Source organism: Pteropus medius, unplaced genomic scaffold (genome assembly GCF_902729225.1).
Source record: "Pteropus medius unplaced genomic scaffold, Ma_sr-lr_union100, whole genome shotgun sequence".
NCBI lineage: Eukaryota > Metazoa > Chordata > Mammalia > Chiroptera > Pteropodidae > Pteropus > Pteropus medius.
Genome location: NW_024354911.1, coordinates 2,524,465 through 2,595,247, shown reverse-complemented (window position 1 = coordinate 2,595,247; position 70,783 = coordinate 2,524,465). Strand labels below are relative to the sequence as shown.

General features: G+C 44.9%; 2 protein-coding genes and 1 pseudogene across 15 annotated transcripts; all 3 read left to right on the top strand.

The window, feature by feature from the left end:
• The first annotated feature begins 20,932 nt into the window (after positions 1–20,932).
• On the top strand, positions 20,933–41,034 carry SCAMP5 (secretory carrier membrane protein 5). 2 transcript variants are annotated; one of them, XM_039856704.1, is made up of 7 exons: positions 20,933–21,089; positions 31,947–31,999; positions 32,809–32,937; positions 36,043–36,199; positions 37,307–37,408; positions 37,867–37,984; positions 38,245–41,034. In XM_039856704.1, the coding sequence occupies exons 2-7, from the start codon at positions 31,993–31,995 to the stop codon at positions 38,437–38,439; spliced, it is 708 nt and encodes a 235-aa protein (XP_039712638.1). In that variant the 5' UTR covers positions 20,933–21,089; positions 31,947–31,992; the 3' UTR covers positions 38,440–41,034. The 2 variants fall into 2 exon arrangements, with proteins under 2 accessions (XP_039712638.1, XP_039712639.1); XM_039856705.1 differs by lacking the exon at positions 20,933–21,089 and adding an exon at positions 21,409–21,482.
• An 828-nt stretch (positions 41,035–41,862) lies between these two features.
• On the top strand, positions 41,863–63,885 carry PPCDC (phosphopantothenoylcysteine decarboxylase). Of its 13 annotated transcripts, none has more exons than XM_039856706.1 (7): positions 41,924–42,019; positions 45,016–45,195; positions 46,149–46,355; positions 57,836–57,931; positions 58,806–58,934; positions 62,651–62,819; positions 63,272–63,885. In XM_039856706.1, exons 3-7 carry the CDS (start codon positions 46,170–46,172, stop codon positions 63,343–63,345), a joined length of 654 nt encoding a protein of 217 aa, XP_039712640.1. In that variant the 5' UTR covers positions 41,924–42,019; positions 45,016–45,195; positions 46,149–46,169; the 3' UTR covers positions 63,346–63,885. The 13 variants fall into 13 exon arrangements, with proteins under 13 accessions (XP_039712646.1, XP_039712640.1, XP_039712647.1 ...); XM_039856709.1 differs by having other exon boundaries at positions 41,927–42,019; positions 45,013–45,195; XM_039856707.1 differs by having other exon boundaries at positions 41,982–42,119.
• Positions 59,427–59,545, top strand: LOC120597967 (uncharacterized; annotated as a pseudogene).
• Positions 63,886–70,783: the final 6,898 nt, after the last annotated feature.

Genomic DNA, 70,783 nt, shown 5'->3' with positions numbered 1-70,783 from the left:
TTAAGAATGTAAAATGGCTCTGAGACTAAAATGTTTGACAGGATAGAATGTAGAGGCTAAATGGTTCTCCATGCTATGGAACTGGGGATTTTAGAGTTGATCACTGGCATTTCCAGAGAGAGATAAGGGTTGGGAGCAGGCTGAGGGAGCCTGGATCCAGGGAAGAGCTGGAGGGTGCAAAGGAGCCCAGCATCACAGTGGCTTATGCACCCTGGAACAAGGCCAGGGTAACACAGTCTTTGAGTTTAGGGATGACTAAAAAAGTTCTAGGGACAGTCATGTATAATATTGACTGTTTATTGTTTTAATTGGTTCAAAAAGATTTAATTCATTTGGCGGAATACGCATAACAGTGTTTTTATTTTCACAGTAAGTTGCATATAATAACAAAAGAATAAAGCAGCCAGATCCTTGAAATCAAAAGTGAAAAGCATAACACTGGTACAAATTAGCTTCAGTTCCTAAAATTAAAAGTCAAGCAGGGAAAGAAATTTTTTTCTTATTAAATAATGAACAGCCACAAACTTACCAATTTATGAAAGCAAGGCTAATGGTTTACAGCACACTAGCTCACAAGACACTGATAAATAAACTAGATATAAAAAGTCAAAGGGCCTGGCAGTCATCCTCTGAGTGATCACACCCATAGGTAAGGTCTCTCAGATGCCAAGTAATGACCAGAATTATGACTGATGGATCTTGAATCAGAACAAGGAAGTTAGTTATAGGATGTAACTGATATCCTTACCCAATATCCTTCCAGGTAAATACTTTCCTGCTCATACTAGCCAGAGTTGGCTTCTTCACACTCAGAACCAAAAACCCTTGGCTGATCAAGGAATCTGCTTTGGGAGTGGCTGAGATCACCCAGAGATGGGAATGAAACAATAGTTTGAGTGGGCAATGGACAGAAGAATAACAATTTTGCTTTTTTTGTGGGAGAGATGTTTGAAAGGTAAATAGAAGAAGGACAAGGTGAAGACACTGAGGAAAGAGGACAACCGAAGGATCAAAATCCCTAAGGAGATTAGACAGGGTGGGAATCAGAGAACAGTTGGAAGACTGGCTTTAGCCTGGGAGGGGGTTAAGAGACATATTTAGTCCATTCAGACTGTTATAAAAAAAATACCACAGCCTTGGTGGTTTATAAACAACAAAAGTTTATCTCTCATAATTCTGGAGGTGGAAAGTCTGAGATCAGGATGCCAGCATGGTTGGGTGAAGGCCCTCTTCCATGTTTTTCAGATTTCTCATATGCTCACAGAGTGGAAGGGGCTTGGGAGCTCTGTAAGGTCTCTTTTATAAGAACACTGATTCTATCATGAGGGCTCTACCCTCATGACATAGTTATCTCCCAAAGGACCCGCCTCCTAATACTGTTACATTAGGGATTAGGATTTCGACATATTAATTTTTTTGAGGGGGGCAAACACTCAGTCTATATCTCTTCCTCTGAGATAGATAATTAGGAGGAAAGGATGTAGGGACATGTCAGTTAGTTTTTCCCTGTGAAGGAGTTGAAATTACATACTAAGAATGAATGGAATGGGCAATACTGGGGAGGAATTATCCCTAACAGGCTTTGGCAGTTTCTGCATTCAAGGACATCAGGTGATAGGAGTTCATTGAAAGGATTGAAAGGATGCCCAGGGAAGAAAGCAACACTATTATCAATCATTATTCATTCAAAATACTTATTTGGTCTCAGTTACATGACAGGTACTGTTGTAGGTGCTAGGGATACATCAGTGAACAACACAAGAGCCATCCCTGCTCAGTGTAGCTCACATTTTAGTAAAATTAAAATAACCCAGTAGATGTGTTCATTACCACCTTCATGGTACTGAGTCATTGATTGAGCTGAACTCCCTATTGCCTCTGCAGGTAACACACAGAATGAAGCGCATGACTCCCTGAATGCATTCAGTTGCTGGCAGGCTACTCTCTAGTGTGTTCATGCTCACCAAGTGTGGCAGACACTGCTGGTATCCTCCTCAGTATCCATTTTCCTCATCTTTATTCCTAATGTAACACTGATTTTATCAGCAGAGATAAGTGCCCAGATAAAAAGCTTAAATGTGTCACATAGTCACTTCCTTGCCAAATAGGAATGACAATGTGATGGTTCAAACCAATGAGAGGTAAATGAAAAATGTTAAGTGGGGCTTTCAAGAAAGCTGATTAAAAGGTGGTGCAGACTCAACTGGCATGCCCTCCTGCCCATTGCTCTTCCTCTTTCCAGCTGCCTGCAGTGCAGCCATGATGGCTGCAGTTGAGAAGCTATTTCAAAAGTCTGCAGGAAAGGCCAAGAGAATTGCAGAGAACTCTGAATCTTAAAGTCACTGAGCCAACTCACTTATTTCTGGACTTCTTATTAGATGAGAAAAAGACCTATTTTATTTAAACTATTGTTGTTTGAATTTTCTATTACATGTAGCCAAGCTAAATAGCCAAGCCATAACTGATACACCAAGAACCAGCTGTGTTGTTATCTGTGATGGCCATGAGAATGGCTTCTCACATTTTTGATTTCAGGGAGTATAACTGACCAAGGGAACCAGCTGCTGCCTTTTGAAGTCCATCACTGCATTTGTAGCAAGGTCTAATTTCCTCCCATGACTGCTCCCGGCTAATAAACGAGTGCAAATGGGATATTAAAGCAGGCTAACTCTTGGGAGATGGAAGGAAGATAGGTGGCTTTGTCTGGAGGGCTCCCCAGTGGTCTTGCTGAGCTTTCCTCAGAACTGCACTGCAGTCTAAGATGCTTCCACCCAACTCCCTTTCTTCCCTCTCTTTTACTCAGCATCAGCCTTGTAACATAGTCTGATGGCTCTTCCAGGCTCTGCTGGCTCCCCCTTCTCATTTGCCCTAACAGATCATTACCTATTACATGTCTTGTATATTTAACCCCATTTTAGTGTCAGTTTCTCTGAGGACTCGGACTAACACAATCCTAAACTCGTTAATGCCTTCTGTACTCATCATAATTACCTAAATTAAAAAGTATAACTAAACCATAGAAATATGAGTGCAAAATGAAAGTGGATTGTTATTTTTATAAAAACTAAATTTACTGCTTTGGAACATTTTGAAAAAGAAATGGGGAGTGTTGTTTAATGGCGTCACATGAAATTTCCCAGAGCTGAGAAACTGGAGGAGACTGACAACTCCAGTATTACATTATGAGTTTTTATGAGAACTTACATATGAGGCTCATCTTGGGCAGTGGAAAGACAACATGGATATCCTCCGTGCTGCGTGGCAGGTTCTAAGTGGTTATATAGGACAGGGCAGAATGGATAGGGATACTGGAATGTGACCCACTCCTAGATAAGGGGAAAGTGCCTTACATCTGTATTCTCAAAACTTTTTGGCACTAGAGACCAGTGCTCCTATGAGAATCTAATGACTGATGAGCTGAGGTAGAACTGAGGTGGTGATGCTAGCACTGGGGAGCGGCTACAAATACAAATGAAGCTTTGCTTGCCCGCCCGCTACTCACCTCCTGCTGTGCGGTCCGGTTCCTAACAGGCCACGGACCAGTACTGGTCCACAGCCTAGGGATTGGGACCCCTGCCTTACATTCTTGCCTGGGAAAGGACAATAGCCTATTCCAAGAACCAATACATTTGGCATAGAGAAGGGGTCGGGCAGTCTCTGAGGGGATTCATGGGAAGCAATCTCTGTTCTGCCTGGGATCTAACTGGATCTAGCACATGGGTCCAGCAGCAGTCAGGCAGCAGTCACATCATGGAACAGTCTCTCTTCCACATATGGGTATAGAGTTTCAGTTTTACAAGATGAAAAAGTTCTGGAGATCTGTTGCAAAACAGTGTGAATATACATAACACTACAGAACTGTACACTTAAAATAAGTAAAATAGATCTTTGGAGTGAGAGACATCCCCAGATTTCTCCCCTTGAAACAACAATAAGCTGAACATCTAAAACTCAACAAAAAACACCTAAATTGCACACCAGCACCCCAGGTCAGAACCCCGGGTATTGGGCGGTGGACAGGGAAAAATAAAGAAGCTGCCTATCGCACCCACTGGACGTACCTGTAGAAAAAGGGGGAGGGGGAAAAGGAGCAGCGACTTCCCTGAACAGCCCTGCCTGAGAAAGCTATGAGCTCCTGGTGGCTGGCAGCAGGGCCAAGTTGTCGGGGCAGAAAGCAGAGAAGTGGCCGGCAGAAAAACAACAGTTGATTTATACCGACTGCAGTTGCAAAATCGAGGCTGAGCCGCAGCACCCAACTCCCAACCCAGAGGGCCCCTCCCCCATACCCTCTGAGACCAATCACCGCGGACCCCAGGAGAATATGAGCAAATGCTATCGAAACTGTTGCTAACACTGACAGAGACTGAAACTGAGGGTAGCAAGCATGGTTAACTATCTACAAGAGAAAAAAGAGACAGTTTTAAAGCTTTATAAAAGCAGAGATCCAAGAGGCTTAGACATCACCTACTGGAAAGCAAAAGAAAAGCACCTTCTTTGTAACAGGCCTTTATATAATAAATCTTCTTTCTGGGAAAAAAGCAAAATACATTTCCATTAATGCTCAGCTGGAGAAATAGTCCATTAAACACCACGAACATCCAAGGTGACAAAGCATCTCAGAAAGAAACAGAAAAATCTCCAGAAAATAAGCTTACAGACATAGAAATATGCGACTTAAATAACAGAGAATTCAAGATTGTACTTCTGAAAAAGCTCAGTGAGTTCCGAAACGAGCCATATCAAAAATTTCAGGAACTGAAATAACAACTAGATGAGCAGAGCAAGGAGATTGAAATCCTCAAAAAGAACCAAATAGATCTTCTGGAGATAAAAAACACATTGCAAGAGTTGAAAAATGAAATAGCAAGCTTGGAAAATAGAGTTGACAACATGGAGGAAAAGATCAGTGATATCAAAGACAGAAATCTAGAAATAAATCGGAAAGAAGAAGAGAGAAACTAAAGAATGAAAAATAATGAAAGAGAAATTCAAGAACTAGCTGATGCTATCAGGAGAGGAAACATAAGAATAATGGGAATTATCGAAGGTGAGGAAAAGGAACAGGAATTAGAAAGCATTTTCAGACAAATAGTTGATGAGAATTTCCCAAATCTATGGAAGGAGCTGGAGCTTGGAATTCAAGAAGTCAACAGAACACCCAATTATCTCAACCCAAAAAGGCCTTCACCAAGACACATTGTATTAAAATTATCAAAAATCATCTACAAAGACAGAATTCTCAGGTCAGCCAGGGAGAAGAAAACTGTAAGTTATAAAGGAAAACCCATTAGATTATCCTCAGACTTCTCAGCACAAACCTTACAAGCCAGAAAGGAATGGAATCACATATTTAAACTATCAAGTGAAAGGAACTACTAGCCTAGAATAATGTATCCTATAGATATGAAGAAGAAATTAAAACTTTTCCAGACATATAAAAATTGAGGGAATTCTCCATTATGAAGCCTGCACTAGAGGAAATACTAAAAGGGGTCAGTTCACCTAAAACAAAATGACTAAAAAAGAAAAAAAAAAGCATAATTAGGAGTAAGGTGACTATCAGGCAGGTAGAAGCAAAAGAGTGCAACCCTTACTAAGAACAGGGCATTATAAGCTTAAATAATAAGAGAATTGTTATAACAAGATAGTAATGAATGTTCAGCATGCATAGGGACAAATTGAGATAACAATGACTGAAAAGGGGAGGATTCAAAGAACCAAATTTGCAAAGGGGAATGGAGATAAGGCACATGCAGAAGAAAATGGATGACTGTATATATATAACTATACTTTTCATATTCATAATGGTAACCACAAACCAAAGATTCAGAACTGAAGTATATAACATAAAACAAAAAGAACCAGAAACAAAACCCACAAAAGCCAACCAAAATAAAGAAAATAGAAACACCAGGATAAGGAAGCAATGGAAACACCGAGCTACCAGAAAGCAAAAGATAAAATAGCTATAAGAAGACTTCATATTTCAATAATCACCCTAAATGTAAATGGATTGAATTCACCAATAAAAAGGCACAGAGTAGCAGAATGGATCAAAAAACAAAACCCAACCATCTGCTGCTACCAGGAAACACATCTCAGCTCCAAAGACAAATTTATATTCAAAGTGAAACGATGGAAAATGATATTTCAAGCAAATGGCATTCAGAGAAAAGTGGGAGTAGCAGTACTAATATCAGATGAAATAAACTTCAAAATAAAAAAAGTAAAGAAAGATACCGAGGGACACTTCATAATGATAAAGGGAATCATGCACCAAGAAGATATAACACTTATTAATATCTATGCTCCCAGAGAGCCCTGAAATATGTAAAGCGATCACTAACAGAACTAAAAGGAGAAACAGACCAAAACACTATCATAGTAAGGGACCTAAATACCCCACTGTTGGATATGGACAGATCATCCAAACAGAAAATCAATAAAGAAATAACACCTTAAATGACACATTAGATCAACTGGACATAATTGACATTTATCGAGCCTTCCATCCCCAAACAGCTGCTTATAAATTTTTCTCTAGTGTACGTGGAACATTCTCAAGAATCGACCTCATACTGGGACACAGAGACAGCCTCAACAAATATAAGAAGGTTCAAATCATACCAACCTTATTCTCCGATCATAATGCTTTGAAACTAGAGATCAACCGCAAAAAGAAATGAGGAAGAACCACAAATACATGGAGGTTAAACAACATGCTACTGAAGAATAACTGGGTCAGAAGAAATAAAAAGAGAGATTGAGAGATCAAGAGATACATAGAAATGAATGATAATGACAGTACAACATAGCAATACTTTGGGATATGGCAAAAGCGGGCTTAAGAGGAAAGTTCATATCAGTATAGGCCTACCTCCAAAAACAAGAACGAGCCCAAATAAACAACCGAATGCTTCATCTTAAAAAACTAGAAAAGGAAGAACAAATGAAGCCTAAAGTCAGCAGAAGGAAAGAAATAATCAAAATTAGAGCAGAAATAAATGAAACTGAAAACAAAACAAAACAATAGAAAAAATAAATGCAACAAAGAGCTGGTTCTTTGAGAAGGTTAATAAAATTGACAAACCCCTGGCTAGACTCACTACAGAAAAAAGAGGAAGGACACAAATAAACAAAATCAGGGATGAAAGAGGGGAAATTACGACTGACATCGCAGAAAAAGAAAGAATCATACAAGAATAATGTGAAAGAGTATATAACACCAAATTTAATAACCTAGAAGAAATGGACCGGTACTTAGAAAGATACAACCTTCCAGGACTGAATCAAGAAGAACTGGAAAATCTAAATAGACCGATCAGCAGTATGGAAATTGAAACGAACATCAAAAACCTACCAAAAAGTAAAAGTCCAGGACCAGACGGCTTCACCAGTAAATTCTACCAAATATTCAAAGAAGATTTAACACCTATTCTCCTCAAACTCTTCCAAAAAATCGAAGAAGAGGCAATACTTCCCAACTCATTTTATGAGGCCAGTATCACCCTGATACCAAAACCTGGTAAAGATAACACAAACAAAAACCTACAGACCAAGCTCTCTCATGAACACAGATGCAAAAATCTTAAGGAAGATACTAGCGAACCAAATACAGTAACCTATTAAAAAGATTATACACCACGATCAAGTGGGCTTCATCCCAGGGGCACAGGGATGGTTCAACATACGCAAATCGATTAATGCGATACACTACATAAATAAATTGAAAATAAGAATCATATGATCATATCAATAGATGCAGAAAAAGCCTTTGACAAGATACAGCATCCATTTATGATCAAAACACTTTAAAAATCAGTATAGAAGGAAAGTACCTTAACATAATCAAGGCCATATATGACAAACCCTCAGCCAACATTATACTTAATGGTGAAAAACTAAATCCTTCCCTCTAAGATCAAGAACAAGGCAAGGCTGTCCACTATCGCCACTGTTATTCGGTATAACATTGGAAGTCCTAGTGGGTGCAATCAGGCAAGAGAAAGATATAAAAGGCATCCAAAGAGGAAACAGAGAAGTCACACCGTCACTATTTGTGGATGACGTGATTCTCCATATAGAAAGCCCTAAAGACTCCACAAGAACACTACTAGAAATAATAAGCAAATACAGTAAAGTTTCTGGAAACAAAATCAATGTTCAAAAATCTATAGTGTTCCTAATAACAAAGTGTCAGAAAAAGAAGTGGAAAAAATAATTCCTTTTTCAATTGCAACAAAAAGACTAAAATACCTAGGAATAAATTTAGCAAAACAAGTGAAGGACCTATATAATGAAAACTACAAGGCCCTATTAAAAGAAATCGAAGAAGATACAAAGAAATGGAAAGATATTCCGTGTTCTTGGATTGGAAGAATCAACATCGTTAAAATGACCATATTACCTAAAGCATTATACAGATTTAATGCAATCCCCATCAAAATCCCATCGGCATTTTTTAAAGAAATAGAACAAAAAGTCATCGGATTTGTATGGAAGCACGAAAGACCCCAAATTGCCAAAGCCATCCTGAGAGAAAAGAACGAGGCTGGAGGCATCACTCTGCCTGACTTCAAATTATATTACAAAGAGAGAGCAATCAAAACGGCATGGTATTGGCAGAAAAACAGACACACGGACCGCTGGAACAGAATCGGGAGTCCAGAAGTAAACCCATATTTATGTGGGCAAATAATTTACAACAAAAAAAGCCAAAACCATGCAGTGGAGAAAGGAAAGCCTCTTCAATAAATGGTGCTGGGAAAACTGGAAAGCCACCTGCAAAAGAATGAAACTAGACTGTTGTCTATCACCGCACACCAAAATTAACTCACAATGGACTGAAGGCCTGAATATAAGACCCGAAATAATAAAATGCATAGAAGAAAACAGAGGAACTAAACTCAAAGACCTTGGATTTAAAGAGGATTTTATGAATTTGACCTCAAAGGCAAGGGAAGTAAAAGCAAAAATAAATGAATGGGACTACATCAAACTAAAAAGCTTCTGCTCAGCAAAAGAAACTGTCAACAAGGTAAAGAGATAACCATCCGAGTGGGAAAATATATTTGTAAGCAACGCCTCCGACAAGGGCCTAATATCCAAAATATCCCAAGAACTCATACGACTCAGTAACAACAAAAAAAACACAAACGATCCAATCAAAAAATGGGCAGAGGACCTGAACAGACACTTCCCCCTAGAGGACATACAAATGGCCAACAAATATATGAAAAGATGCTCCACATCGCTAGCTATTAGAGAAATGCAAATCAAAACCACAATGAGATACCATCTCACACCTGGTAGAATAGCTATAATCAACGGGACAAGTAATAACAAATGTTGGAGAGGATGAGGAGAAAAAGGAATCCTCATATACTGCTGGTGGGACTGCAAATTGGTACAGCCACTATGGAAAACAGTATGGAGGTTCCTCAAAAAACTAAGAATCGATCTACCATATGATCCAGCAATCCCTCTACTGGGTATTTTCCCCAAAGACTTGAAAACTCATATCCAAAAAGATATTTGCACACCGACGTTCATAGCAGCATTATTCACGGTGGCCAGGACATGGAAGCAACTGAAGTGTCCTACGATGAATGATTGGCTAAAGAAGCTGTGGTACATATATACAATGGAATATTATTCGGCCATAAGAAGAGATGAAATACTGGCATTTTCAACGACATGGATGGACCTCGAGATAATCATGCTAAGCGAAATAAGCCAGACAGAAAAAGTTGAAAATCACATGATATCACTTATATGTGGATATAAACCTAAAAGCAACAAACGAACAGGACAAACGAACAGAGACTCATGGACATGGACAATGGACTAGTGGTTACTAGAGGGTAGGGGGTGGAGGGGGAGGGGACAGATAGATGGGGTAAAGGGAGTGAAATATAGGCGGGTAGCAGAGGGTGAAGTGGGTAAAGGGGATTAAATATATGGTAGCTGAAGGAAACTGGACTTTGGATGGTAAACACACAAGAGAATATATAGATGTCAAATTATAATGTACACCTGAAAATTATATAATTGTATTAACCAATGTTACCTCAATAAACTTAATAAAATAATAAATAAATAAATAAATAACTATAGCTACATTTATTTTTTAATGAATACACAATGTAAAGAGTTTAATAGGAATATCAAAAAAAATAATGAAGATAGCAAATTTTTGTTATTTTTTTAACCACAATTACAAATAGAATTAAAAAAAAAAAAAAAGCTATTGAGTGGCTTGAGGAGACCACTGTAAAAGAGTTCGGAAACTCTATAGAAACCCGAGTCTGCAATCAGATTGCTTTGCAAATGTCCTTAAGCTCTTACCCACTTTTATAGAACCTGGAAGACAATTCGTTATGGGTATTGTTATGCAAGAAAAGAAATGTGGAATTCCAATCAACAGATCCATACTCAAAGAAAAAGGCTTGACATTACATCAAAAGATTGGCAAGTTAATACATGTCTTATATATTTTAAGTTAAAACAGAATATCCAAATACATGTTATTTTAAATTATACTCCTGACTTTTTGTTTACTTGACCAACTTCTGGTCTCAATTGCATCAGATATGAGGGCTTCTACTGATATACCAATATTAAATGTGAATTGCTTTATTGTGCAATTATTATATACTCACATGAACGGCTTGAGTATAATCCAACAGAAGGACAGGTAAAAAGGAGGGTTATTCCAGGGATCAGGAGTTGGCTAATAAACAGAACTCAGGGAATAATGTCCTTCAAGGTTGAAGGACATGTGAGGGTTGCCGAGAGGACTGGAAGAAGAGGAGGCTGCAGAGGGGAGGATGCAATTCTTGGGTAAAACGGTTCCTGATGATGACAAGACTTATGGTGAGGCCATGGGAACAGGAAGGTGGCTGAAGGAGAGACAAAGGTCACCGGAGTGAGAAGGAATCCTAAGCTCAGGATATTGGATGAGTCATCCATTGAACTCAGAAGTCTCCTAGACTGGCAGCAAGATTGGGCCTAGAGAAGGAATCGAGGGCTAGTGATGTGCTGGAAGCAGTGATGTGCTAGAAGCAGCTCATACTGGCTTATGAGAGCTAACTTAAAATTTCAATTTTGTTATCTGGTTGTTAAACACAGGCATTATTAAAAATTTAATTATACTAACTTACTCATCACTTTCTAATAACTTTATGCCATATTATTATTCACGGTCTTGAAATTTTTTGTTTCTTGTATCTATATGGTAGAAATACTATTTAATAGTGTGCTGTGGTGCATCTTTATATTCAGTGACATCATGTTGGTGGCTTGAAAGCCATGATGGAAGTATTTACATCGCAGAAAAACACTACAAACGCAGAGCTTGATTTATTGTTTTGTTAATGATCTACACTCATTCATCAATTGCTGTCCTAGGCTGGCTATGGAAAACCAATGAGAGCATTCTGTGAGAATCAGTTGGCTATCTGGAATATGTAATGAAAAGTACTATGTATTTTATTACGTGTAAGTTGTGTGTTACACATCCTTTATAATAGTAAAACTTATTATAAATATGTATACATGTATGTATACATTTTTCCCTAAAGAGCCGGTTGTTAAACATGTATCAACCACAGCACTCAACCAAGGTCTCCTTTTCCTGAGACTGGCAGTGTGATGATGATGAGCAATACAGATGAGTGCCCACTCCCTCACCCCTGCTCCCAAACTCATAGTCTCATAGGGAGCCAGGCACCTAAGTAACAACATAGCACTGGGTGGCAGAGAGGGAAGGTACTGAGCACCAAGCAGAGGCATCTATTCCTTGGAGGTATCTGGAAGATGTGGGATGGATGTGGGCAGTCAGAAGATGAGCAGGAATCAGCCAGCCAGAGGAACAACATGACCAAAGCCCAGCCGTGGACAGAAATAATAGGGACAGAGGATGGGAAGTTGAGGGATATAGGGTATGCCTGCAGGGAGGAGAGAAACCAACAGGATATAAGGTGCTCCTCATGGCCCTGTGGTATGTGGAGTCTGAGGAAAAAGCAACTTTTATTCTAGAAGTCTTCTGGACCCCAGTCCTAAGAAGAGAGACTTTCTGGGCAAAGAAACAGGTGTCAGGAGAGGGGAAGAGAGGATAGAATAGCATATGCAAAAGCAAAGAGATGAAAGAGAATCTGATTCTTAGAATTGCAAGCAGCTCTGGATGGCTGGAGTGCCTTTAGGGGAGGGTATGCAAAAGATGAGGCTGAAGAAGTGGCTAGGAGTGAGGTCAGGAGCTCTGTAAACTAAGCCAGGGTGAGATGTATATCCACAGGAGCAATGGGGAGCCCCAGGAAGGTCCTAAACAGGAGAGTGGCATGATCACAATCCCCATGGCTGCTTGGAGGAGAATGGCTTTAGAGGTTAGTGAGAGCATGGAGAATGTGATGCCTTTGGGGAGACTATTGCAGAGATAATAGAATAGGGTATGGGTGAGGGGATACAAAAAGGAAAATTGATTCTAAATATATGGAAAATAGAATTGATAAGACTTAACTTCCAGAAGTTTTGCTTTGGTTGGGATACTCATTTTTGAAGAGTGCTGATCAATTATTTTGTAGAATGTAGAATGTAGAATGTTTCTCTGAAGTTTGGATCACCTTATAGATCAACAATAGAGCACTTCCTTCCTATGAAACAAAAACATTGAGACCTAACCCATGAATATATTCTTAGTTTTCATTAAAAATCTTTTCGTCACTTTTAGTTATAATCAGAGTTAATTTGGTTATGTATTGATCTTGGTAGAGCACATTTCACAGGAAAGCAGACTTATAATAATTATAAGACATTCCTGGAGACAACACAAGGAAAACAACATATAAATTTAAAATAACCTGTATGTTATGTAATTTAATACCCAAATGAATAAAAGGTTTTAAGTTAAGCAGATTGTTTCTACCTTGGAAAAAAATCTTTACAATTTTGGTTTTAATATAATCAGTTTTACATTCATTTTTATTTCTAAAGAGTGAACAGAAAGCACAAAGAGTTTTTATTTTCTCTTTTAATGGCCTACTAGAAATGAGCAGCACTATAAGACTGTCTATACTATTCTAATACATTAAGACGCAAAAGGGAGGTAACCTTTTGAAATGGATTGGCTTCTAGGTAGAAATGTAGGATAATGGATATTACCCATTACAAAGGGATTTAGGGCACATGAATGTTATTTCAAATAAAGCCAGAGTCTGTTTTTTGATTTACTTTTTATTTTACTTTTAATTTTGAACAGATTACTCAATACTGAATCTTTATTTGTCTTTATTTCCTAGCATATAAAATGTGGATGATAATACTTTTTGCTTGATTTCTGAAGGTTAATTCTTCAGTTAAGATGTGACCCTTGGAGCATACATGAAAATAATTTCCGTGCAGCTGTTAAGTACTAATGTGATAATAGGTTTTCAAAGTATCCCCTTAGTGGACCCTGCAGATTCACATATACTTCTTTTAGTCTGAAATAGGCTTTTTTGCTTGATATAACAACAGAGATAAAAGTAGAATTTGAATTTATGCTGTAAACTGCAAGTAGATGAAGAGTTGCAATTTCCTCCTACCTTTAATAACATTTATATAAAATTGATGTTTGTCTAAGTTATTTTAAAACGATTATATATACAAGAAGTAAAGATGTAGGCATATCTTGTTTTATTGCACTTTGCTTTATTGCACTTGGCAGATATTGTTTTGTTTTGTTTTAGAAATTGAAGGTTTGTGGCAACCCTGTATTTGGGCAAGTCTATTGGCATCTTTTTTCCAACAGCATTTGCTTACTTTGTGTCTCTGTGTCACATCTTGGTAATTCTTGTAATATTTCAGACTTTTTATTTTTATTATATTTGATCAGTGATCTTTGTCAAAGCTCAGGTGATGGTTAGCATTTTTAGCAATAAAGTAGTTTCTAATTAAGGAATATACCTTTTTTAGACATAATGCTATTTCATGCTTAATAGACTACAATAAGTGTAAACATAACTTTTATATGACTGGGAACGCAAAAAATTCACATGACTTGCTTTATTGTGATATTTACTTTATTGTGGTGGTCTGGAACCAAATCTGCAATATCTTCGAGGTATGCTTGTAATCACTTTGAAGTGGCTATAATCAAATCTAAGCTTTCAGACTTGAGAGAGTGTAAAACTCAAGGAGATTTACTTAAATTATGCTAACTTTTCTAGAATTGAATAAATTCTATATAAACCAAGTATGAATTTAATATATACTTGAATATACAGAGTTTAAGAACTTTTCAAAGTTATTAAGCCAGTCAGGCTTGTATGATCCACCCCTTATCCAAAAAGAAGTGTTTCCATTTTTATTTCTAATCCTGAAGTTGATTTTTTCTTCTTGGATGTGACTTCAAATAAATTGATCTGAATAAATTCTCATTTCTTCCTAATTAAACTTCATATATATATTTAAAAGAGAATGTTTCCAAGGACTGCTATTCCCACCAAGCCCCACAACCTGGTAACCCTCACCATGCTAAGAGTAGAAAGGTCCCACTGGACTTTGGAGAAGCTGACTCCCAAGCAGCTGCAATTCAGGGGGCAGGTGCAGCTCGCCCAGTGGCAGAAGATGCTGCTACAGTGGATTGACCAGAAACATCATAACGGGCCTGGGAATTGGGCCCCTGGTGTTAGCTGTTTATGGTTACACCTACTTTGTGTCCTAGGGGCCTTTTCTAGATGAGATGGAGGATGAGGCCAAAGCTGCTCCAGCCTGAGCTGCGGCAAGGGCTTCAGGACCATGATCTAGATGGGCATCACACATCTCCAACTCGCTGGTGTTGTGGGATTCTCGAACAGAGAGATGGGACACTGAGGCTATAAGCAGGAAACAGCATTTATTGATGCTGCCATCAGCTCAGTGGATTCTTATCCAAAGGCTGAGCCCCGATTGTAACATAATGGGCGGTTTTATACAGTCTTGTCATTCCTACACAGCCACAGACAAAAGGAATAACGTTGACTGGTTGGCAAGCTATGAGAAAACTGATGTTAACCGCAGAGCCCTTGAGGTGGGGGATGGGCAGTCAGGAATGAACTCATTTGAGCAGGAAATGGCAAGGCAGGGTCAGGCTGCCACACTGGAGCCCCACGATGGATGCATGATGTCCCACGAACATGTATAAATTGAAGCCTGCTCACAGCATCGCTGGCCACCTCACTAACCTTGGATGATGTTTGAACCCAAGAAGCCAGGGATTTATGCTCTTAGCCATTGTCAAGGGAACATTGCCCACATCTCACTTTTATAGTTTGTTTTATTGTTTGAAAGGTAGCTGACCTTGGGATTTCCCAAGCTTTTTGACTTTGTGGTTTAGCCCTTTCACCTCCTAGGGGCTGGGAGGAAGGAAGATCGGAGGTGGACTGTTATGACAGTAGGTGTGGCAACTCTATGCAGTGGTAGAGCTTATAAGAAAGATGGGGTTGAGTTGAGAATAGTACACTGAATCCTCTCTCAAAAAATAAAGAAAGAGTTGTTTTTTTTAATTTAGTTTGTCTGATGTTTTCTCATAATTAGACTGTTGTTATACATTTTTTCAATTAAAATTATTGGGATGACACTGGTTAATAACATGATATGTTTGAAGTGTACATCTAATATGAAAGATAATACATCATCTGTATATTGCATTATGTGTTCCCCACCCAAAATCAAATCTCCTGTCATCATATATTTGACCCCCTTTACCCTCTTCTACCTTCTCTATTCCTCCTTTCTTTCTGGTAACCACTAAATTGCTGTCTGTGTCCATGAGTTTTTATTTGTCTTGTTCATTTGTTGCTTTCGGTTTTATATTCCGCATATGAGTGAAATCATGCCGTTCTCAACTTTTTCTGTCTGATTTATTTTGGTTAGCCTGATAATCTCAAAATCCATCTATATTGTTGCAAATGGCAGTACTTCATCTTTTCTTATGGCTGAGTAACATTCCATTGTATCTCTATCGAAGAACATTTTGGTTGTTTCCATGTCTTGCAATAAACACAGGAGTGCATATATCTTTATAGATAAATGTTTTCAAATTTTTGGTGTAGATATCCAGAAGATGAATTACTGGGTAATATGGTAATTGTATTCTTAATTTTCTGAGGAAACTCCATACTGTTTTCTACAGTGGCTGTACCAGTTTACATTCCTACCAGCAGTCTATGAGGGTTACTTTCCTCCTACAACCTCTCCAACACTTGTTATTAACTTGTTGATATAGCCATGTGAGGTGTGAGGTGGTATCTCATTGTGGTTTTGATTTGAGGTTACGCATTTTTTGGCAAGAATGACACAGTAGTCAGTGAATCATATCAGGAGGCACATGGTATCAGCATGTCTTATTTCTGATAATAGTGCCATTTTTGGAGGCAGGATCATAAGAGGAGGAACAAATACGGGAAAAAGATCTGGGGTTTCAGTTAGGGATGAAACTTGAGTGAAGAGAAATCACACCAAAGTCAGTGCTCTGGGAGTGCTGGGCACTCTGGTAGCTGGGGACTTAGGAGGCAGGAAGGAGAAGGTGTCAGGTTGTAGAGGGGGAAGAAAGACAGTGGAGGTAAAAACAAGACTGGCTTTGCAATATATCTAAGTTGTCAGGCAGGCAAGGACTGGAACAAGTTCTGTGGATTTGGAATCCAGGGGCTCAGCCGGTGCTCCAGGTCAGTGTTTACCAGGCCCCAGCCCAGGCCCAGGCTGGGACTTGTGAAGAGCATTTTTTCCTCTGGGCAGTTAGAGGGAGCAGGTTTGGCTGAGCACTTCTGTTCTAACTTGACAAATGAGCAGTGGGTGTTGCATGTTCAGAGCTGCTGGCTAGGCTGCAAGAGGTGGTGGCGATGAAGCTGTGTGTAGGCCAGCAGGCTACCCAGCACCCACACTTATAGCTGCCAGCAGAACAACCTGCTTGATGGAGAATTAGCTCTACAAGTGTTAGTTACCGTGGGCGTGGGTGCCTCCAAGTGGTCTTTTGGAGGCATTACTGGTAGAAGTGGAAGCGGTGAAGGTTGGTAGTTGACTAGGGCTTCATGTACCGGCAATAGATTGTAGAGATCAGGAATTGTCCTTGCTCCTTAGACTCAAGTGACCCTGGTGATCCCTACTTTTTAAGCTAACAGTACTTTTAAGCTAGGTGTATACCTAGAAGTAGAATTGTTAGGTCAAATGGTAACTCTATGTTTAACTTCTGAGGAACTGCCAGACTATTTTCCAAAGTGGCCACACAATTTTACATTCCTACCAGTAGTATATGAGGGTTCCAATTTCTCCATATTCCTGTCAATACTTATTATTGTCTTTTTGCTTATAACCATTCTAGTGCATGTGAAGTGGTATCTCATTATGGTTTTGATTTGCATTTCTGTGATGACTAATGATGTTGAGCATGTTTTCATGAGCTTATCAGCCATCTGTGTATCTTTGGAGAAATTCCTATTCAGATCCTTTTTCCTCTTTTAAAGTGGATTATTTGTCTTTTTATTATTGTGTTATAAGAATTCATATATTCTAGATGCAAATCTCTGATGAGATATATGATTTACAAATATTTTCTCCCATTCTGTGGGTTGTCTGGTTGGGGAAAGAAGACAAACACAGAGAGTGGAGTGGTTGGGGAGGAAGTGTGCATAACAGAGGCACTGTATGGGGAGGTCTACAGTGAACTCTTTGAGCTTCAGGGTTGCCCACCTGGGTATTGAGTGAACTAGACAAGCTGCTCTGACATTGCCATGGCTTTGCAGGCACAAATGGATGTTACTGTATACTCATTGCTGTGCATCAGGTATGTATATTAAGTGTCAGAAATTTGGCATCTCATGAAACCTGGAGCATGGAGTGCGGTGGGGGTAGCAGGAGGCTCTTTCTTAAGAAAGGAGACTCCATATTGCACATTTCCACAGGACTAACGGGTCACCTTGGAGGCAGCATGATGTGGCTTGAGAGCCAGACAAGACTTGGATTGTTTGTAGTAGATGCTGCTACATAGTACCCTTCCCATACTCCCTTAGCCATTTCTGATGGTTTCGAAGTGTAAGCCCCTGGGATTTTTCTGCCTGAGGGCTTTCTCTGCTCAGCAGGCACACAGGGAAGTCTGGAAGTGCTAAGAACAGCCCTCACTCCTTAGTTTCCTCATTCTTTTGGTGGGACAACTGTGTTATATTCAACACTGTGTCCCAGAGGTCCCCAGTAAGATAGAGACACCACTGCCCACAATGGTAACCTGCTCATTATTGTACCTTGAATTGGTTTCCTTTCATTTCTTTGTTTCAACTTCCTCCACTCCTCTACTAGTGCTTCCTATGATAATCTCTCAAATAGACCATTCGTACTCACATCCTTATTTCAGTGTCTGCTTCTGGGGAAACCCAACCTAAAGATATTGGTTCTTCCATTTCTAAGATACATCCATTCTATTTCCTTGGGCAGATCACTATACCTCTCTGAACCTCACTTTCCTCATTTACAAAATGGATAAAAACACTTATTCATAGGACGGTCGTGAGATTTAGTATCTCTCTCAGACATACTAAGAGTTCAGTAAATGCTAGTTCTCTTTTCTTTTCAGTTATTTACTGGCCTGTAACATAGATATTCTCCCAGAAACCCTTGGTTGGACATGCTCCTTTCAGCCATAGTTGGGCAGGAAAAGACAAGCAGCCTGGAGCTGGCCCTGTAGGTGATTGGGTTACTGCTCCCAGTTACTTGCTCCCTCCCTGCAATAGGATTAAACATCCCCTGTCATGCTTTGCATCCTCAAGAGGGAGCATGTCTCCCTGTCATCCATGCATTAGTCATAAGACATGCTTTGGTGAATGGCATTTGAGCTGACATGACATTCACATTTGAGAGGAAGCTTTAAATGTGTTATTGCATGATTTGGCTCAGGCTCTTTCACTCCCACTCTCCGCCATGAGAAAAACACGTCCCCAGAGCCTGGCACACAGTATGAGCTAGCACTATTAAACACTTATTGTGTACTAGGCACTGCCCCATTTCTACACATGTTAATTCATTTCATCCTCACAGGAATTCTTAAGACACAAGTCCTATTATCATCATCATCCTTATTTTACATATGTGGAAAACTAAGGTTCAATAAGGATGAGTACCTTGATCAAACTTATACAGTCTGTCTTTTAGGTTCATATTTTTAACCACTGTACTATGTTGTTTCTTATAGGTGATCAGCAAATGCTTGTTGAATAAAAGTTTGTTTAAATGATTTTCACTACTGAAGCATTGTTCTCTTCTATTTACCCAAATTCTGAAGGCACAATACATTGGGATAAAGATGAACTTCTGACTTTGGCCTGGGCACCCTTCCTGCCTCAGTTGTTAGCCACATAGGAGTCCCTTCTGATTCTCCTGACTGGAAAAAAGGTCACTTGTGATCATCAGATGGGAATACAAACATTTCACCTGTAGGATCCACATGAACCACAAGATAGCTCCTGTAAATTCTACAGACCTCTCCCCTGTAGACTTCAATGTGGACCTCAGACTCCTATCTCCTGAGAACTCCTATCTTTCTTAGGCCCACATGGACTCCCCATATCTCTCCTGTAGGAGCCATTCTTGATAACTTCCTCAGGTTCCAATTCATTATCTCATTGGGTCCTCCGCATAGCTCTGTAAATAGGCTAAAGCTTGCTTTATAGAAAGGATAGAGAGAAGTGACCATGTGGGTGAATCAGGGACAGGATCAAGGCAGAACCCTGTTGTCCTGCCCATAGCCAATGATTCCTGATTGGCCTTGTGGCTAGACTATGTTCTTGCTCAACCTTTCATAGACCCCATGGTTCCCTCCCTTTTCTTCCCTCTCCCTCACTAGTTCTTTTCTGCTTTTCTTCTCTCCTGCCTCCTTTCTATCCCAGCTGTGGGAGTGAAGCCCCACTCCCAGCAGGCCGGAGCCAGACAATGGGCCCTTATTCTGGGCAAAGAATCCCTGCAGTGTCTCCCACCCACTGAGGCCCCCTTACAAGCCCAGGATAGTGTGGGCAGTGTGGAGGGCAGGAGCCATTGGCTGGCAGGACAGAGGGTGGCCCTGGCTGGAAAGAGCCCACAGGAGGTTTACATTGTAAACACCACTCACAATAAAAGCCTGTCTTTCACTCTCAGCCCCATCTCCCCAAGCGGGTATCTCTCAAGCATCATTAGTTCTGGGTTTTTAAACATTTACCCTGGTCTCTATTTTTTTTTTAGGTGTTCATCTCTGCATATCAGTCTCTTTCATCCTTTCTTCTGTCTTTTTCTTTCTAAGCCTCTCTCTTTCTATTCCTTTGTGTAGCTTGCCTGTCCCTATTTCTTACCTTTTCACTTCATTATGTTTTCTGTCCTCTCCCTCTTCTCTTTCTCTTTCAATGTCTTTTTGTCTTTCCAAATCCTGATCTCTCCATGTTTCTATGCCTTTATGTTCGTGGCTCTTCTCTCTTGTCTTTCTATGTCTAGCTTTTCATGAATCTCTGTGTTAGTTTCTCTATATCCCGTTTCTCTCTCTTCATGTCTCACCTCTGATTTTCCATCCTCCATCCCCTCTCTGCCATTTTGGATCTGAAGGACCTTCATCAATAGACATGCTCTCTTGCTCACAAAGATTTTAATCCTTTCTGGTAAATCCCAGAGGCCGCTGGGACCGGAATAGGAGGTTATTCTCCCCAGTTTACAGATTTGGAAGTTGAGGCTCTGGCTGCTAGTATTAGTTTCCCATCTCTGGGTCTCTTCCTCCTTGTCTTCTCTGTGCCTTTGTTCTCACAGTACCCCCGGCCACCTGAATGGGCCAGAGCCAGAACTTAGCACCTTGGACAGCTCCGGCAAGGTGCGGGATTGGACTGACTTTCCTTCTCGCGACTTCAGGAAGAGCGGCACTAGAGGTGGCGCAGGAGTCTCGCGAGAGGCTGCTGCTGGCAAGGGTGGCGCGGGCGCGCGAGGAGCCGACCCTAGGTGCGCGCGCGCGCTCCCCGCCACCAGTCCTCAAGCGGCTCGCGGCTTGCGGCTTGCGGCCGGCTCCGCGCCGCATCGCCGGGTGCAACGTAGCTCAGCGCCGGGGCCTTTGGGCAGCTGAGCGACAACAGCAGGTAAGTCCCAGGCCTGAAATCTCGGAGAAGGGCTTTGCAGGGAAGATGGGCGCAGTGCGAGAGGGAGTCACCTCCTCTCCAGCTTTGCACCCGCTACGCTTCACCTTTGGAAGCAGCGGGCACGCGGAGCTGCTGGAGAGGTGGAGAGTCGAGGTGCCCTTTCCTGTTTGGAGTGGGAGAAGAGTGCCCCAGGTGCCCCCAGGCCTTTCAACTCCCACCATCCCCATTCTCAGCTCCCTCAGAGGGAACCCGTGTCTTGGGTGACGTCAGATTCTGGAGCCTGGGCCTTGGGCCCTCCATCCCCCCACAACCCCACCTGACGTTCCCTGGAAACCGGCTTCCTTTTCCTGGGGATGGCTCACGCGGCCGGGTATGGGGGCGACTGGAGGCGAGGTAACTGGACTCTTTTGGGTTTATCCTCCCAAGAGGTGCCTGCAGGTGGACCCAGGTTGTTACCTCCTCCGCTGTCCCCTCTCTTCCGTCTCCTGCGGGCAGCGGACCTTTGCTCAGCGGGTCTGAGCCGCCAGGATTTCGGCGGATGGATGCACTGGCTTGAGCCTGGCGTCCACCAGGGCTTTGGGGGTGCTGGATGTAGCTCATTTCAACGCCGGCAGGAGTCGGTCACGAGAATGGAGGTGAAGTGTTTGGAAACCCGTCCATGCCTCAGGGAGCTCCTGGTCTGGGGGTTGAGGGAACCGAGTAGAAACTGAGAATTCACCATTTCGGGCAGTTCCAACCGGTAGTGCCTCAGCTCTGAAATGGGGAGTTTAGGGAGGGCCAAGCGGACTTTCCGCCGACGTAAGAAGCCCAAGGATAAAGGTAGGAAAGAGCCAGTGAATAAGAGTCTTTCTGGAGAAGGTGAAATTTGGATGGGTAGAGAAGCAAGAGAGGGCATTACGGGAGAATGGTATGAGCAAAGACATAGAGGTGAGAAATAAGCACAGCTGTTAGGAAGCCCACGGGGTGGGGGAGTCTATGCCCTACCAGTTCTGCCTCCAAGGGGCAGGGCTCTGAAAGAGGGAGATAGATGGCTCTTACAGGGGCATTACTGGCAGAGAGATTTTGTTTTGGGCTACACAAATCTTGCTAGTTGAAATTTGATCTGGGTTTGGTGAGCCTGAAGGCAAAGTCCTCTGAGCTGAGAAAGGACTGTTTGGTGAATGGGCCACAGAAAGGGGGTTTTCGTAGAAGAGCTCTGGATACGGCCTTGGGTTCTGTTGCTATTTCTGTAACCCTTTCCCTGGCTGGCTGGCCGCCTCTGAACAAGTTCATTTCCCTCTCTGGGCATCTCTTTGCCAGCACTTTTCTCTAGGGATTAAATAATAGGATTAAGTATTGACCTCCCATGAGGAAGCTACTTGTTCTAGTTTAGAGCATTCCTCTCAGTTCTTTTTCCTTTTTCTTTCCTTCTGCCTCCCTCTCCCTGTTCCTCCTCCTCCCCACAGCATTTCCTCTATGGGCTGGAGTCTCTGAAAGTTTCCTGGAGGAAGTGTTGGACAGCAGGTTTGACAGAAGCTGTGGGCTTAGCCTGGTTGGGGAGAGCATCATTTGCTCTTCTCCCACCCCTTGGGAGGGTATCCAAGTCTTAAGCAAGAACATAGATTGACAGTGCTCTGTGTCCTGCCCTGTGTTGGGTCCCTCCCGGAAGCCCCATCCATGAGAAAGTGAGGAAGAGATTGGATGAGAATGAGTGACAACTAGGTGCTCAATAACTGGTTCAGAATTTAAGTAGTGGGATGTATAACAGGGATGTCTGGAAAGGCTTCCCAGGAGAGATGGGATGTGAGAAAATGGAAGGACTTAGAGGAGTTGACAGGGCTCTGGTTTAGGGGCACTGGATGCAGAGGGGGTGGCTAGATATAACCTCGTGCATGAAGATGAGTTTTGTGGGAGGCAGGTCAGCCCGTGGTAGAGAAACAAAGCATAGCAGACAGGAGGTTTGTAGCTGATTGATACAAGGCCTGGAATGACAACAGTAGGGGCTACCAAAGAATCATCATAGGGTAGTGATAGCAATGCCAGGAAAGTGCTGCTTTCTGAGCATGATTCATAGTTTTGGGACTTCAGGGTTGGGAATGGAATATGGAGACCAGAGGTAGAGCAAGTAGAGGAAACTTCCATCTTAGGCTCTGAGCAGGTAGGAAGAAAATAAGTAAGGATGAGGGGCTCACACTGGGGAGGAGGGAGGGCTGTGACCAGGGAGGGGTAGTGAGCAAGGAGCCCTAGAACCAGCCCCATATCTCTGGCCTGATCTGAGGCCAGGCTTGAGTCCCTTATCTCTGCCATGGGCCTCACTCTCTGTACTGTAGAAGCTTCTGTCCTCCCAGCTTCACAGTAAAAAATGGAATAAATTATAATCTGGGTTTTAAAAAACAAAATTCAGGTAGTATTTGCTAACTTACTGATAAATAAGGAGGTGCTTCCTTTTGTCTACATCTTTGGGGGGATATGTAGCACCCCCAACCCCCACCACCAACTTTATGAATGACTGTCAATTGAGGAGAAAGCTGTTAACTTCTCCCGTTTTGCAGTCAAGAAATTTGGTTTGCAGACACCAGTCATTGCATCCCCCCGTGCCCACACACACAAGTATAAAGGCTAGCTCTGAAATAAGGGCAGGGCACCCTGGAGCCTTCCATTCCTGTGACCCCAGACTCCTGCAGCCCTCCCAAGCGTAATTTCTCTCTGGGCTAACCTTCATATACAAGTGTAGCAGTCTTGTCCTATGCTCTGGCCTTGAGATCTGGCTTCTCCTACAATGAATCCTATCTATACTTTGCTACACTGACTTCTCTATAACCCTGGGCACACCTTTGGGAGACAGCCTGGGACCAAGGACAAGGGGCAGACTGGAGCCAGGATTAGAGTCACTTCCTTTGAGGCTCCTACAATCCAGTTATTGCCTGCCCTCTCCCTGTTGTTCTTCCTTATTTTTTTGGAGGACTTCAGTGCTGGACAACAGTCTCTCACTTCACATCCCAGTATCTCATGGAAGGTGATGCCTTCTTCGGCTACCCTTTCTACCAGCCACACTTGAGTCTGGTCATCACTGGCATGTGGCTACCTCTGAAATCTTAAACTCCAATGTCCTCTGACCACAGTCTAACTTCTACTTTACCTGCTTTGGGGCCCCACAGAGATCTCTACTTCTCTGACACTTTCATTTTCTCTATACCATGAGCATCACACCTTCTGTGTCCTTTCTGGACCTCATGTTCCAGGATTTTAACCATTCTCTGGCCCATGCCCTCAACTATTCTGCCACTTTGCCTGTGTATTCCAACTCAGCAGCAGACATTCCAATTCTGGATTCTGCCACTTTGCCTGTGTATTCCAACTCAGCAGCAGACATTCCAATTCTGGATTCTATTCTCAGAATGTAGAAAGCTTCAGGGGTGGAGGGGTCGTCACATTCTAGGGCAGTCTAGTTCTGCTTCTGTGCAGGGTCTCCAGCCTCAGCTGTCCCTCCATCACTTTCTCGAAACTCTTCCCCTCTTTCCTTCAGGTTTTCATTCTATTCCATGGGAGGAGTATTACAAACTGGGCTACTCTCTCAAAACCTCTTACTTACAAAAAGGGTGATTAGGGGATTGGGGGAGCGGTGGAACCACACTCATGTTTCCCTACTTCTTGATTCCAGTAAAGGAGGGCTCCTAGTCTAATGTGCCCACTCTGTGCTATGGACACCAGCCCTCTGTCTCCCCAGGTACCAATGTCCATTGGCCATTTCCCTTTCTAACTGTACTAGCTTATAAATATGTTTAAGTCTCCTATCTGGAAAAATATTTCTAACCTTATGTCCTCCACTAGTTGCTGCCATTTAAAACTGATGGCTTTGTCTTATTATAAAAGTAATAAATGACCACTGTAGAAATTTTAGAATATTTTTATCTCACTATCAAGAGATGACTAGTGTTCATCCTTTGGTGTATGGTGTTTGAGTTTCAGCGTTGTCACTGATATTGTGTGTGTGTATTAAAACGAAAACCAAGTTTTTTGAAAGACTGGTTTGCTAGACTTGTTCCTTCTTCATTTCTCTCATGTTTTCCTCATCTCCTGGCAGCCTGGCCTTTACCCTACCACTCCCTGAAGCTGTGACCCCCTAATTACCAAATCAGCCATGTCGTGCCTGACTGCTCCATGACTGTGGACATTGTTGACCAGGTTGACCAGTCATTAAAAAGACTGAGGTAACCTGTATTCATTGACATGAAAAATTTTCATGAAATATTATTGAGTGGAAAAAAACAGCATGTGTAAAATGATCTCATTTTTGTCATATATACATTAAAAGCAAAAACCAAACACTTAAAGGTCAAACTGTTAAAGGGTTGGGCTTTGAGAAAGTGGATTTTGGAAGGACTTTTATTTTCTACTTTATGCACTTTGATTTTTTTTAACTTGCAGATATTTTTATACATAGCCGAAAAGCAGCATATTTTCATTTGATTAAAAAAACTTTGAGGCTATGCTTTCTAAAAGAAGAAGAAGAAACTTTCAGTGGCTGGCAAGACTGAAGATAAAGCTAAAATCCTGCCCATAACCTTTAAGGCCAGGATGACCTGGCCTCTCCCACCTTTCAACCATAGTTTTGCCTTTTCATCCCTCCTTCCACTTTGAGCTTCGTTTTTGCTCTACTTCTTTCTATTCCTTGAATATACCATGCTGTTGCTCTCCTGACCTTCACACCTGCTTTCTTGATTTGCTTTTTCCCTAGCCAACTCTCAGTTATCTTTCAAGATTCACCTCTGTGAAGCCCTCCCGTTTTCCTCCAGGCAGACAAGGGAGGCGCGCCTCTGTGTTCCCACAGCTGTTTGTACTTGCTCTCCCACAGCACTTAGGCTGTGTTGTAATTGCTCATTGACTTAGCTGGGTCCTCTACTCTTACCTCCTCTCTCTACTCCGACCTGTCTCTAATATTACAGAGAAAATTGAAGTAAGTCCACAGGACTCTCGCATCCTTTCCAAGGCCTTTAGCTTGCTTGCATCTACTTGCATCACGTTCTCCTTCCTACCTGTTAATATCAAGGTTTGTTTCACCTCTTGCTCTGGACCCTGTGCTCCTCTTTTCAGGGGTTTGCTCCATTGGTTAACCTCTATCTATTGTAATTTCAGCTTTTCCATGGATCTCCACATCTCTAGCTTATTTCCATGTTAAACAAGCAACTCTCAGCCATAGCCTTTTCTGGACCCCATATTCTTCCTAGGTAGTACCCTATCTCTCAATTCTCTCCCTAGGTATAGGTGGCCTTCTTCAAAGAGCTATCTACAGAAGCTCTCAGCTTACCTGTTCAACTATAGATCTAATTTGGCTGTTATTCGCACCCGCACACCACCAAAACAATTCTTGCTGGGGTCACAGATTACTTGATGTTACTGAGTATAATGAACATTTTCAGCCCAGCCCTTTTCATGCTGGGCTTTTCAGTGGCATGTGTCATATTTGTCCACTGTCTACTCCTGGCTTTGGAGATTCCATGCTCTTCTGGTTTTCCTCTTGTCTCATTGTCTACTCTTTTTTGTTCTTTACCAGCTCATCTTCTGCCTGACTTTTTATTTATTTATTTTTCGAACAGTTAATACATTCACATAATTCATAATTTGGAAAGATATCCCAAATTTCATCAATTCTAAAATGAACATTTTTATATTTTTGAAAATATTTTAATGTCTGTCTTAAATTTTTTGACATCTTACAATTACAAGTTGGCAGTATTTTTTTCTTTCTTTTGCTAAATAAAATAATGATCTATGGTATCTTGGATTAAATAGTATAAAGATGCGTAGTAACAATTCTTCCACCTGCTCCACATCTATTCAGTTTCTCTGTCCCCCAGGGAGCCACAACTATTATTTTATCTTTGATATCCTACTAGGGATTCTTTGTGTGTATATTACCAAATACACATATATATTTTTCTCCCAATTTTTTATTTTGAAAAATTTCAAAGCTGCAGAAAAGTTTAAAGAACACTGCAAAGAACACTTTAAGGTACTTCACCTAGATTCTCCAGTTGTTACTATTTTGCGACATTTGCCTTATGTATCATCGATCTATCTAATTTTTTGCAGAACTGTTTGAAAGTAAGTTGCAGACACTACACTGTACCTCTAAATACTTGAGTATGTATCTCCTAGAACAAGATATTCTCCTCTGTAGCCACAACACCTAAGAAATTTAACATTGAACAATGATATTTACTATGCGGTTTATATTCAAATTTCTCTACTTGTCCTAAAATGTCTTTTATAGCTGTGATTTAAAAATCCAGGATTCACTAAAGAATCACTTACTGCATTTGGTTGCATGTCTCTTAAGTCTCCTTTAATTTAGATTAGTCCCCCTAGCAATTTTTGTCTTTCATGACATTTGTCTTGGAGAATTTCCCACAATCTCATTTTGTCAGATTGTTTTTCATAATTATTTTAACATTAAACATTTTGGTAACAATGCTGTGTAGATAGTCTTGTGTCCTATGTGTATCATGTTAGGAGGTATATAATGTCCTTTTGTCCCATTATCAGAAATGTCCTTTTGTCCCATTATCAGAAGTTTGGTCACTTGGTCTGCCAGGTCCTCTCATTATCAAAGTACTTTTTCTCTGTTGTGATTAATAAGTAATCTGGGGGTTGGCACTCACACTGTGACTCTCCTCTTCCCTAACCACCTTTCACCCAATGGGTTAGCAGCCGTTGATGTTCCTTGCTTGTATCAGTTCTTGCACAGGGATTGCAAATGGCAATTTAAAAGAATTCTGTCATTCTTTCTATTATGAGAACTTTCCCTTTCCCCTCTCCTTTTCTTTTGTGCATCATCATGGACTTGTGTGTTCTTTTTATTCAATGTGTTATAATCCATGACTAACATTTATATTTTTCTTCAACTTTTTATTTTGAAAACTTTCACTCTAAGGAATAGTACAAAGGACACTTATTTAGTTTCATCCAGATTCACCAATTATTAACATTTGCCACATTTGCTTTGATTCTGTCTATATCTATCCCTCCATCATTTCTTATTTTATGAAATATTTGAAGCAAGTTTCAGACATCATGACACTTTACCTCTAAGCACTTGAGTACATATTTCCTAAGAATGAAGACATTCTCATACATTACCTCGGTACCATTATTGCACCCTAGAAATGTAACATCGATACAATAATATTACCTAGTTTAGAGTCTATATGCAAGTGTTTGTTATTTCACTGATGTCCTTCGGTATGGGTCCAATTGAGGTTTACGCATTGGTTTTTGTTGCCATATATCTTTAGTTTCCATTAGTTCAGAGAATCCTATATCTCTTTAATTTTTTTTTTTCTTTTAGGATGTTGGCATTTCTAAAAAAGTCTAGGCGAGTTTAGGTTTTTCCGATTGTTTCTCATGATTAGATTCAGGTTAAACATTTTGGGGCAGGAATACTGCATAGGTGATGATGTGCCTCCTCTCAATGCATCACATAGGGAGGCCGTAGCATCCATTTGTCCCATTACTGGTGAGGTTAAGTTTGATCATCTGGTTAAGGTGGTGTCTGCCATGTTTCTTTACAGTAAAAGTTCTTGTTTCCTTTTATAATTAAGTCATCTTTGGGCTGGTACTTTGAGATACTATGACTCTCTTTCTCCTAAATGATCTTTTGCCCAGTGAAAGGTTTAGCATCTATTGATGATCCTTGCCTGACTCAACTATTTCCTTAGTGACTACAAAATTGAGAAATTTTTCTGATTCTATAACTCCTTCTACATTTATAGCTAGCATTCTTCTGCAAAGAAGAGCTTTCTTTCTTCCTTCTTTGCTCTTGTTTTAAAAATAAGAGTGTCATGCTGGACTCGTGAATTATTTTTTAAAATTTATTATGTTATATTATTGTTATTATTATTATTATTATTCTTAATTATTATTATTATTATTATTCTTAATTGTCCCAAATTTGGCTGTTGACATGTCCCCATAAGTTGAATATCTGCTCGTTTCTGGCTCCACAAGATGTTCTAGACTAACCTTGTATTTCTTTGGCTTGGGACCAGCCATATATATACACATATTTATGTATTTTTTTTTTTAAAGTCATGAGTTCATACTGATACCTCCAATTCAAATCCAGTAATCCAGTATTGCAGGGCTCTTTTTCACTTTCCCATATTTCGTATCCTATTTTCACATTCTAACAGTGAGAACCCAGGTTCCCAACAACATTAGTACATTGACTCATATGCTTTCTCCTACAGTACACATTACAAAGTTTCAAAATCACCACATTGGTACCAAGTGTAACAGTAAACTTGCTAATATATAAGATATTTTTCCACTTATTCTTGTCCTTGAAATATATTCCTCTAAGAGAACACAGAGTACTATAAGTTACTTGGCCAGTTCTTTTTCCAATGTGGTAGTGTTATTAATTTGCTCTACAGTTAGTTTCTTTTTTTTTTGTTTTTTCAATTTTAGGGTTTACTTTTCTTTCTGGTGTAAGTTTTTGAATATGTAAGACATTGTATGTACAAAAGTATGGAAAAATCTTTACCCAAAGCAGTCTCACTACTCATCTTAGCCCTTCCATCATGTAAATGACCAATTCATTAGTTTCTGGTTTTCTCTTCCTATGTTTCTTTTGCAAAAATAAGCAAATTTATATGCATGTTCTTATTTCCCCTTCTTCCTTCATAAAAGGTAGCATACTATTTATACTTGTCTGTATTTTGTTTTTTACTTGACAGTGTCTCCTGGAAATCATTCCATACCAGTTCATAGAAATCATTTTCAATCTTTTTTACATCTGTGTAGTATTACATTGAATGATGCACCATTGCAAAATTGTGTCATTTTGAATAATGCATATTTGTTGTTTCCTATTTCTGGGTAAATAAACAGAAATAGGATTATTGGGTCAAAAGGAAAATATATTTTTATTCTTTCTTCTTTTTTAAAAATACCAAAGGTAGCATGTTATATAGACTGTTCTACATCTTGTGTTTTTTTCAATGACTAGTAATTGTGGAGATCTTTCCATATCAATGTATTTTTAAATAGCTGCAGAACAGTCTGTTGTATGACTGTATCATTTATTTAATCAGTCCTCTATTGATAGGCATGTAGATTGTTTCTAATCTTTTAGCATTGGAAACAATGCTACAATTAATGCAAGTGTAAGGGTATTATATCATGTAGGTCTCTATCATGCCTGCCATTTTTCCTTTTGTGGTAGATGTTTTGTATTTTTATATCTGTATTTGATTTCATATCAAAAAGGGAACACAAAAGATAATAATTGCCCAAACTTGTAACTGGATCCAAAGGAATATGACTGGAACTCTAAGATGGTTTGTTTTTCTTTTTTAAAAGCAAACTTTAGTTGAAGTATAACAAATAGGAAAGTGCACAAATTGTAATTGTAAGCTTGATGAATTTTCACAAAACCAACAACTCTGTGTAACCAGCATCCAGATTCAGGAACAGACCATTACCAGCACCCCAACTTGTGCTCCCTCAAGAGTAATACCGTCCTGACTTCTGACACCATAGATTTGTTTTGCTTGTTTTTAAACTTTATAGACATCTCTACCCAACTTTTAATTGTTGCATTGACTTAGAGCTTAGACCATTTTCTAATTTTGATTGTGTGTGTGTATGTATGTGTATGTGTATATATACATACACACACATTTATATCTATATATCTCCACCAGAGTTACTATACTAGCAAAATGATTGCTCATTTAATTCCTTGGCCTTAACTCACTTAATGTTTGTCTCATTGCAGGCCCCCTGCTGAACTCCCAACCAAAATATCTTTATTGCCTACAAGGTAGCCTGGTCTGGGAGGTCTCAGGGCACCTGACACTTGGTATGCCAGTAACGCAGCTTCTTGTCCTCCCAGAGACCCTGTGCCTCTTCTCATGGGTGCCTCCTATGATGAGGCTCTCCATTAACAGCCCCCATTTCCCAGTGTTTAAGCTGGCAGGAATTCTTCTTGATTGCCTTCCTCCTCCATTTCCAAATCTACCTCAGGTTCCCTTCAAACTTTCTCCTAAGGGCCCCAAGCATCAGTCCTGTGCATCTTCCCTTTCCAGCCTCACTTCTGCTGCTTCCTCATTTATACTCTGCTTTGGCCACAGTGGTTTTCTTTCCCTTAAAAGTGTGAGTTTCCTTCCTGCATCAGGGTCTCTGTGAGCTTTCTTCTCTTCCCCGAAGGCTACCCTGCCCCGACCAACTCCTCTCTGTTCTCCAGGTCTCCCCTTACTGTTTACATTTAATTTCCATGACTCTCCAGACCAAGTTAGATCACCTTTATATATGCTATGTATATTTTCATAGCAGCAATCCTTTCCTTTTATACTAACTGCAGAGGTTATTGACTGTTTCATGCAGAGGGCAGGGACCACATCTGTCTTACTCATGCTGTCTCCCCAGTGCCTGGTAGATTATAAATCTCCAATTAGTGAACAAATGACCAAAGGCAAAGGCTGGAGAGGTGGGAGCCCAGCCTATGACTGAGGCCAGGAGTCTGCCTTGTTAAGGGTCAAGGAACAGAATTTCTTCTTTGATGTCTCTGGTCCCCTCAGGGCTTCTCTATCATTTGCCTTTCCCTGCATGGGGTTCCCTCCCAGGTTTCTTTCATACCCTTAGATGGGGTTTGCTGTGGACGGACTTTGTGCCTTGAGACAAAGCCCGGGAGCACCTGGAAGGAGGTAGCTATGGAGTGGTGACTCTGTGAGGTAGGAGCTGCCTCCGTGGTTCGTCCCATGGTGTGAGCAGAGTCCTGCCCCAGGGAGCTTCCAGCTCAGCCAGGGCTGGGAGAGGGACCTGGCTGGGCTGGGTCATGATCCTCATCTTTCTCTGGCTTTTCTTTCATTGCAGTTCAGGACAAAGCTGAGGGCAGGCTGCTGGGCCAGCTGGTGCCATCATGGCAGGTAAGGAGAGGGTGGGTCATGTGGGTAGGACATGCAAGTAAGCATAAGGTGGGTGGCCCTCTTCCTGGTCCTCTTATTTGCTGTAGTGTTTGGAGGTCAGGTTCTTTCTGTCCTCCTGTCCCCAGATTTTCCCTGGTCCCCCAATGAGGCCTGTCTATCTAAGACCCTCAACATGACAGTATCTAGCCCTCTTGTCAGACCACTGAACCTGGGGACCAAGGATTGAGCATCCTGATGTACTGGTCTTACAGGCAATCTGACTGATGAGCAGCATGGGTGGCTCAGCCCTTGTCTCCTCTGTCACCTTGCTCTGTAATACTCTGAGACCTCTTCCTTCTGATTTCTGAGTTATCTGGTTTCTGAAGGCTCAAGTACAGAGTGCCAGAGCTGGAGAGACTTTTAGGGACTATCTAGTTCAACCCTTATCCCACTGGATAAACTGAGGTCTGGAGAGGGGTGGTGACTTGCCCGAGAACAGAATATTGGAGAAGAGGCTAGAACCCCCATTTTCAGACTCACCCATCCAACTTCCTCACCTGGAACTGGCTCTCTGCTAAGGAGCATGCTGCACGCTTGATGGACAGCATTTATTGTTTTTCTTCTGAGAGGCACTGACACTGCCTTAGAGCCTTTGGTTACTTTGGGAACCTTATGCAGACCCAAGCAAGCAGGGATGGCTAGGTGGGGATAGCAAAGTGGCTTGTGGCCACAGGGGCCAATGGGGTAGCCCAGGCTAGGGAAAGAGTGATATTGGATTGTTGGAGAGGGGAACATTCAAGGTAATGCCATGCGATATGTCTCACCCACAGAGAAAGTGAATAACTTCCCACCACTGCCCAAATTCATCCCGCTGAAGCCATGTTTCTACCAAGACTTTGAGGCAGACATTCCTCCCCAGCATCTCAGCATGACCAAGCGCCTCTACTACCTCTGGATGTGTGAGTGCTGTGGGATGGGGTGGGTTAGAGTGGGGGTATGGAGGATGGAGGAAGGCTGGTGGGCGTGGGCATTAGGGTGAGGTGCCTGTAGGCCAATTGTCCTTCAATTCAGCCCTACTTGCAGCATCTGCATAGGCCAGTAAGTCTTTCTCCACCTGACTCGCAGCAGGCTCCTCTCATGGGCCGACTCAGCTGGGCCTCAGTTTCCCTTAACCCGGCATCTAGGCCTCTCTTTCCTCCCACCCCCATCTCCCATTTACAGGGCATCTGGATAGGGGTCTCTGTCTATAGTGTAACTCCTCTTTTTTTGCTCTCCTTTTCCCTTCTCACTGGAGTAGTTTTCCAGGGAACCTCTGGTGGCTGCCAGGACTTCAGGATTCTAGATTTGGAGAGGGATCCTTCCCTCAAAGCCTCATTTTTCTTGCTTTCTCTGGAAAATGGCTCCAAAAAAAGAACATTCAACTGGGAGTTGGGAGATATGGGATCAAGCCATTCTGGTCACTCTACTTCCCCAGCAGCAGATTCCTCATTAGTAGAAAGAGGGTGTTCGCTCAGTGGTCAGTGTGGTTCCACGTAGCTCTGTGTTGTGTGGTTGGTCCTTCCAAAAGTCTAGATTTCTAATGTTCTAAGATTTTGAGGTCAAGAGTTTAAAGGCCTTAGTTTCTGTGGCACATTCGTGGGAAAGGTATCATCTTAGGGGAATGAGACTTGGCTGTGCCCAGGCTGGTCAAAGGTGCCTCTTAAGCATGTGTAAGGAGAGTAGGCTGGTGGTCCTATGCTGGGTACCAGCCCCAGAAAACCACAGGCATCTGCAGGGTGACCATAGCCAGAGTCTGCCACATGTGATGTTGCCTTGAATCAGGCCTCCACCTAGCTGTTCACCTGGGGAGATGATTGATTGTGCCAGGAAGGTGGTAAAGAATGCTGTCTTTGCAGCAGGTATTTCATGGAATGTTTGAAAGAGTATGGGGACAGACAGACTCATTTTCAAGTCCTGACTTGGCCTTTGGGCAGCCATGGGGCCATCTTTCCCCCTGTAACAGAGAAGGAAGGGATGGGGGCAGTTGTGGGTATGTCTGTAGGTGTTGGGAAGAAAATGAGAGTTTGTCTCTGATGGCTTGCATTTTTCTCCCATCAAATAAGATGTAGAACTGGGGATGAGAGCTTTGAGGAGACTGGGATTAGAATGAGAGCACATTTGTGGACAGAGAATGAGGACACTGTCCAAAGAAACATGACCCCTAATCTTCCTGGGCCATGCATAGGGTCCATTTGAGATTGGCTGCTATGAATTTATAGTCCTACCTGGCTTCTCCTGGATGTGGGGGGGCTCTTTTTTTTCTAGCAACATTCAGCTCAGGTTCAGATGGGAGCTCTGTTCATCCTCAGGTTCAGATGGGAGCTCTGTTCATCCAGGGTGAATGTGACCAGAATACAGGGTAGGAGAGTGAATAAGAAAATGAGTGTAAAGAAGTATGGAGTCTAAGCTGGGTAAAGAGAGAAGTGGAGATAGAAAAAAGTTGATGGCTAGAAAAAGAGTAGCCAAGTCGATGGATGTCTGTTCCAAAGAGGCAGTAGGATATTGCATTAGAGGCACTAGATCAACTGAGCTGGAGAGAGGTGGGACTGGGAAGAGAGATGTAAACCAATATATAAACAGGTTAATGTCTGGTCTATGTAAAGAGCAAATAAAATCACTAAGAACACCGAGGTTCCAGGAAATTTGGGAGTAGTAAACAGAAATGGAGGAAATGAAGCCGAAATGCATAGGAAGAAATGAGGGACCTGAGATGGGTGTACCTGCACAGGTGACAGTGTTGTCAGGCCGGACTTGTCTAGCTGACCCTAGGCTCTGGGAATTCTGCCCCTGAGACGATCTCATTCTGGAGCTGGATTTAAGAGCTATAAATATCTTCCTAAGTCCTCTCTAGGCACCTGCCAGATGCTTTGCTGCTAAAGAAATGTATATAACCCTTGACACGCTTAAGGGTTCTGTTCAGATGCCAAGATCATAGATGTCTGGCTGTTTGAGGCTTAGATTGAGCCCACCTTTCTTTGTTTATTTGGTATGTCTTTGTGGAGCCAGACAGGGACTCAGCCTAATGATAGGGAGCACTCTGATGCCAGAAGACTTGGGTGTGTGTTAGTGCCAGCATCAGTTGGGGAGTCTTTGAGGTCCTTGCTGGCTGTGACTCAGTGATTTTGTGATTCCAAGGTTCCGCTAGATTATGTAGATGCAGAGGAGGGGAAGCCTGGGTCCTGCTTTTGTGGAGCTTCTAATTTTGTTGATGGGCTGCGATTTGTACTTGGGGAACTGTGAGAGCAACCAAGGCCTGCAGGAGTTCAGAGAGATGGGGGATAAATAAGGCTGCAGTAGTGAAAGAAGGCTTCTTGGAGGAGATGGAATGATAGTTGTCTAAGAAACAGATTAGATAAAGACTGAGATCCCAGCCACCACCACCTGCCCCATTTAAGTGCAGGGCACATGGTGCAATGGCTTGAAGAGATGTTTCCACAAGGCCTTTTACTTTCCCCTTTTTGTGCCCCTACCTTTTAAGAAAATATGTAAGGTAGTTTCCTGTGCCTTGGCCTTGGTAATTGCTGTGGGCCTGGAGGGCCAGGAGCTGAAGCCATTCTTATGAGGAGAATATTTCTACTATCCTGAAGTTTTGGGGCCCTCCAACTGGGTTTGTTAGGCTGGGTTTGTTAGGCTAAGGCGCTGACTTTCTGCTCTGAAGGCTCTTTGTTCTCCGGATTTCTCAGATCCCCAAGAGCGGGTGTGAGGAGGGGGTTGGTCTGAGCTCCCAGCTTTCTTTCTTACAGCCCACTCACTCCATGTGTGGTGTGTGTGTGTGTGTGTGTGTGTGTGTTTATTCACTGATGTGGATTGTGGGTGTGAATGTGTATAAATGTGGTTTGCATGTGTGTTTGTGTGTGTTTACATCTCTGTGCTTGTACTGTTTGCATGTGTTTGATTGTGGGTCTGTGTTGAGTTATGGGTGTGTGTGTCCATGTCTGGGTGCTCATATATCTCTACATGGGCCTGGTGTCTGTGTGCGTGTCTGGTGTCTGTCTCTGTGTGTGCATGTGCTCCTGGGTCTACAGTGAACAGCGTCACGCTGGCCGTGAACCTGGTGGGCTGTCTCGCGTGGCTGATCGGAGGCGGGGGAGCCACCAACTTTGGCCTCGCCTTTCTCTGGCTCATCCTCTTCACACCCTGCTCCTACGTCTGCTGGTTTCGGCCAATATACAAGGCCTTCAAGTAAGTGGTTGGTGCTGACCCTGGCTCCTAACCCTGCCTCTTTGCTCATCTCCCCTGTCTCTTCTCTACACGTTTTCTCATCTTTTTAATTTTTTTTTTTTTATTTTTTGCCATCTCCCAAACTTATTTTCCCTTGTTCACCAGGAATGATTTGGGCTTCCTGGGAGCTCTAGGCTAGGAGTCAGAGCCTTCCTTTTAATTCCTTCCTTCCTTACTCTACCCTTGGGTGGGGGCAACATACTGACCAGGCCAATTTTTGTTTTGCCTTTCTCAAGCAGCTGCATGTTAAATTTTGTCAGTGGGGCCACCTATCTTGGTGAGCTGCCCCTCGTACTCATGGGGCTAGCTGATTTGGTACCAAGTGGACCATCTGTTCATGTACCAATGGAACCAGCCATCCATATACCACTGACACTATTTATGTGTTAATGAGGTCCTCCAACTCTCTGCCAAAGGGACCACTCATCCATGTGTCAGTGGGGCTAGCTCTCTTGGTGCCCATGGGTGTCTACTTTGTATCAAATGAGATTTTCGGTGTTTGTGCCAATTAGACTATTCATCCATATACCAACAAGACTATCTATCTTGGTGCCAGTGAAGTATCCATGGTGCCTCAAATGTGTTTGCCAATTGGACCATCCATGTATGTGCCAATTAGGCTACTTTCTTGGTACCAATAAGGTGTCCATTCTAGTGCCAATGGGACTTTCTAGCTCTGAGCCTATGAGACCATCCATCCATGTACCAGTGGAGCTAGCTGTCTTGGTGCTAGTGGAATTGTCCATCTCTTTGTGAATGGGGTTGTTTATTCCTGCCACAATGGGCCCATCTATTTCTGTGCCAGTGGGGCCAACCATTCATGTACCAATGGGTGGTCCATTTATGAAAAGATTTCTCCTTATATAATGTTGCACACAAAGTTCTAACACATAGACTCCCATAAAAATCCATCGATAAATGCCATCCCATTTTGGCCTCTCAGTTAAAGCCTTTGAATGTCTTCTGTTCATTGTGTACTTACTTAAACTTAGAAGGGCTTGGGGACCTTGAAGGCAGGGAATCCCTGGCCCTCTGTCCAGTAAACAGGAGCCATCTTCTTTGTTGCAGGACTGACAGCTCCTTCAGCTTCATGGCATTCTTTTTCACCTTCATGGCCCAGCTGGTCATCAGCATCATCCAGGCTGTGGGCATCCCAGGCTGGGGCGTCTGGTAAGAGACTGAGGTATCTGGGACTAACCCAGGGCTGGCATGGGTGGCACTTTGGGTGTGTCTTTGCTTACCTCTGTGTGCTAAGCTGCTTAGCGTATGGGGACACCATGAATTTTTGGAAGTGTGAAAGGATTCAGGCTAGTGTAGTAGACACAGCCCTAGCATCAGAGAGGAAGGAGAACCTCACGTTGGTTTTTGAGGGCTGAAGGGTGTCAAGCATTATGGGAAAACTCAAGGGAAGGAAGCCTTATATATGAGGAGCTCATTTGCTGAGCCATGGGGTGGGTTCTTCCTGAGCCACTGACATAGGCCTTTTGAGATCAGTAAGGTGGTCCCTTTGCATCCAAAATTAAGGTCCCTCCCTGTAGCAATGACATGGTCCCTTGCTCTAGTGTCTAGCGGGGTGGCTCCCGGGTGGCCCCATGCCACACAGCCCCACAGCTGGCCTTTTCCTGCAGTGGCTGGATTGCTACCATCTCCTTCTTTGGAACGAACGTTGGCTCAGCGGTGGTGATGCTCATTCCTACTGTCATGTTCACGGTCGTGGCTGTCTTTTCCTTCATTGCCCTCAGCATGGTATGTAGTCACCTCAAGGGTGAGAGAGTGGTTTTTGAAAGGGGCTGTGATCTGTAATGACACCTTCCAAATGACAGGAGGACCCAGAGGTTTTCCCAGAGGCTCATTCTGGAACGGCTTGGTGGACTTTGTGCATTAGGATGCACAGAGCATGGGTGGGAGGGAAGACTGGTTTTACAGTGAGTTATCTCTGGTTCCCATGTCTTTACTGGATGGCTCGCCTTTTTGATTAACCCTTCCTTGTGCTCCTCTTTCTACAGGTTCATAAATTCTACCGGGGCAGTGGGGGTAGTTTCAGCAAAGCTCAAGAGGAGTGGACCACAGGAGCATGGAAGAACCCACACGTGCAGCAGGCAGCCCAGAATGCAGCCATGGGGGCAGCCCAGGGTGCCATGAATCAGCCGCAGACTCAGTATTCCGCCACCCCCAACTACACGTACTCCAATGAGATGTGAGCCAGCTGAGCCTGCTAGGAGGCAGGGTTGAGGGCTTGTGGGACCAGGGCTCAAGCCACATCATTGTGTTGTGGTGACCAAGCAGGGTTACCCGTTCCCTTTTCTCCTGTCCCACTTTGTACAAAGAATCACATATATATACATATACGTATATATGTATATATATATGCACCATGGGGAGGGCATATGTATATGTATATGTATATGTATATGTATATGTATATGTATATGTATATGTATATGTATATATATGTATATGTCTATCCCCCCGTCCCCTTTGGATTCTGCTCTGAGCATTCTGAGAGCTGTGGGCTACACGTAGAGCTGTCCCATATGGTGGTAGCTATGTACATGTCCCCTTGTGTAATAGTGTGCAGTGGAGGTCTCTGTTGTGGTGCTAGATGTATGTTTAGAACTAAACCAGCCCCCTACCCTCCCCCAGGCTACCCGCTCTGACCTTGGCCCAAAGACACCTCATGAGGCAAGGGAGACATAGCAGAGAGAGCCTAGCCCCCTACCCAGTGTTATGAGCTGAAACTTATCACTTTTGGTCTTACTAGGAAGCAACTCACGATGGTGGTGGGTGGGAGGGTGGGGACAGGCAGGGAATCTTTCCTTGCTCCTTCTGATCTGGGTCCCCTCTCCCTCACTTCTTCCCCTCTTTTCTTCCTGCTGTCACATTCCCTGTGGTCTCTTCTCTTGTCCAAGGTCTCTTTCCTCCCCATCTGGCTTCTCTTTGTCTTCCCCAAGGCTGAATGTCCCAGTTGTATCTGCTCCCGAGTCTGAGCCCATTCCCGGGTCAAGGAAGTAGGCGCTAAGCTTTAGCCCTGATGTGGGAGGACACACGGATGCAGAGCCCCCCTAGGCACCTGGCTCCCAGGGAATGGCAATGCAGGGTCATCTCCCTCACTGTCAGAGCTTGGCCTGTTGGGGCAGGATCCTCTTTTCCCTACCCTGTTTACCCTCCTTCTCTGTTTACCCCATAAGCCCCTCTGCCTATGTCCCTCCGTAAACCCCCAGATGCTGTGGCCTGATGCTCCTACCCTACCTCCATCCCGTGCCAGGTGGCATCTGCCATCCATAAGGGCAGATTCCGCTGCCTTCCCTGAAGAACTGGGGGTGTTGTCCAGGCAATTTTCAAGCAAAGGTACAGCTGGAAGAGAGGATATGTAAATAATTATTGGTTCATGGGTAAGGTTTGGCTAGTTCAAGCCCACTGGGAGGTACTAGGTATCTCTGGATTCCTGGCAGCAGTAGCTGTTCAGTGTGAGTAGAAGGGACAGGCTCAGAGGGCTGGGCTTGGAAGGATTATCAGAGGAGAGGGCAGGCAGGGCCCAGTGAGAGGGGAACATGCCTTCCCCATGCAAGTTAGCTCTTGGTCACAGGGCAGTTCTGGACACTTGAACTAAGGGCCCAAGAAGAAGCACAGGCCCAATACTATCTGCAGGCGTAATGGCTGGAATGGGATTTCAGTTTAGGTGTGGTGGGAGGGGAGGCTCCCTGGCTTTTTTTCCGTGCCGCCCCCCCCTCCCCGCCCCCCCAATTCAAGATAACTTACATCCTTTGCCTACTGGCCTTGGTTCTTGGCCCTTCCTCACACTGCCAGAACGCTTTTCCCTTCTTAGGCAGTGATTTCTGGCCTATAGAGCTGTTCTTTTCCAAGCATTGCGAGAATGTTGCTGGTAAAGACCCTGGCGGGGAGTGGATTCTCATTTAAGGAGTGGATTCTCACTTAAGGAGTAGCTGCCCGTTTCTCACCCTCGCTTCTATTGTGTGTTTGGCCTGAAAAACCAAACCCTGCTTGGAAATTCTGGGCTGGCTCCAGCTTGAAACCAAGCACCTGGGCTTCTAGGTACAATCCTTAGCTTTGAGCCCCAATACGTCATTTTCTTATAAGGAGAGCCAGGGTTCTGGAAAGTTCCCTTCCTAATGGTCCCTCAGGCTTGGGCCAGCCTGTGATTGGCTCTTTCCTCTATAGCACTTTTTCTCTGGAAAGCATTTGTCAGAGTCCCCAATACCTGAAAAGAGTCCCTAGCTCTAGACCCTTCCTCCCCTGTCCTCTCCCCAACTCCAGGCCTCTGGCCCTCTTTCTCTTAGTCTCTCTGGTAGCTCCAAGAAGCCTGTGGTCCAGCTGCCAGCCAGGATCCATGACCTGTTGGTTGTCACCTCCAGTCAATTTCCTGCCCTACCTGTCTTTCCTCTTTCCTGGCTCAGACCTATATGGCCATTCCCTGACTCTGCCCTTGGAAAGGCCTGCTACTTGTATGTGGCACAGCTTGTCCAGGCCCTGGGATCTCCAGGCAACTATGCACTTCCCTGGGGAGGGAACCAGTTTGAGAAGTGGGGGCTGGGCACAGATTCATCTCTGCTGGATGGTCTTGGGGTTGGGTTGGAGGAAAGCCCAGGTTATTTCTGGAATCCTCAGGTCTATGGCCAGCCAGTGACCTACTTTTGTATTCTGCTGGTGCCCACTGCTCTTCCTTGTTTCTGGGAGACACAGACCATTCTCCATCTGGCAGTTGACCAGCCTGAGCCGGTGTGTCTGTCTGTGGTAACTGAGTGAACTATAATAAAGGAGATATTTGGCCATATGTATCCTGCTGCGTCATGTGTCTTCATGTGGGCTGTGGGGCATGAAGGTAGGGTGCGTCTGTAGCCTATCATTCCCTGGGGCCAGAAGTCACACACTTCTGTTTGGTTCTTTTTCTGAGGCAGAAAAAGAGTAGGCCTTGAAATTGCCACAGAAGCCTCCTGCCAGTTATGAGGTGGAGTTCTGAGTTCTCTGAGGTGGAAGCAGAAGGTGGGATTAGTGGGTGAGAGTCGGTTTGGTCCAGCTGGTCCCTGTAGGCAAGGGCAGGGGCAGAGCATAAAGGGCCACACTCAGCTCTCATGACGGAGAGTGGCAGCTGATTGAGCAGCCTGAATGAACACAAGGCATTCCAGGGCCTGTGGGGCTGGAGAATGGAGAAGGTAGTGAAGTATACTCAACCTGCTTCCTCCTGATGCTTTCCTGTTGCCAATGTCCTGCCCTGCACTTGGGACTGCTGTTCTGGCACTCTAAGCCCTTTGCCATCCTTCGAGATTCACCCTGAGTGACTCATTTTCTGAGAGGGCTTCCCTGCTTCTAAGATTTACGCCTCTCTGCTTCCTCACGGAGGACATTATTCTGTAATTTCCTGTATCCCTGCTTGTCAAGAGAAGGGACACGTTTATCTCTGTAAACAGTGCACTTAAAACATAGAAGAGGCTCGCTAAATAGTCACAACTCAGTACTTCAACGATGAGCAGTGTGTATTTGTGGGACGGGGGTATAGGGTGAGAAGAACGGACAATTAATTAAGTGAAGCCAAGGCGGAGCACCTGAAAAACCAAAAACGGAGAGCCAGAGTTCGCGGCAGGATTCTCTCCAGCGAACTACAACTACCAGAAGGCAGAGAAATGGACTACAACTCCCAGAAGGCTGCGCGATCACGTAGGCTGCCAGATACTCTCGTGAGATTGAGTGCCAATCAGAATCAGCGCGAAAGGCGGCCGAGATATTGCGATATTTGGGGGCGCCTCCGAGACGCCCCTGGCGCGGGTGAGGAGACGAAGGGGGTTCGGGGAATGAATCCTCGCTGCAGGGCGGAGTGAGAGGGAGGCTGAAGAAACTTAGCTTGCGACCGGGTCTGCGGGTGTGCGTATGTGTCCTCACTTTTGTGCGTGTAGGGGCTGTGGAGCTTCACTTTCCTCTCTGTGCCCGTGGGGCGGGAGTATTAGGAACCCCTTCCTGGCTCGAGCCTGAAGTGGAGGATTTGTTTTTTGCGCTTCCATCCCCGCTTTGTGCTGCTCGGCGATTGTCTAGTGCTGTTTAATCTAGTTTAAAAGGTGGCCCTGTCAGTTCCCCACACTTAACCAATTGCCTTAAAAAAAAAAAAAAGAAATCATGAGCCTGCTTCCAAAAAGGAATAGGGACTGACCAAAATACAAATTATCTTATAAAAGTTGTTTAAATAGAAAAAGCTGAGCCTTGGAATGTTGCAGTTAGCTCCTAGATCAGCCTAAAAGTACTGACTGAGATTTAAAAATTAGACTGAGGCCACATTTTGTCAGAGAAAAATGCTGTTTTTTTGAAGTATTGGAGGCTCATGCCAGATAATGGGCAGGAGAGATTGCCAAGTTGGGGAAGTGGTGTCAGGAGCAAGAGTTTTCCTCATTTCTTCCCTTGGCTGAGAGGTGGCAGTACTGTCATTCCCTTGCTAGTAGCCCGCCTGTGTGAATATAATAACTTACATCTCTCCCAACATGTGGACTGGAGAAGGGGTGCCTGGGATTACGGGAGCAGCAGAGTCAAGTATACTGCTTCTGGTTTGACAGAAGAGCATCTTAGAAAGCCAAGGCCTTGAGCTCTCCCTGAAGAGTTCCTTGTCTCTCCTTAGGAGAAGGGGTTCAAAGTACTCCTGTGGCCATATGACTTCTTTTAATGATTTTGGGTTTGGGGGCAGGGTGACACGTTGGTGAGTGATAGGTGGTTCATTATTACTGTGGCAGAGAGTAGAGTGTGTTGACTGGTAGGAGATGAGGTCAAAGCAGAAGCCTGGGGCCAGTAGTGAGGGGCTCAAACATTAAGAATTTAAGTCCTGGATCCCTGCCCATCCCCACTCTCACCCCCACCCCTGAGTTTGGTTCTGCTTTTGCTTAGGCCCTAGCCCCTCATCATTCCTTTGTGGGCTAGGCTCATACCTTGTCTGAGCCCTGGTTCTTCCCTGGACCCACACCTGCCCTTATTGTGACTGACAGATATCACAGAAACTTTTATTTAACTGCCATAATTAAATTCGTAAGAGATTTACATACCATGAGCCTGCCACAGGTTGAGGCTCTTTACTCTGGCCCTATCTTTCTAAAGCAGCAGTCCCCAACCTTCTTTGGCACGAGGGACCGATGCTCCTATGAAGCTGAGGTGAATCTGAGGTGGTGATGCTAGCACTGGGGAGCGGCTGCAAATACAGATGAAGCTTTGCTTGCCAACCTGCTGCTCATCTCCTGCTGTGCGGCCCAGTTCCTAACAGGCCACAAACCAGTACCAGTCTGCGGCCCGGGGGTTGCGGACCCCTGTTCTAAAGGACAGAGAAGCTGCCGTTTTCCTGGCTGTGGCTTATCTGCATGACTGGTGCCCTGGGAGCTTGAGGCTTAGTAGACAGCCTTCAGCCCTATAACCTCTCTGCCTGCCAACTCTTTCTGCTGCTCAGGTGTTCCTTATGAGTCCAGCAGAGCCCAGGGAAATGAGCTGCTGGTTACAACTGTCTTGGCTGTGCAAATAGATGGTTCTAACAGGAATTGGCTAGAGTAACAGACTTACTGTTGGGATTTGGTCTTTTTTGAGCATGAACATAACTGCTAGCTGTCAATTTCCATGGGATTGTCAGATTGAATCAATTTGACCTTGCTTTCAAATGTTGGTTAAATTATCCACTTTCTACTCCTCAAATACAAATCTCCCACCCACTTTTTAGAAAGGTAGGTGGGCTTTGGTCCTTAGCAAAAATTGCTCAGTAGGCTCAAGTAGTAAATCTTGGGCTGTACCATGTATTGTGGGGTGATTGAAGTCACCAACATGGATTCCTGCCCCAAGTTTAACTGCTTTCAGTAACCTGTTCCTTAGGAATGATATCAGCCTGATGTGGAGGAGTTTCAGGGGATGCATAGATGAACTTCAGCTTCTGGTTTCATAGAAAACTCTCTGTCCTAGCACCAGTTGGCTGGAGTGGGACAGGGTCAAAGTTCGAGGTCTGGCAGGTTTCTCTAGAGAGTGAGGAATGTGCCTACATCACCTACTGTGGGTGCTGATCAGACTGCTGATTAGTTCTTGGAAGAAGCTGGATGATAGGCCAGTTGCTAACAGGGCTCCCCAGGCCCTGGAGTAGATACATTTCTGCTCTAGGCAAGCAGGGCCCTGGTGTAGAGCAGAGATTGAGGTCACTGGCAAATGGAACTTTGGGGGAGTCTTGCTGAAGGGAACTGGTCTGTGCTTAACCCCTACTGAGAAGGTTCTGGGCCTCTGAGAGACCCTTCCAGGTAGGAGTAGGATAATAGATCCAAACACGATCTTCAGCTCATGTAGGTATATACCTGAGTCCTGAAGGCAAATACTGGGCAAAGAGGCCCTAGGGAGCCAAGGGGTCTGTAGAGTAAAGAGGAAGCCCCTGTCCTGTGGGTGCACAGCCATGGAGGTAGTCATTGAGAGACTCGCGGGCACTTTCTCCTCAGGGTCTGCCTTGGTAACCCCTCTGTTGCTGATTCTGCCCATTTTGAGTGCATATTCTGGGACTCTCTAGTACAGAGAGCCCTTACTGCTGTCTTCCTGCATTGACTCAGAAGGTTTCTGCTGGAAGGAGCTTTAAAGATTGCATGTTCCTACTGCTGTATTTTTCAGATGAAGAAATAAGTCTAGAGAGGAAGTACTCTAGGCCTAGGCCACATACCAGGTCAGGAGCACAACCATGAACAGGGCCCAGCACTTGGGATTCACAGGCCAGGCTTCTCTCCTCTGCCACACCCTGTTTCAGAGGGTACAGTTTATTATTTATTTAGCAGATGTTTGGGACCCACCAAGTGCCTGGTGATTGGCAATTAGACCTGGTCACACATTCAGGGAGCTTGTTGGCCGTGGTATGGAAGTGGAGAGGGAGAGGCAAAGAAACCTGATGAACAAATTGGATCGATGATCACCAAAAAGGTGCACCCCAGAGAAGGACCCGTCTCAGGTGATTTCAGGTATTACTCCTGTCTTTCCAACTCATTTAAAGTGACTGTGTCTTCCACAATTCCTTTGCCCTCAGTAATTTGTCCTCAGTGACTATTGCTAATGGAGTGAGTATGTTTTGCTGGTCCAGCCTGCAGAATGTTGGTTTTGGTGTTTACATCAGCCATATGATCATGGGCACACACTTATAGCAACATCTGAGAGTCAGAGGAATAAACCAAGTAGCTGGTCTCATGGGGCCTACATCCCCTTTATGCTTGTCTCTTCCTGGGCTTGGGTTTGTAGAGTTGTGTCCAGTCTGATCTACAGGGACAGAGAGGCAAATCTCTCAGCTCCCTGAAGCAGCCAAACCCCCTCGTAGCCTAGGGTTCTACTTCACATTTAACCTTGGAACTCATCTCGTCTTGCTACTCCCTTCAGTCAGTCAGCCTGGCCCACTACAGTAGCTCTTTACTTTGCCCCTTCAGTCTCATCACCACCAGGGCCCCCTCCACACTGTCACCAGCACCATCTTTCTAAAATGAAAACTCACCCTGGCCCTCACCACCCTTGACACTGCCCTTGACCTGACTTTTCAGACTTACTGCCCCCCTGCCCCACCCCATTACACTTTAGCCTCACTAGTAAGCTACTCCCTGTTTTCCAAGCCTGCCACCCTCCTTTAGGTCTTTTCACCTTTGCAAGAGTTTTTTTCTTTCTGGAAAAATTAATTCCTCTTTTAGGATTCAACCTGAATGCCATTTTTTTGTTTTCTGACTTCCTCAGAGTTATTCCTGGCCAGCCACAGCCCCTGGTATAGACCTTCCTCACAGCACTGACCACATTACATTTTAACTTACCTATGAGTGCTGAGGCTATCTGACCTTATCAAACTCTGTGCTCCCAGAAGCTGGGACTGCCGACGCCTCAGGAACCCCAGTGTCGAATGTATGAATGAAGTGGGTGCCCTTTTTTCTGCTTTTAGATCCTAAATTTTGACAGCTTTATGGAGCCCACTTCTGGCAGGCTGCCAGAACTTGAAGCCACCAGACCCCACATGGAACCAAGGGCCTCATGTCCAGCTGCTGCACCCTTGGTAGAGAGACAGTACCATGTTCTTGTGGGTGTCACTGGGAGTGTTGCAGCCCTGAAGTTGCCTCTTCTGGTGTCAATGCTTTTGGACATTCCTGGTGTGAGTATCCTTATTAGACAAACATGGCAGCCTCTGATATTAAAAGATTGCTGTTCCTGGAGCCAGCCCATTTTTGTTCAGTGCATGAGGTTTTCTTTTTATTAATTGGGGTGTTTGTGGAAGTTCTCTGTGTTCATTGATATGAGGACATTGCGGGAGACAGAGACCAGTGTGACAGTATAACCAGGAGCTAGATTAGATAGTGTGGACAGAGCTCGAGGGAAGACTGGGACAGGAAAGCTCTGGTGAATGGAGGAGCTGAGTTTCCATGTGTCGACCCTGAGTTTCCTTGAGGTCCTGGTATGGGAGGAGGGCTGGCCAGAGAAATGCAACAAATTCTCAGTGCCCCCTTGCTGCTTTGGGCTCCCTGTCCCCCCTCCATCCCCCACTTTCACTCTGTCTTTAACACTGTGGCTCTATTCTCCCTTTGAGACACTGTAGCTGTTCTGTCAGTGCAAATGCACTGGAACCTCAGGGGCATTTGCGGCAGCTTTGGTTTAAACTTAATTCCTTCAAGTGTTCAGAGTTACCCAGGGGCCACCACAGTGTGTTGGAGATTGATAGGTTGAGCCCCTGCCCTTGACCAGACCATATCAACTTTGATCAGTTTTATATATTGGGGTTCTGGGGCAGGTTCTTCTGTGGGAAAGGTTCAAGGCTTTAAACAATGTGAATGCCAGCAGGTGACAACCCCACTTCCTTTTCTGGTATCCAGGTGCTTTGATTGTTCTCTTGCTCTTTCACTGCTGCACACTTCACTCAGGTGACCTTTGCTTTGGCTAGCCCCTGCCAGGTTGCACTGCCCTCTCTGCTTCTGTCTGCCATTTCAAATTCTGCACAAAACCTTCATCTAGAAGCCATACTAGCCTGCCTCAGCTCATGTGGTTTTGTTCCCTTCCTTTTAAAACTCATCTGATGTTTTAAGGTGGTAAAAACAGATTTGATTCAGAAAAAAACTATTGTAATAAGGGAAAAGAGACCTCCGTATAGAACTGAGCTTGATTCTGAATACAACAAGGAAAAGTGGGAATTTATAGCCAAGGAGTAGGTGGGGGGTGGGGAGCGGGGCGGTCATGTGGATGGAAAATTACTAAGAGGAAACATCAGCAGTAAGGGGGATTCTTGCTAAATGATCCTAACAGGATTCTTGCTGAAGGCAGGCAGGGTGATAAGACATCTTCTGGGGAGTGTTGGGGGATGAGGAGCCTGATGAGATGTCCAGGCTGGTCAGATATCAAGGATGGGGGCTTCTGGCTAAACCAGCTTAGCAGGATTCTTGCTCTTGAGGACAAGGCTCAAGGACAGGCCTGATTGAAAAAGTGGCTCAGAGAAGCCTGACTAGAGTTTGGTCAAGGAGAGACTCTTGACCAAGATATGGAACCGTTGGCTGCCTTTGACTCTGTTCATGTTGTCCGACACTAGTTTTTGTGGGGTGGTAGTAAGTCACTGGGGCAGAGGCTGTGCTTTTTCCTTGCTTGTATCTACACAGCACCTAACGCAGGGTGGCACAGGTGGATGTACTTGGTGTGTCCAGCAGGGGGCAGTGCTCACTTGTGGATGACCTTTTTGAGATTCTAGGCAGGGGCTGGAAACTTTTACTTTTTTTTTTTTACTTTCCACAAACTTCAACCCAGAAAGTCAGCCCCTCGCCTTATCCCCCAGGCTGGGACAAGCAGTGAAGCAGGCAGCCAGGGATGCCAGCCAGGCCAGAGTGGGAAAGGGAGGAGAGTCCCAAGGCTGGGCAGTGGTGCTGCCAGGGCAGTGCTGCCTGGGGCCTGCCATCCTTCCTGTACCCAGAACTGTTGGTAGAAGCTGGCCAGCTAGAGCCATGAGGGTGGGAGGCCTGGAAAGGGTTGTAGCAGTGACAGCCTCTGGCCGGGCCCCCTGGGGAGAAAAGGAGCTGTGTAGTCCCTAGCCTCCGAACCCCGCCCCCACCAGAGCCCCAGAGTGAGTGAATTTCCGGACTGGGGGTGGGTGGGGGCAGGGAGTCCTATCCCAGGAAACAGATGGCAGCTTCCGAGCTGAGGGAAATGGCAGCTCCACCGCTTCCTGCCATCCCACACAGCCAGTATTTATATTTATAGGGGTGTGAGGAAAGGGCCTGGAGCAGGGAGGCTTTCCAGCCTACCCCAGGTCTTTTAGCCTTGTCCACTGAAGGACAAGCTGTGACTGGAACAAGACTCCGCTCTTTCTCTCTGCTGGAGTTGAAGCTGAAAGGCAGGCAGCCAGAAGGTCATTGACTTGGGAGGAAGGAGGTCCTGACTTAGCCCCTTGGAGCATGCTTTTCTCGGTTTAAAATAAAGATGACTCCTGCCACCCATGCCTTCAGGCTCTTGTTAAGACAGAAGGAGAGGGACATAGATGAAACAGTTTGTCATCTTGTGCCAACAACTAGGCACATTTTCTGGCACATGGAAGCACTTAACAGTGTTTGTTTCATGTCTTTAGCTGTCTTTCTCCTTGTTGTCATGTCCTTTGGGCCAGCTATGTGGTATGGGGTGTTGGGGTTGGTGAGATGGTCCATGTGGGAGAAGCCATCGGAGCCACATTCTACCTGCTCAAGTGGAGGGCCCACAGCCATCACATTTCTCGGCCCTTTCATTCTACAGATAGAAAGCTTCTTAAAGAACCTGAGTTTGTATGGTGGGGTCCTTGTGTGGTATTGGTAACCAAGGGGGATCTCTGGCTTGCCTTGTATTGGCCCCGAGGCAGTGACCTTTCCCCCAGCACTTCCCCACCCTCCCTGATGGTACTGATTTTGCCATTGGCCCTTTTCTACGTCACCCCCAGGAACAGACCTTGTCCCTTAAAGCAGTCCTTCTCAGCTTTTTGCCTAAATTATGAGTTCCTTACCAGGACTCCCTTAGGCATACCTAGATTTTGACTAGCAAACGAATGTGTGGGGTGTGGGCTGCAGGAAGTTGGGTGATTCTGCAGACCTGGCTCATAACTACTCCCGATTCACCAGTGTGTCCAGGTACCCCAGGAGAATCATTGACTTAAAGCCAGACCAGGGAGACTGTGAGGGGCTTATGAAGAAGGGTAGATTTAGCCTCAAGCATCACACACTAGCAGTCAGGGAGAGTGGCTGCCAACAAAGAAGCCTTGGATCCTTTATGTGCAGTGTGGGGAGTTGGACAGTGGACACTAGCCCTACCTCAAGAGAGGCAGCTGAGCCTCTCACACTAGGACCCTGGGCAAGTCAGTTCTTTATGGCCTTAGTTTTCTTATCTATGCAATGAAGTGGGGACAGGTACTCAAATGATCCATCTCCAAGACCTCTTCTGGCAGTAGTGGGAGAAGATTCTAGATGTGAGGGCACAAAGAACTAGGACCCAAAGGCAGCCTGAGAGAAGGTCCTGGGGTAAAGGAGTTTCAGGATGTTTTGCAGTTCTGTAATTGTCAAGTAATTGGGGGGCAGTTATGTCTGAGTTGTCAGCTCAGTCAGTTTCTGCCCTTTGGTTGGCACCCTTCTCACTTGGGAGAAGACAGACACTCCTCTAGCCTTGCCAAGGCAGGCATCAGCAGGGCTGAGAGCCAGAGGGGATTTCTAAAGGTAGAGAAAATTTCCCATTCAGGGAGCTGGCAGGCTCTGAGCTTAGAGAAGGATAAATTTTTAGAATGCCCATCAAGATATTCAGAGCCGTCAAAGGTGAGGGAGAAAGGGCCCCCTACTCATATGCAGTATGAAGTGAATTCTCCTTTTATGGAGGACCATTTGGCAATATCATGAGAAATCACAAATGTTCATAGCCCATGATTCACCCATAGAACTGAACCCTGTGAGATATGTTTATAAAAGTTGATCATGTGTGTAAGGATGTTCATTATACCATTGTTTATAATTCCAAAACAAACTGGAAACAAAATGTCCTACAGTAGAGAGGCATGGCGCAGTTATGGTACAGCCTCTCAGTGGATTCTGAGGCATTGGTTCAGAAGAATGAGTGGATCTCTGTGCTAATGAGGGGCAATCTATAAGATATCAGTGAAGGACAAGCCTTAAGATATGAGTGAATGAGCAAGGTACAGGAGTTAGCAAACTGTGGCCCATTGGCCAAATCCAGTCTCATGGCCTGTTTTTGTATGGCCTATGAGCTAAGAATGGTTTTTACATTTTTAAATAGTTAAAAAAAAATCAAAAGAAGACTTTTGTGCCACATAAAAGTATATGAAATACAAATTTCAGCATCCATAACATTTTATTGGAACACAGCCATATTCACTCATTTATACCTTGCCTATGGCTGCAGTCTTATGTAGTTGTGACAAAGCCTAAAATAGTATCTGGCCCTTTATAGAAAAAGTTTGTCACCCCCTGGCATATAGTATGACTTCCTTTTGTTAGATCTGAATTACTGCCTGCAATTTTTCCTCTGGAGGTGGTTTCCCTGGTAGAGACACAGGAGCAGGAAGGGAGCCTAGCATTTTTCATTTTGTATCATTCCGTTCAATTTTAATTTTCTACCTTCTGTGTATTATTTTTAAAGTTCATGGGGCTTTCAGTGGGGATGTTATGGAACATTCTTTGTAACTTTATGCTCACGCCCTCCCCTCTCGCCCACTCCAATGCTTATGGAGGAAAGGCAAGTAGGAGAACCAAGGACTTGTTTGAGGTTTGTTTCTTTCTAGGCGGAGACTACCTGCCTGCTCTGTGGTCTTGATATAGAAACTGGTCCATTTAGCTGTATTGCTCTGAGACAGCTATTCGGGTCTCCACTGTCTTGCCTGGCCCCTTCCTCCCTAGCTTGCTCCTCCAGGGAATGAGTTCTACAAGCTGCTGGTCAAAGGGCTGATGGGTCCTGTACCCCAGGGGCCTTTCCTGATACCCCAGAACAACATCCCCATGTAGAGCCTCTGCAGTCTGCCTCTCTGGTTCTATTCTTGAGAGTTTTCTCTAGTTGGGGAAGGGCACAGAGAGATTTGCAGCTCGGTCCTGCTTGAATGGCAGGAAAGGCTGGTGTGACCAAAATGCGAGGTCCCCTAGAAGGCCCATTTGGAGGCAGAGCCTGGTGGGCAAGGGCAAAGGTCACAAGAGGGCTAAGATGGTACAGTGGGCTGCATGGGCCCCTAGAGGCCATGTAGTCCAAGTGGCTCATGGCTCAGAAGGGGAAACCAAGGCTAGAGAAGGGATTTGCTTGAGATCCCCCAGCCAGTGAGTTGGCAGAATTGGGGCTTGAGGCTAGTTTTCCTGACTCCTATTAGCGTGTGAACTTCAGGAACTCAGACCTGGAGAGTGGACATTCTCTGCTCAAGCTAGAGAATGTGAGTGTAAGAATCCCAAGAAGCTGTGGACTCTTGCCTGGACTGCCTTGCTTTATGATCAGGAGTTGCATACCCACCCACCTGTTAGACTGAGCCCTTACTGAGGGCAGAGCTTGTACCTTACTCGCTCTGGCCCGCATGAGCTTAGTAGGCTCAGTAAATGTTTGCTAGTTGAAACAACATTGTGAGCCATTAGGATACCCACTCAGCCAACCAGAAACCCTTCAGGGATTTGTTAATGAGGCTACCTCCTCCACAGCTTCCCACCCCATGTGCTCATTCCCTGGGCACCAGTATTCCTTTTTCCTAGAGTATACTTGCCATCCCCATGCTCAGCTTCATGCTAGCTTCTTGTCTGGCCCCCAGGCCCTGGGCACTGCTAGTGTCAACACTGGTTGGCCCAGTGTCGGGGGCCTCTGCTGTGTGTGTCAGCCCAGAGGCCTCAGCCACCAAAGCTTAGGGTTCCAACCTTTGTGACAGGTTAAATCAGGCACGGCTGGTGCCTCCTCTCTAGAATCCTCATCAGTCTCCTGTGGAGCCATCATCACACGCCCTAGAAACTGAAACACCTGCTCTTTTCCAGCCACTCACCTGGGGCTTCCAGCTGAGGCTCTTCTTCACTTGTATATACCAGAGTGGTGCTATCTAATATGGTAGTCACTTGCCATATTCAAATTTAAATTTAAATTATTAAAATTAAATGAAACCAGAAATTCAGGCCCACAGTCACACCAGCCATACCTCAAGAGCTCAATAGCCACATGTTGCTCATGGCTGCCATACTAGGTAGCACAGATGTGACAGACTTCCATCACTGCAGAGAGTTCTATTGCATAATTCTGTAGAGTAGTTGATATTACCTCTCAGGAGACATTGGACAATGTCCAGAGACATTTCTGGTTGTCATAACTTGGGGAGGGGGTGCTGCTAGTTCATGGTTATAGTGAGTAGAGGCTAGAGATGGAGTTGGAGGTGGAGATTCAGGCCATAGGATTTGTTCTATCCTGTGGCTGTGAAAGTACTTCTCCACAGGTCTCTTTGAGAATCTGCCCCCAAAGCAGGCTGGGCCAGACGAGGGGCCTAAAAGTAGAAGAGGAGGCATCACCCCAAATTCTATTTTCATTTCTCCTCTCTGACACTTCAGGAACCCCAGATGGGATTGGTGATGTCTCTTCAACAGAGAAAAGGAAACCAGACTTGCCAACTGGTTACAGGAAAAAAAAATCTATAAATGCTAGGCAAAAAGCAAGCAGCTTCTATAATAGGGTCTGGGCAGGCCTTCGTCACATCACACAAAGAGGTTCAGGCTAAAAATATTAGATATGAAAACTGTTGGTAGTGGTTTCACCAGGGAACCAAGCAAAGGACTACCTTTTAGGAACTCTGTAGTGTGTGGGAGATTGTTTTAATGCCCAGCTCTGCTTCTACCAGGACCCAGGAGAGTGTAAGAGAAAGCCAAGGAGGGTTCCTGCCCTCAGGAGTTTTTTGCACTGCCAGGGCTTCTTGGCATTTGCTGGGAGAAAGGTCAGCAAGTGGTCAAGTAAATAGTACACAAGTATTGCCTTTTTTTTTTTTTTTTTTTTAATGTGTGCAAACCCAGGGTCCAGCCCTTGGCTCCCAGGACCTTTTGGCAGAGTGAATGAAAATGAAAGAACAAAGCCCATAGGGCTGATGAATCAGATCAAGTGACATCCCTCTGAAACCAGAAAAACTGGTCTGGGCCTGCCAGACAGCACTGGGGTCACGGTCACTGCCAAGGAGAGGTGGCTGCTTCATTGGGGTCAGGGGAGGGTCATCAAGAAGGACAGGCTCATACATACTCTTCACAGTACTCTTTAGGTAGGGACAGTGACACCAGGAAGCTCCCTAACAATGACTTTGTAGCCTGGGAGGGTAGCCAGAGAGGGATCAACTGAGAGACTGGGGGAGGAGCTTAGAGAGAAGATCTCAAGCAGGGGCTAATGCCCAGAGTGGGCAGCCTACCTGGACCCCTGGTTGGGGCTCTGAGACCCTAACCTCTTAACCTCTACATCCCAGGATGTAGAGCTGAGAGGGAGGAGGGAGCCCCTGAGAGGGCCATTACCAAATTGGGAATGTTTCTGAAGGCTGGCCCCAGGCACAGTCTTTACTTTGAGACCTGGCAGGCCGTTCGGGAGTGGGGAGCATAGGGAAACTAGATCTTCAGGAAGCAGCTTTCCAAATTTCAGAATAGAGAATGAGCTGGGACATTCTTAAGTGGCAAATTGTTCAGGATGATTGGGAAGCTCTAAGAAATGATAAAATCCCCATGAGGAAAAGAAACTGATATGGCTACCTGGGGAGTCTTCTGTTGAAGGAGATTGGAAAGCAGAGGAAAGGAAGATATGTCACCAAAGATGAAGATAGAATATGGTCCAGAGTGACGAAGTTGTGGTGAAACTCAGGATAACCAAGAGGGCTGTTACATGTATTTGAAAAAAGAACAACAAAACAATGCCTGATGCTGGAGGCCAATGGCATAATATTAGGATGGACAGAAGGGAATGGGGAAGGGGCTCACACGTCCTATTTTGTTTCTGTCTTTTCTTTTGAGCTCGAAAAGCTGGGACGAATAGTGATAGAAAGGACATGAACCCAGGTTGGGTGATCCACCTCCTGACCTGGGCAGGTTCTGTTCTGGGGTGCTGGGATTGTAGTTGGTAACCTACAGGATATGCGGGAGATAGCAGAGAGGCTGGGGGCTGGAGATGACTAATGACTTATCAAAATGATGAAGGAGATGGGCTTCACAGATAGATGAGGCTTGCGAGCACTTAGAAGAGCACTTAGGAAATGGTTGTCACTGGGGCTTGATTTGGCTCACTGGGAATAAGGCATATCAATTTTAGTTTATTTTTTTTAATATTAGACAAAGTATTTTTGGATTTAGGCGAAGCCTTTGATGTAATCCTAGGATATCCCCTAACCACCTGTTGATGTTGTCAGCATTTTTATAACTAGTGGAAGATTCTATTTGGGATGGATTCTTTCCCACCCTCCATCCGCAGCCTGTGAACCTTATGGAAGGGCTCTTGCTCTTGACTTTGTTCTGTTCATGATTTGGATTCATGCCTCAGGGCTGCCCGATGGTGGTGCTAGCTGAAACAGGCCAGGAGGAACAGGACTAAAATCTCAGGAGCTCTCCATAGACCAAGCAAACAGAGGGCCAACTCTGGAAAGGTAGACTTTACCAGAGAAATGTGAGAGACTGCATTTGGGACCAGAAAAGTAGCTGTGCAGGTACAGTCTGGGGCTTGTGGCTTAGCTGCTGTGGGGAGCTGCAGCCAGAACCACTGCAGAGTGTCAGGGGTTAAAAACCAAGTGTACTTAAGGAGGTTGTCTGGGAGACAACTGTTCACATAGCAATCACTGCAAATTCTTTGCTACAGTTTAGCAGAGAGTTCTGAGTTGTGAGAACTTCATTGTTTTGCAGGATAAGTAATTTGGCTGACCTTGGGTCTTGACTGCTGTTTTCTCATTGCGATGCTATAAGTTGTGTGTTCTAAATAAACTTGGGGACACAGCTTGAATCTGTGCTCCCTCCTGCAATTCTTTTCCTCAGTCCATGCTCCCCCTTTCAGGTACCCTGAATTACTTTGTCGGCTGGCTTCTGACAAGCCGCCACATGGGTGAGAACTCTTTTGAGTTTTTGCTGATTGCAAGTTCCATATACATCAGCAGGAGGGTGTGGCTTCCAGAAGAGCTGATGCTAGTGCAGGCACTGACACTCAGTTCGAGGGACACGATACTCCAGGTTCCCTGAGCCTAACAATGGGACACCTCAAACTCCTACAGGTAGAAGAGATAGCTCCCACCTCTGAGTGCTTCAGTTCCAGGAAATTTCATTTCATTTCTTTTGTAGTTTTCTCCCCTTTTTTTCTCCTCTCTTTCTGGAACTCATTATTAGTCAGATTTTGGACCTCTGAAGCTGATCTGATTTTCTTACCTTTTTTTCCCTGCTATTATCTAACTCTTTATCTCTCTATTCTACTATCTGGATGGTTTCTACTAACCTTATATTAAATTTTTTATTTCACTATTTATAATTTTAATTTCCAAGAGTTCTTTTTTGTTCCCTGGATGTTCATTTTAAAAAATAGCATCTGATCTCTTCTAATCTGATCTGATTTGATCCACTAATACCTCCTCCTTCCACTTCCATCTTCCAAAAATATGTTTATATATTTTAACTGCTGGATTATTTTTGTTTTGTTCTTTTGGTCCTCTTATTTTGTTGTTGGTGGTGGTTCATACCTTTTACAAAATCTCTTTTGTTTCAGTGGGCTTTTGAGAGGGAGCAGAGTTTAATCTACCTTATTTAACTGAAAGTTTATTCTTTGATTTAACCTTTACATATCCTTTTGTTTTAAATGTGTCTTTTTAGAATTGGATTTAAAAACATCTAATGTGAGAGTCTGAATTTTGATTAAAGTCTAACCCATTGTGTATGTACTACAATTAAATTATATTAGGACTTCTGCCATCTTATTTAATGCTTTCTTCTTATCATGTATTTTCTCTGCTTCTTTTTTTTCCCTTTCCTATTTATGTGTAGATTGAATTTTCTTCTGTTTGTTCAAAAGTTATATGTTACTATTCTTATGGTTACTTCTAACTTACCATGCCCCATACTTTACCTTATCATTCTGTGTCTTAAAAGTCTCAACACCATCCTGCTCTCCCTACCTGGACTGGTCCTGAGGCATCTCCAGGGCTGATTCACTGATGGGATGGCAGCTCCGTTCATACGCCATCTTGTTCAGAACTGGGCAAGGCTTGTTTAGGGCTGGCCTAGAAGGGACTCCAGTGATCATTGGAGTTTGGTTTAAACGACCTTTAAAAAGGCCCCTGAAGTTTTGTGCAAGTTTGAGTATGGTAGAATCTCAGGAGAAGTGAGAAGGAGAATGGATAAGCCCGAGAGCTCCCTAGTAGAGCTGGGAACGCCAGACCTGAAGTTCTTCTGCAGGTTGCCCTCCCTGAGGCTTCTATGCTCTGCTCCCAGCTTTGCTCTTAGGTGCTGTGCACAACGCTGTCCCATAATAGGCAGGAAACAAATGAAGAAAGGGGGCCTCGGTGAAATGACAGAGAAGGCTGGGGACTAGGTTGAACTGGCACAGGCGCACCCCATACAGAGAGGCAGCCTTTACTCAATACAATTAAATCATCATCAGTGCGAATGTGGGCTGGCAGTGCCAGAACTTTCAGTTTTTTTAAGAGAAGCCAGGAAATTGAATTTTCTATGGGAAATTTTTTGATTTGTATATATTGGCTTAAAAATGTTTATAACCCCATGCAGGCCAAACAGCACATCTGCCCACTGGATCTGGCCCAGACACTGCCACTCATGATCCCTGCTTGGGTTAGTCCATGATTCTGTCCTTGTCACCCTTCACTATTCTTCCTTATGGATAAATGTACCCAAAGATGGAATTTCTACATCCTTCACCTCTCAGCCATCTCTTCTGGGCCCCTTTACTCTGCCAGCTTAGCTGGACTAGTGCAATTTCCACTACCGTGTGCTGTTTCTCACAGCCATTCATTCTGTTAAGCACCTTAACCATCCCCTTGTTTGCATTATTTACTTATCTAGTAAATGAGTAGTGTGAAGGTAAACTTTGTGTTTGCCCTATGAGTATAGGGTACACAAGTTTGTTTTTCTTGGAGCCTGTATGCAGCTGGAGCCCATGAGTCCTTGTTCCTAGAAGTGCGAGAGGGGATTCTGCCTGCTGTCTCGGTGGGACATGGATGCAGACACCAAGGCCTGGGCCCCAGCCCCACCACTGCCTTGGCCTACAGAGGGTAGGGCTTCGACATAGCTCAGAGCTCAGGACCCGTGAGCCTCTTTGGGGTGGCCTTCTTGCCCTGAGTTCCCTTCCTGCCTGGCTCTGCCTCTCACCTCGCTCTGTCTCTCGCCTCACTCTGCCTGAGTGTCAGGAGCCTGCAGCGTTATATACACTGGACAGTTGGTGACTCATTCCTCAGCAGCTCCTTAGATGGGGAAGTGAAACAGCCACATCTGGTGGGGCCTGACCTTTGGATGACAGCGGAAGTAGCTATGCAAACTGCCAGGGAGAGAGAAGTTCCTCTCTCTAGCCAGACTGTGAAGAAAGCACTTGCCTGACCTGGCCCCGTGTCACCTCCACGAGTGGCTCTGGTAACGGTTGCTCTTTCCCTTCCCCCACTTTTCTTGGTGACAGCTAGAAGTAGCAGTGGTCACAACTGAAAGAGCCAAACATTTCTACAGTCCCCAGGACATTCCTGTCACCCTCTACAGTGATGCTGATGAATGGGAGGTCAGTGCTGGGGGCCCCAGGGGTGAGTTCCATGTGTTTCTACCAACAGGACAGGAGTGTCCTGCAGCCATAGTCCTGGTGGCTGTAGCAAACAGGCCAGGCTCAAGTCAGCGGGCAGGGCCCTTGGGGCAGAGGTGATGAGGAAAACATCTGTCTAGCTTTTGGCCTGCAGGAGGCCTGCAGTCTCCTCCCACCCCAGGCAGAGCTCAGTTTTGGCCCTGTGCCTGAGGTTGAGTGTCCTTGTACTTATCTGGGCTGATGAAACCACAGAGGAGCTCTGTTCCCACCACCCTTGTCCACGTGGCCCCGTGTCAGGGCTGTCCAGAGCGCCTCACTTCCCACGGCCACTGGGCTCTATATCTGCTCTCCCACAGAAGGGTGAGCACTGGCTGATTCACTAGACGTAGCATGTGGGCCTCACAGGGGTGCCCTGCCAGGCATTTTTAAACATTCTCAGCCTAGAACATTTTTGGCTGGTCCGTATTCCCCACCCCACCCCCTCCATTTCTCACCGCCCCAGAGCTCTTCTACTGGCTTGGACAATCCAAGCATCCGCCTCAAACAGACAGGCTAGGCAGGAGTTCCCTGCCAGATGTCAGTTCTCTTGAAAACCAAACCATAAAGGGAATAGCTCTGAGAGACAAGGGGCATTTGTTTCCTCAGGCCTGGTTTCTCTCAGGCTGTTGGCTCCACAGCCAATGCTCACCAGCTTAGCTGTGAGAGGGAATGGCAATGGATTTGGGCAGGGGTAACTCAGGTGGTCTCCCTTGGGTTTCTGACTTAGTGCCCTTGGCTGGGTTTTCCCCCCAACACTTCCTCCCTCCACACTGAGAGAGTGGCCAGCCCAGTGACCCCATTTCTTTCTCTTTGCCAGATGTGGAAGCACCGGTCTGACCCAGTTCTCCACATTGACCTGCGGAGGTGGGCAGACCTCATGCTGGTGGCTCCTCTTGATGCCAACACTCTGGGGAAGGTGGCCAGTGGCATCTGTGACAATTTGCTTGTGAGTGACTCCCTGCCCAATTTCCTCCCTGGGCCTTACTTCCAGTTTGCTGAGCTGCAGACTGCCTTTATACAAGGTTCTCACCTTGGAATCCTTTTATGTTGGGCAGTTTGCTCAGAGCACACTTCCGCTGCCCCCTCCTGTCTCACCTGTGCTCTGGCAACTGGGTAGAAGACCTGGTCCTGATGGATGGACTTGACTTGTGTGTGCTCTCTGAGGATGTCCACCTCTCATCTGCCCCTCGACCTTCAGCTCTTCTCCCTTTGTCCTTCATTCATGGCTGCCTTTCTGTCGGTTTCCCAGGCCAGCCCCACTGCCTGCCTCCCTTAGCTCTGCCTTCTCACCAGGATCTGTTTATCTACATGGGCAACTGATAAGAGCGTTTACTTCCTAATGGATCTCTCTTGCACACTTATCTCTCCTGTAGCATAATATGCAGTTTTCCTGTATATTATGGAAAATTTAGAAGGGAAGAGGGGGAAAGACAGATTGAACTACAGCCATGCCACCCTAAACGTGCCCGATTTCGTCTGATCTTGGAAGCTAAGCAGGGTCAGGCCTGCTTAGAACTTGGATGGGAGACCACCTAGGAATACCAGGTGCTGTAGGTGTAAAAGAAAAAAAACACAGGTTGAGAGCATGAGCTGATGGATGGTGGAGGAGAGGAACAGAAGTCCAGCTGTACAAAGTTAGGATTGTCTAGGGCTTAAGGGACCTCTGGGGAGCTATTGTCCTTAAAGAGCCTTTGTTTATTTGATCATCCTGGGAAGAGTTAGGCATGATCTCTTCTCCTTCCTCCCTCTGCCTTATTACCTCATTTCCTCATTCATTGAGCTTTTATATACCATGAATTGGGCCCCATGCTGAGGGACACACAGGACATGTGGAGCTCACAGTGTGGAAGGAGAGAATTTTTGGTTACCCATGCAGGGGAGAAGGGAGTATGTATGCTCTGGGGTGTGGTCCAATCTTAAATGACCCCAGTTGGTCCTTTGACAATGAAATCACCACCTAGCACAGTACTGGGCATATAGTAGGCATTCAGTAAATACTTATTGTATGTATGGGGTAATTAGTAATTTTATTTTGGCAAACAGCTACGAGTTTTTCAGAATTAAATATGGTGAAGAAGTGAATAATGAAATTGGGTCAAGATTTTTTGTGGTTAGATAGGAGGTTAGTTTCTTCCTGTGCTTCCTGATGGTGCTTAAAGCATTTCTAAAAGAATCTGCTAGTGATTTAAGCATCATTTGAATAGGAACACAGGGCGTCCAGAAGAAGAGCAGCACAGATTGTGTGGCCAGGACCTGGGTAGGAGAGTGCATAGATGGGTGAGCCAAGGGACAATATGATCAAGAAGGCTTCCCAGTGGGGCTGGTGCTGGGGCTGACAGGGTGGCTAGAGCCTGTAAAGCTCCTGCCACTTTCATCAAAGTGGGTTGGAGTTGTGTGTGACCAACACCGTCACCAAATCTCTAGGCTTCCCCTGCTGGGCAGCAGCCGGCCCATGTGGCATAGCATCCAACCTCTAGGAGTTAAGCCCAGGCCTGGGCCAGTCTCTTGAGGGCCCCCTCCTTTCTCCCAAAAGTTCTTTTTTTTTCCTTCAAAGCTGCCAACTGTTCCCTGAAATCTTTAGGGTTCTCTCCTCCTGAGTTGGCTGAGCAAGAATATGTTCCCAAGACCAGCCCCCAGGCTATTTTCCTCAAAAGGTTTCACTTGAAGGCAGATCTTACAAGGAATTGAAAATCTTGTAAAGTTTAAACTGTCACCATCCTTGATCTATGGCTCTGTTCTCTCTCAAAAGATGTTTTCTCCTTGTATACTTGAAAAGAAGTTTGCCCTGTTGCCTCCCGACTTCAGATTTCCTCCCTTTCCAGTGCCCAGTGCTGGGTGTGAACCTGTGCACCGACCTCTGGCCCTTTGGCACCTCACCCACCCTCTGGCCCACTCAGGGTTTAGCCCCTTCTTTGTGCTAAACAGCCTAGCACATTCAGAAAGAGGAGATGACTTCCTTGGGTGACTAGTCTAGCTGGGAACTGGTCTCCTGACCAGGATCCAGGCCTTTTCTCTGCCCAAGTGAATTCCTAGGGCCAGAGTCTGAGGTGCTGAACACAGCATTGGCCAAACAGAAGTAACCGTGGGAACTGATGCCTCCTCCCATGCCTCCTGCTGCTGGAAGGTCCAGGAAGAACTGAGCTTTGAGATGAGGTGGGCAGAGCTAGAGAGATGTGAAACATGGAGGGGTTGGGTTTTTGCTCTGGTCAGTGTGCTTTGTTTTGAGGACACATAGAAACCCCAGCTCACCCCCACCCACCTACATGCAGTTAGGGGGCTCTTCTAGGCATGCTCGTGACTTATGCAGAAGCAGCAGGTGGCACAGGGCCAAGAGGAAGTATGACTGAAACTGTCCATTCATAGTCCGGTTGCCAAATTGAGAGATCTTGGTGGGAAACAAATGCTGGTGTCTGGGACTACGCAAATAGCCAAATCCTGAGGCTGTGTGTTGTCCTACTTCCTTCCTGTTTCCAGGAGAGGGCAGGGGCACTGAGAGGGGCATTATTGGCCCTGGACTGTTCATTTCATTGTTCTCTGGACTGCTCCTTTTTTTCTCTGATGGGTTTTACTTCAGGAAAGGGGTGTGCCAGCTTGTCTCCCTGAGGGGCCTGTAGGAGGTTCTTGGAACAGTCAGAACACAGGGGAGCATACTCCTGTGGGCCACAATGGTTATCTCTCCCCAAGGCAGCCCTTGGCCCAGGAAGCCTGTGCCTGTAATAATAACAGGAGCTACTGTTTCAGTAGCCTGTACTTTGTGTCAGGCCCTGTGTGAAGAGCTTTAAGCATTTTCACCCTCAAGCCTCACAGTCACCCAATGAGAGGGGCTTTTGCAGAGAGGAAACTGAGACTCAGAGTACTAAATAACTTGTCCAAGTTCTCACGGCCAGTAGTAGTAGATAGCACAGTCAAAATTTGAAGTCACGTCTACGTGATTTTAAAATCCACAGCGCTAAGGACTCTGTGAGCTGATTGTTCTCTTTCATAGCTGCTCTCATCCCTGGCTCAATGAGATGGCCTGGAGAAATAAGGAGGTAGTGAGGCTGCAAAGTGCAGTAGAGGTTGTACAAAGCCTCATTCCCCGGATCATTCCTTGGGTGTGTGACTTGGGGCAACTACTCACTTCTGAGGAGTGCAGCTTCCCCCTTGGTGAAATGGACAGCACCTTTACAAGTTTGCAGTGGGTGTTCATGAGATAATACATGTGAGAGGGTCTTTGTCATGTATAAGATGTTGTTGGCCTCAGCTCTTGTTGGCCTTGAAGTATATAGCCAGTGTCGGGGTGGGCGGGCCCCATCTGCTGAGCAGTCTGGTCCTTAGCTCTGTGGGTAACTGTAGAGCTAGTCTTCTGTTCCTGCCCAGGGTTGCTTCTCTCTGTGAGGTATGGCTAGCTGTAGAGAAGCCTTGTGCTTGGGCACACAAGGAGACCCCTCCTGTGTATAGGGCCTTGTCTCAGATCCTATGGGAAGGTGGAGAGGGGTGAGGAGACATGGCTCCACACCCTGAGTGACATGAGATTGTTCCCTGCAGATAGCAGCTCCCAGTCATCCCAACGCTATGGTTAGTCATGGCCCAGAGGATGGCGTGTAAGATTTGGAAGGGCTGGGGAGGAGTGGCAGGCAGATCAGCAGGCACCCTTTTCCCAACCTTTGCCCTTCTTCACAGACCTGTGTCATCCGGGCCTGGGACCGCAGAAAGCCCCTGCTCTTCTGCCCAGCGATGAACACCGCCATGTGGGAGCATCCCATCACCTCACAGCAGGTGGACCAGCTCAAGGCCTTCGGCTACATCGAGATCCCCTGTGTGGCCAAGAAGCTAGTGTGTGGCGACCAAGGTGGGAAGCTGGCCAGGCTCACAGTCTGTCCTTACGACCTAGGGTCAGATCTGGGTTCGGATCCCAGCCTGTTGTAGATCTGGGTTCAGATCCCAGCCTGTTGTGACCTCAGGCAAAACTACTCCAAGCTCAGCTTTCTCATTTGGAAGATGGAAATCATAATTCTTTTCCCTCAGAGTTGTTAGGATTAAATGAGATAGTTTACGTAAGGTGCCTGGCATCATCTGTGGCATGCAGTCCATGCGCAGTTCTTGACGGCTACAGGAACTGTTCCTGAGACCTGTCCTGGGGGTCTCGGAAGGATGTGATGGGTCTGGCTCAGGCAGAGGGCCCTGGCCTTCTCAGGCACTGGGCTCTGGGTGGAGCCCTTGGCGGGGGATACTTGGTGGGGTGGGAGTGGGGGATGGTGCCTTGCTTCAGTCTGTAGGCCACAGCAGAACTTTGTTCTCTAGGTCTGGGAGCCATGGCCGAGGTGGGCACCATTGTGAACAAAGTGAAAGAAGTCCTCTCCTTCCAGCAGAGTTGAACCCAGGACCTCTGCTACTTGTGTCCTGTACCCAGTGTGTTTTTAGGCCGAGTTGGTGAAGGTAGACATCAGGTGGAGACTTGCCTTGGCCGAGTAGGGGTCTGGCCTGGCCTGTTGCACAGCCTCCAAGAGCCTGACCTGCCCCACATTAAACTAGACCAAAGGCCCAGGTCTCAACTTCGTTCAACCAGAAGATACCTGCTTTCTGGGAGCCCCTCCTCACCTTTTCCTAGGATGGGCCCAGCAAGCCAGAGGAGCAAGCTGCTGTATTGTCCCTGTGCCCCTGGGAGGGGACCAAGGAGTGACTGACCAACCTTGATTCTACATCATGCCCAGGAACCACTTTTAGAAATTGCCTCAGCTGGAGAGCCCCAGTGTGGCGGGCCCCTGGCCAGGCCTTTGGAGTTTTAGCTCCTTGGTGGGTTGTCCTGGTGCCATGCAGTCAGGAAAGCCTGCAAGTTGGCAAGTCCCTGAGATTTCCCACAGACCATGCTGTGAGATGGAGGGTACTGAGAAATAAAGTGACCTTTTGAGAGACTCTTTCCTTCCTTTACAGCCCATCTGTGATCTCAGAGATCAGGGGTATTGCTAGGTGTGGCTGGGGTAGGGTCTGGGCTAATGACAGACTGGTGCTCCTTGGGCCCCATGTCATGTGGTGGTTAAGGGCAAAGGGCCCTGAAGCCAGATAGCCCCTAGTTCAAATCTCAGCTCTTCCATGTGCTAGCAGTGGGACCTTGGCTCAGGGCCTTGGCCTTTTGACCCTCACTTTCCTCATCTATATTATCCTACCCTCACAGAGTTGTTGAGAGGATCAAATGAGAGAATTTGTTCAGAATAACTACCCCACTAAGTGCCTCCTACATAGCACATGTCAAATAAATGGAAGTTAATGCTAGATATGTATACATACCAGTGAGCACTTCTAAAATTTGCTGAAATAGATTTTCTCATTTTGGGAAAAATAAAATCCTGACCCTAAGTGGACATGGCCCTTTATGCAAGTGACAAGTGCACAGCCAGCAGGATTGGAATCTGCCCTGGAACCTAGGCCCCTTGCTTCCTGATGTCCTCATCAGCTTTGCTGCGCCTGAGATGGGGCCTGGGTGTCTCTGCTCCCCCGCACCCTGTCCAACAGCATATGCAGACGAGGAGAGGGGCCGCGACTCTAGAGATACATGCTTAGTCCTAGGGTGGCTGCAGTAGGCGGGGTTCGTTTGCCTACTGGGAACTGAGGTTGGGTTGGCTTCCTGCCCTCCTGCCTTCCATGCATGGGTTGAGCAGGATCCCATGCATGCCCTTGGACCACTGAGAGTAATGATGCCTTCAAGAGGCACCAGGAAGTCTGCGACTGGAACCAAAGCCTCCAGCAGCCTCCAAGAGCCTTTATCTCTACAGCATTTGACTTAATCAAGTAAACCTTTGAGGTAAAATTGCCTTTGAGCACTAAAGAAAATATAACTAAAATAGCAGCATCAAAAACTAGCCTCTTTGACTGGTTTGGGGGTCAGGGCATGGGGAAGGCCTGGATAACTGAAATCTAGAGACAGTCCCAAAGTTTCACTTAAATGGTTTCCAAGTTCCCTCCTGTCTACATTGCCCTTCCTTCCCTCAGCTGCTAATGAACAGTGAGCCTTTCCAGCTTTAACAGGAACTGCTACCATTTACTGAGTGCTTACTATGGGCCAGGCTCTGTGCTGGACACTTTTGGGAAGACAGTTGCCCAGGACATCTGCAGAATGCCTGTTTTAAAAGGTCACAGAATAGAGAAGTCCGTAGGCCTTTGCCCACTACCTCCGAAAACAGCTGTGGCTACTCAGCAAGACTGAGCCTAGTTGGATAGAAGGAGAGAGATGTTTCTTAGATGTGGGCCAGCTGGAGACCCCATCCCTGGGGGTCTGTCATTCACATGTCAGTCATGCACCCTTGTTGCCCATTTTGAATGGGTATCTGGATGAACTGGCTAGGGCTGAAGAGCCCAGTTGTTCCCTGAACTGTATGACTAGTGCCCAAACTACATTAACCTGGCCCCATCTGCCAGAGGGGTGCTGAAGTGAGAGTGATAACCACAGCCTTCCCCACTAAGAGTTAAACTTTTAAAGTTGTCATCATCTTGGGTAGAAATGTTTCTCAGAGAAGATGCTAGCTTCCTTGATGATTTTTATAGAATTCTGGAAGTTTAACAGAATAGAACATTTGGGTCTGAAATTTGCACTTTGTTTGGCACCCTGGAGCCTTTGTAGACCACTGTGGCTGTTGCTGGGCAAAAGGCAGAAGCCCCTGACCCAGGGCTCAGCCTCCACACTGGGCTGTCTTCAGTTCTTCCTCTACATGGCTGAAGTGTCCCTCTTCCCCATTGCCTCAGGGGAAGGCCCAGACTTCTACGCAGTACATACTTGGTTCTGTGTGATCTGGCCCCTGCCTTCCTTTCTAGCCCCACCCCTTACCACCCGCCAATCCTGTAGGGCTCCTAAACTCTTGCCAGACATTGACCCAGCCCTGTTGCTTCTTGCCTTTGCATATGCTGCCACTTTTACTGGAAGGCCATTCTTCACCTGGCTGACTCTTACTCATGCCTCTGATGTGCCCGGGAGCCACCTCCTTTGGAAAGCCTTCCCTGGCCAATTCAGGCACATTTCTCAATGTCCCCCTCTTACTTATTACAACACAGAATTGCAACACAGAAGTGAGCTTACTTTGTGTCCCCCTAAAACTGGGATCTCCTGAGGGCCAGAGTTGTCCCCACAAAACCTGGTAAGTCATTCTAAGCTTCTTGTACTGACAAAATTTTAAAAAGGTGTGTTTAGGGGGGTGCTCAGTCTTGCTCCTTTCAATGAGCAAGACACACATAACCTAGGAGTCATAAAAGCAAAGGCTGATAAATTTGACTACAGAATAATAATTTCACCTAGCAATAGCCCAAAGGCAAGGTCAAAAAGACAAACAACAAACAGGAAATTATCTGCAGCCATATAGCAAAGGGCAACTTCCCCTAATATATAAAAAAGTTTCTGTACATTGATTAGGAAAAGACCAGGAACACCAAAGAAAAGTGAGCAGAGGATAAAAACAGAGTTCACACACACATATACACACACGCCCTTAAACATAAAAAGCTACTGAGCTACATTCATGAGGAAAGCAGTACATATCCAATTACACTGAAATAAAATTTTCACCTATTAAATGGCTGAGGGTATGGGGAATGGGCACCCTTACACATTGTTGGGAGGAGTGTAAATTGATACAATCTCTTTGGAGAGCAATCTAGAAATATCTTTCAAAATCACATATGTACCTTACCCTATGACCCAGCAATTCTGCTAGGGGTTTGTCCCGCAAAGATACATATATGACATTATGCTCCAAGCAGGCTTATTCATTGCAGCATTGTTGATAGTAGTAGAAGACTGGAAACACCCTCACTATCTAACTGGAAACTGCTTAAACAAATTCAGGTTATTTCTACTCTAGTACCCTACACGGCCACAAGACAAAGTGTGGGGAAGTGCTGATATGAGACGATGTCTGAGATATATTGTTAACCAAAAAATGCAAAATGTAGAACATTGTGTTTTACATGCTAGCTTGTTAATAAAAAAGGAGAGAAAAGGAGGATATGTTCATATTGGCTTGCACATGCATCAAATACCTATTGAAAAATAAATGAGAAACCAGCCATTGTTTGCCTCAGCAAGGAAGCTGTGTGGTTGAGAAATGGTGGTGGGAGGCTGACTTCATTTTAAGTTTTGAGCCAGATAAATAAATTATCTATCATAAAAGCAATAAATACATACATTTTAAAAGAGTGTTCCTTCTGCCCTTTATCCCTGAGTTCTTAAAAATGACTTGGCGAAGAGTTAATGCAAAAGACTTGGCAGAGACATCTCGAGATTTTCATTAAGGCCTTTGGAGTAGACACCAGTCTGTTTTTCTTGCCATGAGCTAATAGAGGATGATGGCTTTTGAGGACCTCTGGGTGCTTTTTATAAAGCCTTTAAGGTTCTTGATCTCAAAGAGCTTACACTCTTATTGGAAGAAGACTCAAGGCTTTAAAACAAATGACAGTGAAAATCAAAAGTGAGACCATGTGGTATGGACTCTAAGTGCTGTGGTTCAGAATCGAGAGATGGGGTGGCCTTTTGGCAGGAGCAGAACTCAGGTGGGTGCTTACTGCAGGACCAGTGCAGTTAAAACAGGGTACAGACATGCAGCCCAGTGTTCAATGGGGTTACCTGGGTACAAACTTAGACTCCATGTACTAGGGGAGTGGGAACTTCAGCAGGGAGCACAGTGACTGCGGAGTGTGGTAAAGATCAGCTGCAAAATGTGTGGGACAGGTTGGAAAATTGAGAAACTGGAGTCGGCAAGGAAGCCAGATGCTAAGCCAGGAAGCCAGGCTTTGCTGAGACCTTGGTAGGGGGTGCAAAAGTGAGTGACAATGTGAAGGAAAATCAGCATGATTAGAAAGTATAAAAACCAGTTCTTGTGGCTAGTGGGGGTCAGGGGGAACTTCAGGACAATTGTGTGTGTTGGTACAAGATTATTAACAGTCATAAAAGAACCGTACTTTGCTTACCACAGTTTTTTTCTCTCTGGATTGTTCAGTCTTCCTTCATTGTTCCTGGGAGTTTTGTGGTGTGGAATTAGAAAAAAGGAGATTGAGGTATAAAACTGAGAAGATGGGAGGAAAAAGGAAAGGAGTTTTACTTTTGGGGTTGGTTCCAGAGTCTCCTTAGTTGTGGCAAATTCAGGTAATGGTAAAGGTGGAGGGAAATTAAAACGAGGAGCAGAGACTTGATTAACTCAGAGCTGAGAGACCTGCGTGGAGAGGGTAGCAACAGAGCCATGTATAATTTTGGTGTGGGCTAATAATAGAGTCTCGGAGCTGCAAAGGGGAGCAAGAAGATGGGGGCGGGAAATAAATGGATTTTTGAGGCACCTTGCTGAGAATTGTGAGTTGGACACACTTTAGTGTAAAGATTGGGGTTCCTTTTAAATTCCTTTGCCAGTGTGTGCTTCTGAGTGTGATCCGTGCAAGACTGAGCCATATGGAGCCCCAGATTATATTTGGGTTATGTACATATTGTGTGTTTCCTGTACTTTGAAGACTTTCCTTGATCTCATTTTACCTTCCTAACACAACAGCCTCATGATAGAGTTAACTAGGATATAAATTTCATTTTACAGCTGGGAGAGTCAGAGTCACCCAGCTGGTTTCTCTTTCTACCTTACAGGTACCAAACAGTCTGCTGCTGCCCCAGAACCAATGCTCCCACTTCATTAGCATTTAGTCACCTGGGATCTGTTGAACCACTCCTCCACCAGACACCACCAAACACCACACACCACCAGAGATCTGTTTTTTAGTCCCAATTTAGTAGCTGTTTTATTACATTTTTCTTCCCATACCTTCTTTCATACATATATTGTGGTTTCTAGGGAAGCATGAAAATTTGAAATGTCATGCAACTACCTCTAAACAAAGAGCCCTGGAGTCAGATCCCAGTGACTGATAGGTTGTTTACACTGAGAGCTTCCTGGTAGAACTAAATATTCTACTGTATTCAAGGCAAGTTTGGTACCACCTGGGGCAAGGCAGCGGGAAGGATCCGCCAGAAGAATTGCCAGTTGCCTAATAGCAAAGGAATGTTAGGAGTAGGTAGGTGTTAGGGCAAAAGGCAGATGGGAGATTTGAATTTCAGGGTCTTTGGAGGACGTGCTGATAATCCAGGTATGATCTAGGAACATTTCATCCCCTTGCTGCCATTCATGGTGGCTTTATCTGCCAAGATTACATGATTACCCTTTGCCCGTTGGCCCAGATAGAGGGTCCCTGGGGATTGGAGGCCCAGCAGACTCTCTTTCAAGCCTTCGGATTTATGGAAAAGGCGGGGAGAATTCAAAGGTAACTTTTGTTGGTGTGGGCAAAGTAGGTGGACTGAAAGGTTCACAGCTAGAGCAATGGTCTTGGAAACAGCATGGGCAGAAACACATGGATGCATTCAGGAAGAAGAGGCTGGGACATCCCTCAGAGCCTGTAATGGAGCTTGGGAGTAGGGGTGAAGATAAGTTCTTGTTTTGTGGAGAGATCATGGCTTGTGAGCTCATATGTTACCTGGAACTTCTAAAAATTGTACTCTTGGTAGAGTGGAAGTTAAGCTCTGGAGCTCCACTCTTGAGGGAGAAATTGACATAATAGGAACCTGGGAGAGAAGGGCATGTGAGGGAACTCATGTTTATCTGGTACATGGCCCATGCCAGATGGGTACTTTGCATACCTTATCTCATTTAATTCCCCTAGCAATTCTTCAAGATAGGCATTGCTATCCTCATTAAAAAAAAAAGAAAAAAAGAAGAAGAAGAAGAAGAAGAAGAAGAACACGAGGCTCAGAGAGGAGGGTATAAAAATTCTAACTACAAACCAAGACATGACCTATTAAAGGGAAGAGTAGAAATGGGTGGTGCAGCTCACACAGGCTGGATCTGAGTTGGGAATAGAAAAAGGTACAGGTAGGCTGACCATGTATTTTGTTGTCCAAAGTGGGCATTTCTGAGAGTAAAAAGGGGCAATTAACACACCAAGACAATAGCCATCAACTAGGTCTGTCCTGGGCAAACCAAGATGTATGGTCACCTTACATACAGAGCATCAGAGGGAAGTACTGCTCAAAAAGCATGTCCTGTGAAGTAATAGCCACCATTTTTAACATAATCCCCATAGACACCTCTGAGATGGGTACTATTATCCCCACTTGACAGATGAACAAACGGAAGCTCAAAAAAGTTACTTAACTTTCTGAAATTCCCACAGCTTTTAAGTGGAGAAGCTCTACTGTCTTCAAGCCCTTGTTCTTTCCATGGGTCATGCTGCCTTCCAGGCTCAGAGCCTTTGGAGGACCTAGAGGAAGAGACCTACTGGAGAAACAGAGCTAGAAGGTTTTGGTTTTAAAGTGTGACGGGCCATTAACCAGACCATCCCTGCAGTCTCTGTGTGGCCTCTCCCAGGACTGGCATATGAGCAGTGGGTGGGGAAGGTGAGTGAGTGTGTGGTGGAGAGCAGGAGCAGGTAGAGTCCCCAAAGGCTTCGTCAGTCATCTCTGATCTTCCTGGATCTCCAGAAGAAAAGTGGCAAAGGCAAGGGATTTCTAGGAAAAACAAATCATTCATTGAGTTGCCCGTTTCTATGATACATGAATAGGAACACTGAGAAATTGAATGGCAGGTATCTTGGAACCAGGACTGTCCTTTCTGGTCTACAGATTCTGCTGTGGTTCCAACTCATTTGTTCTGGGGCTCCTGGAGAGACTGGTAATCTGAGATGCAGGAATACTCTAGGTTAGGGGTGGAAAGTCTGCAAGATCAAACACGTGTGGAGTGTTTGTGAGCAACATTCACCAGCCAGTCTGACCTTCCAGGGGTGGGTCAGCAGCCATAGCAC

Coding starts and splice junctions, on each gene's coding strand:
- SCAMP5 (XM_039856704.1), top strand. Junction 37,409..37,866: donor ATCCCAGGCTGGGGCGTCTG/GTAAGAGACTGA, acceptor CTTTTCCTGCAG/TGGCTGGATTGCTACCATCT. Junction 37,985..38,244: donor CCTTCATTGCCCTCAGCATG/GTATGTAGTCAC, acceptor CTCTTTCTACAG/GTTCATAAATTCTACCGGGG.
- PPCDC (XM_039856706.1), top strand. CDS start 46,170: ATGGAGCCCACTTCTGGCAGGCTGCCAGAACTTGAAGCCACCAGACCC. Junction 46,356..57,835: donor TGCTTTTGGACATTCCTGGT/GTGAGTATCCTT, acceptor TCTTGGTGACAG/CTAGAAGTAGCAGTGGTCAC. Junction 62,820..63,271: donor GCTAGTGTGTGGCGACCAAG/GTGGGAAGCTGG, acceptor TTTGTTCTCTAG/GTCTGGGAGCCATGGCCGAG.